The sequence below is a fragment of the Danio aesculapii genome, chromosome 24, assembly GCF_903798145.1.
Source record: "Danio aesculapii chromosome 24, fDanAes4.1, whole genome shotgun sequence".
Classification (NCBI taxonomy): domain Eukaryota; kingdom Metazoa; phylum Chordata; class Actinopteri; order Cypriniformes; family Danionidae; genus Danio; species Danio aesculapii.
The window spans coordinates 37,646,111-37,718,199 of NC_079458.1; the positions used below are offsets into that span (position 1 = coordinate 37,646,111).

Consider the following 72,089-nt stretch of genomic DNA (forward strand, 5'->3'; position numbering starts at 1 on the left):
TTATTTTATATAGTTAATTTTATTTTTTAACAAAAAAAATTGATAAAAATAAAATTTATAAAAAATAAATACAAATATTTATTTGTTTAATAACATTTTTTATTTTATATATTTTATTTTTATTCTTTTTTTACTTTATTTTAAACTAAAAATAATAAAAAATAAAATATATAAAATGAAATTAATTAAACAAATAGATAAATATAAATATATGATTTATTTTTAATTAATTTTATATTTTATTTATATATTTTTTACTTTATTTTAAGTAAAAAAATATAAAAATAAAATATATAAAATAGAATTAATTAAAAATAAATACAAATATTTATTTATTTATTTATTCTTAATTAAACTTTTTATTTTATATATTTATTTTTATTATTTTTTAGGTTATTTTAACTAAAAATACTAATAAAAAAATAAAATGAATAAAAATACGTTTTATTTAATTTTTTTATATTTTTATTATTTTTACTTTATTTTAAGTAAAAAATCTTAAATATAAAATATATAAAATATAAAATAATTATAAATAAATAAATATTTGTATTTATTTTTTATTATTGTAATTTTATATATTTAATTTTTTTAATTTTTTTAACTTTATTTTAACTAAAAACAATAAAAATTAAATATATAAAATAAAATTAATTAAAAGTAAATACAAATATTTGTTTTATTTATTTTTACTTTAAGTAAAAAATAATCTAAAATAAAATGTATTAAAAGGGGAAAAAACAAAACAAAAAAAAAAATTGTTAAAAATAAATTTTAATAAAATCAATCAGACTAAACAGACGTCCAAATTATGCATGTTCCCAATTGGATCATTAAAGATTAGTAAATCATCAACAAGGATGTTTTAAATAAAAAATAAAAATAAATAAAGAATTAACAAAACGACAAAAGTTAAATAACAGTATGTATGACTACAATGGTGATAGTTCCATCAGCTCACAGCCGTTTTGGAGGGAAATACTTTTAAGGAATGTTTATCTCAAAGACATGGTGGTAGTTGTTTTCTTTTTTGGCCATCTTGACACATTCTTGAGTGTCCAGGTACATTTTTTCTAACCTTACAAGATCAAGAAACACGTTTGTGAAAGCATTGTCACCTAGAATGACAAAGACGTAATGACACAGAGCTGGAGGAATGCTGTTCCAGTCAGAGGCGTCTTTTTTGGGGGGTTTCTCCCTCATTTTCGTCTCTCTCTGTCCTCTAAGCCACAGGTTGGAAAGTGATCTTTGTGTGTGTGTGTGTGTGTGTGTGTGTGTGTGTGTGTTTGTTTGTTTGTTTGTTTGTTTGTTGTATTTACAGCAGCCATCTGGCCAGCAGGTACACAGAAACCTCTGGCTCAAGAGTCTTGTGGAGGTGCTGAGCACAAGTGTGTATGTGTGTATCTAGTCAAAGTCTTCAATGTCCACCGTTATTAGGATATGATGGCCGGTGACCATCTGACCACTGACAGGTTATCTGCACTCACTGAGCGTTTCTTGGCTGCTTTTCTCAAGTCTTTATATTTGTCGTCACAAAGCCTGGAGATTGCCTGTAACAAACAAAGGAAAATTAGCTTTCAGACATTTTTATTATTATTGAAAGATGATGTGTGTTTGCAAAGGTTATTTAATTTGAAGTTTCCACAGTGCAACAGAATGACAGTGACAGGACAATTTTGACAAATGTATGTACAGTATATTATTATTATATGCAATATTGTATGTATAGCTATATTATGTGCTAATTCAAATATTAATTATTTGTGTTGTTACATAAATGGGTGTACGTGGCGCGTGTATAAATAGTGTTGTTCAATAAAAATAAAACAGTAATAATGTCAAATATGAACATTAACATTTTTTTTCTAATACATTTCCTTTGCAAAGCTGAATTATCAGTCACTTTGTCATGTGATCCTTCATAAACATAAACAACAACAAATAACAGATAATAACTTGATTTCTAGTTGATCATTTGGTATCAGAAGTGGCTTATAGGAAAGGCAAAGGCCTCTAGATTACGCAGTATAGAATATAAAGTCATGCTGCAGTGGAAACAGAATGAATATTGTGTATGACTCCCATGAGCTTGGAGGACTGCATCCATACATCTCTGCAATGACTCAAATCACTGATTAATAAAGTCATCTGGAACAGCAAAGAAACCGTTCTTGCAGGACTCCCAGAGTTCATTAAGATCCTTTGGATTCGTCTTCAATGCTTTCTCCTTAATACTACCCCAAACATGCTCAATAATGTTCATGTCTGGTGACTGGGCTGGTCAATCTTGGAGCACATTGACCTTCTTTGCTTTCAGGAACTTAAATGTGAAGGCTGATTTATGAGAAGGAGCGCTATCCTGCTGAAGAATTTGTCCTCTCCTGTGGTTTGTAATGTAATGGCCAGCACAAATGTCTTGATACCTCAGGCTGTTGATGTTGCCATCCACTCTGCAGATCTCTTGCACACCCCCATACTGAATGTAACCCCAAACCATGATTTTTCCTTCACCAAACTTGACTGATTTCTATGAGAATCTTGGGTCCATTATAGTTATTAATTATAGTGCATATTTTAGTATATTTTCAGAATCAATATGGTATTTTTATATTAAATACGGTATAAAGAAATAAAAACCATACAATCTAATTATTCAAAGTGTTTCTCAGGACTCTGTACTTAGCCCTTTTCTGTTTTTAGATTATGATTATTATTACCATTATCTTCTGACTTCTGAAAGTAGCTTAATTTAGCTAATTATGCCCATACTCGATGTATTTTGATCTGTCATAAGAATCAAAGTCCCAAGTACCATCACCTCTGACAATAAGTGGTAAACGAGACAGGATCCAACTTGTGTCGGTTATTTAGAGACGACAGCTGATTGTGTGTGGGAGTGTATAAAGTGCACTGGTGCCGTATGGAAGAACTGGACCACAAACATCTGACTGACTGATTTGAGCTGTCCACCCACAGATCACTGACACTAGATGGGCTGGTGGGCTATTACACCAGCAAAAAAAAAAAACAACTGCACACACAGAGACACATACACAACTGAACTAACTAACATCATTAGTGTCCTGGTCTTCTCGGGACTATAATTGGGCAGCACTGAGGCTGAATTCTGGCAAAAGACACACGTGGGGATTCGGACAAGGTAATTATTTGGCCCTGCTGCTACCAAAGCAATTGGACGATGTCACGGTCTTGCTTATTTGTGAAAGTTTCAACAAAGCGAGCTTTCATGGCGGTATTGCTTATAACTTCCTGGAACAGTTTCAGTATCGCAATCTGCCAAGATAATTGAGCTTCTTCTTCAAGCCCTAGAAATTGTAGCACACCGGGGATGCAGATGAGATCATGAGCGACAATCTGAGATAAACTGCACATAAGTGTCTAACGCGTGTTAATGACTTGGTGTGGTATCGACCCCATACCTCCAGTTTCTGGGCTTTATCTCTGCTGAGAGGCTCCAGGGGGAAGCTGAGGTTGTTCGCCTCCGAAAGCGAACGCAAGTCAAAATAGTACTTGGCGTAGACACTCGATGGGACGTTAATATTGAACTGCAGCAACTCCAGAAACTGCCGCTCCAACTCGTTCCTGGTGGTAGAGAACAAAAGCAAAATGAGTTTTTTTGCATATACTCTTTTTGACATTTGTTGGACATTTGTGAAAAGAAAGTTGTTTACAGTTTATTCATGGAAATTCTGATTTAGCAGCTTTGGTAACTCTTTAATTGAAGAGGGTGTTCATAATAGGGCTGCACGATATTGGAAAAATCTGACATTGTGATTTTGTTTTTCTGCTGTATACATTGCGATATAAATACAATTTTGCCAGATGAATTGAATTGCTCTATCTGGAAAGGATTCATTCAATTTTAATTTGATTATCATTTGCATAAAATTTTATAAGCAAAGTTCAATCATTGGTAAATACAACAGATCACAGATACACATGTAATAAATGCTTTACAGTTTTGTTGGGAGTCTTAGTAGTATTCGGAATATATTTTAATCTCTGTTGCTTTGCGCATGTCGTGTCTTGTGGATATGATTATACATGTTACAACAGAGACATGTTAATACGCAGCTGTCAATCAATTCGTGTGCGGGGAACGCGCACTCCTGTCACGTTGCAGTGTGCCTCAAAATGGGAGGGATTTGGATCTTATTTTGACGTCAGGAAATTTAAAAAAGAGACTTATTGTCTTCACATCACCCCAATATGACTGTAAACACACTGTACCTACACACAGTTCTGTCCAAACAGCAAAATATTTTCAAAATATTTGATTAGAAATGTATTTTAGTTCATCATGAACTTTTCAACATTATTGATATTGTAATGCTACACTACCTGACAAAAGTATTAGTCTTGGTAGTAGTCTTAGTAGTATTGTAAATGATGAATAATCAAATGTAAAATAGCATTGTAGAGTCTTCATCATAATAATAATTCTATACACTATAAACATTTCTTTTCTCTGAATGCTTTAAACTCTCCTGAAATCCCCACACAATCCCAGGCCTTAAAACAAATAATAAATTTGTCTTCTATTATGGTTATATCTTGTAGTTGTGATCCTGGTGGAAAATTTCAATTTCACATTGCAGATGCTGCGATGTGACTATTGCATATGTGCACATTGCGATATCAATGCTGAAACAATATATTGTGAAGCTCTAGTTTACTAGACTGTCTTGACACCTTGAAAATTATATATATATATATATATATATATATATATATATATATATATATATATATATATATATAAATTAAGTTAAAATCCAAAATAAAATACATTTAATTACCTATATGTATGTATATATATATATATATATATATATATATATATATATATATATATATATATATATATATATATATATATATATATATATATATATATATATATTTACTAAAATCCATATATAAAAGATTAAATTGAAATTAAATTAAAATGAAAAAAAATTATATATATATAAATTATAAATTTAATCAAAATATTTAAAAAAAAGAAAAAATAGGACTAAATAAAGATGTCGAAATGATGTATTTTTCCATTTATATAAGGTTAACATTAGTAAACATTAGTCAAGAAAGAATGTTTAAGTTAAAATTTTATGAAATCACAAAAGTTAAATAACAGTATGTATTGGTGACTTCATAATTCAATCAGCTCACAGCCATTTTGGAGGGAAATACTTTAGGAATGTTTATCTCAAAGACATGGTGGTATTTTTTGGCCATCTTTATACATCCTTAAGTGTCCGTGACAAGGATATGAATTAGATTTAATGCATGCTAACTATTATTAAGTGTTATTCGCTCCATTATGTAATTTTCAATGCAAAGGTGACACTGTTTACTAAGTCAACATAGCTTGTCATAAATCTGTCATAAACATGATTATCATGAATCCAATAAAATTGTTTCATGAATTTTATAACAGTGTCATTAACCTTTTTGTTCTCAACTGTTATTTACATTTACTTGCTATTACCATCTTGAGCTCAACTGCAGTAGTACAGATGTAATTTGTCATTAAATATCAATGTCGCTGTTACAAAATTATTTGACAAAGTATTGACACTTTCACAGAGATATTTAAATGACATTTGTTTTGTTTTACTGGACAAAAAGTTATCAGTAACATTCTTGGCACAATTGTCATGTTTATGACAGATTTATGACAAGTTTTGTTGTCTTGATAATGTCAAGTGGTCATGATAAAGACACGTTATGATGTATTTGTTTGTCAAGTTGTCATAGCTCAAACAATGTCATCTTTGCATTTGAAATGGCATAACATGACATGTCATGTCATGATTATAAGGCTTCATGACAGTTTTATGAACACCCGATTCGAGTAAAGTGTTAACCACAGCTTTCAATTAAATTAAAATTCATTTTAAAACCCACAGTAAAACCAAACATCTCATCCTATTTTTTTATTCGTAATGAAAATCTTATGCAAACCCCAAATTTCTCACCACTACCAAGTCTTCCTTCCAACCACATAATTATTCCAACCAACCAGCTTAAAATAGTTAACAGTGAAGCCTCTGACAACACAAAGACAACAAACACCCACTCTCTAGTCCTCAAACACTGTTTGCAGTGTGACTTGAGGACAATATGAACATTCGTCACTGAATCTACAGTCAGGTTGGCCTTTAAAATAACTGTACTCAGCAGGAGTTAAAAGGGTAGACGTGAAAACATGCATGTTAAGTAGGGATATTTATGTCAGGTCAATTTCTTAGTAGCTGATTATCATATACAGCACCTTAAGTTCTATACAATTTAGTTTTCTAACAATGTCAGAGGGAAAAATAAAAGCAGTTAAGTACACTGTTTGATTTGGATCTCTTCTTTGCATATTTGCAAAAGAGAGCCCTCTGGCCTTCGGAGGAGATTTTCAACTGATCACAGAGTCGAGCTTCCCTGACAAAACGTGCATGGCAATTGCAGCATCTGTTAAATCAAGATTCTGGTTGCATTTCGATTTATCGTGCAGCCTTGGAGGGATTTTATTGGTGCCGTGATCCGGATGGGGTTTGTGCAATGGAGACTAGTAAGAGCTAATCTCCAGAGGCCAAAATCTTTAGTGTCCATGTTAATAGGCTCATTTTCCAAGCCAGATACATGGGTTTGAATCCTGCTCAGAGAAAGGCAAGTTAAAACAAAGTGGTTAAATTGGTGCCATGACCCAGATGGAGTTTAGTACGAAGGCCAGCTGGTAAGAGATTTGAGAGGAAATCTCACTCCCTTAATCTTATTCATTCATTTTCCTTCAGCTTAGTCCCTTATTTATAAGAGGTCGCCAAAGTGGAATGAACCGCCAATTATTCCGCCATATGTTTTACGCAGCGAATGCACTTCCAACCACAACCCAGTACTGGGAAGCACCCATACACTCGCATTCACACACGCACTCATACACTACGGCCATTTAATTCATTCAGTTGACTTATAGCACATGTCTGGACTGAGGCGGAAACCGTTATCTCAAGAAGTGCAAATGCAATGGCCAATTGATTAATACTAGTAATAATGAAAGCTCCTGCAACTGAGGGAATCTCTATGGCTTTTTTTTCCTTCCTAATAAATTAGTTTCATTTCAGAGTGCAGAGATGAAACACAATAACAAACGCTGTCATGTTTTCTTGGATTCGGAGGTGGATGCCTGATGCCGGGGAATGACATTTTGTAAGACAGTTCTGCAAGGTAATTATACCAAATCATTGTAAAGAAATACTTCGGCTCAGGTGTTTCAAAAATGATAAAAACAACATCTAAAATGGTGTGCAATTAGTTTTTCTGTTGCTGAGTCCTGGTATTCAATCGTATTTATTATTTTAAATGTTCATTGAGGAATGTATTGCAATAACTGTGCATTGAGGAATTTATTTGGTACATGTGCTTTCATTATAGTTTAAAAACTGTTCCTTGTATCTATTAGGATTTGTATAAAAGTCATGTCTAGTTGCTGTGACAATGCATTATTTCACTATTAACATTTGATTTATTCTGATATTAAAAGTCTGATACTTTGAAAGCAAACACACACTCACATGTCTTCCACAGTAATGTCTTTGAGAATCTGGCAATAGTCCACGTTCCACACAGCCTGATCATCCCACACCTTCGATGCCAACAGGATGGCACCCAAAACGATCCTCTTCCAGTTAGCAGGACAAATATCAATCTCTGCGTACGTTAATAATCTCTCCAGGTACACCTATTAAAAAGAGCGAAAGTGCATTACAATATTTATTCCCAATGACCCAATTATTATCACAAGAATTATTATCCTAATTACAGAACAATGAGGTTTAACTAATGGCCATTACATAACTTGGCTTGACATCAAGTCAGCTGTAATGAAACCAGTGTTTGCTTTTAGATTCTGGTGTCTGACCCTTGCTTTACTGTTTTTGGAGCAAGGTTATGGCAGTGTCACTGCAAATATGCAATTACTACAAGACTGACACTCAGGTCAGGAGACCATATGCCGGAACACAAACAAACACATGCTCAGCCCACTAACAAACACCTGACGCTTCACTGGTAGCTTAAAACCATTCAGATTTCAAGGCACTGACATGTATCTTGTAAAATATAAAGATTTTGAAGAATTTCAATTATGTTTCAGCCTCATCATTGCAAGAAACTGATTCCTATTTACAAATAACTTGCTTCTAACATACAGTCAAGTCTGCATTTGACTCTAGATCTTAGTGCTGCTTTTGCCACTATATATAAATAAATATTGCATTTCTATTTAAGGCCATGCATTAGAGTTATTTAGATCTTTCTTATCTGATGAACATCACTTAAGGAATTTAACAAGAAATGAGCAAATCAAACATTGGCATAATATAGAGGTCCCTAGCTGTTTTCATTATACTTGCTGATTCTTGAAAATATTATTGGAAAACAAATGATTATGATTGTCTAAGAATGAGAAATATATTTTTTTAATGTATAAGATATCTTCTTGAAAAGCACAATGTAAATATTAAATTCAAATCAGTAACATTAAATATGACCATTCTGTATTGCAGAAGCAGAATTACAGTTTCAGTTCTGTCCATTCGGTCATACTGATCAGAATGTAAACCAACATTAAAGGCTCGTCTACCATTTGATACCATCACTATACCATTGTAGCACAACATCACTATATTTTGTATGCCTCGTTACAAGGGTGTTCCTTTGCTTCAGCTCACACGCAGGAAATGGCGGACATGAAACAACAAACTGAGGATATGGTAATGCACACCTGTCAATCAATATTGGTGGGCGGGGGGAATAGCACTCCTATGTCAAGTTGCAGTCGTTCTCAAAACCGCTCCAATTGGTCCACTGTTTGTATGTTGTTAAATTTAGAAAAAAGGACTTGGTGTGTTTATATCACCCCACTATGACGGTGTATACACTATACCTACACACATACAAAAAGCTTGAAAAGTAAATTTTTCATCATAGGTGCCCTTAAAAAACTTTATTCCAGCAAATCTTTAAGTGTTTAGTTATGGAGTGCCACAAGGCTCTGTGTTAGGACCCTTGCCAAGCCCTCGTTTATATCATATTCAATCATATTTAGGATGCAATGTGCTGCTATGTAGTTACAAACCGTTTTAGCACCTATTCTTAACACCACATGCTATTTCGAAATCGTATAATTCACGTCTGTATAAGTTACACAAAGTATCCTGCTATATGTACAAGCTAGTAATAGTTGCCTGCATAACATCAATAATACATCTTTCTGTGCTTGTGAGGAAATCTACATGCATTGCTTATTGAGTGGAAGTCTGTGTTCTGTTGACGTAGTGTTTGACAGTATGTTGTAGCCACGGGTGTCTTTAGCATTTATAATCACTGCTGATGTATATAGGCAAACAAAGACATCCTTATGAATTGAAAATGCATGATTTATGACAGAGAAGAGATATTTAGAAGCAATAAACACATTTACACACCCAAGGGAAAACGATAGCTAACAATGTTTGCCCCCAGTGGGTAAGAAATCTAATAACAAGACAATTTGGTTTGTAGGAATTGTCAGAAAGAAATTGCAGGTTTAATTGGTTGTACTGCACGGCCCGTGTGCAGCGGTGCATTAAATATGTGCTTATGAGAGCATGTTTTTGTATATATCTAACCTCCTGCACGCTGAACGAGATGAACTTCAGGTAGTGCCAGCTAAAGCACAAATTACACACCCACCATTCATAAATCACAAGCCACAAAAACACTCTCGGGACAGCGGTCAGCACCTTCTACAAAACACTAAGCTGGATAGAGATATGAAAACAGAAAATGTTTTTGACTGAATAAGAACTGAATTAGTAGGGTGAAATTCGAAGCCATCGTGAACAGTGTTGGGGAAAGTTACTTTTCGAATGTAATGTATTATAATATATAGTTACTTCTAACCAATTGCATTACTTGCATTACTTTTTACGGAAAGTAATGCGTTATATTACTTTTGAGTTATTTTTGCGTTACTTTTCCTTACCTGCCTGAGGTTTAATCTCTTTCAGAACTTGCAGGTGTTTTTTCAACTTTTTTTTAATACAAAAGCTCTGCATTTACAGCCACCTATAGAACCTGCACCTTCATTTTCCTTTAAAAAATGTAGGATACAATTATATTTTGGGAACATTTTGAACCCAGAGCTATACATGCTGTATATGCAGATTAATGAAAGCATGTAATGTGTTTGCTACTTGTGAGTGTTTTGTGTTATTAGTAAATTCACTGTCCATTGAGATAAGGACTGCATTATAGCCTAAGAGTACTAACATGACTTAATTTCTTCATTTATTGAATACATTTCTTCACGAGGCCTTAACAAATGTGTAAATCGTTTCCCAAAAGAGGAAAACTCTTACTATATAACAAAACGTAGTCACTTCTACAGTCACGTTACAGTGGCAGCATCTCCTTAACATTAAAAACAATAACCATTTTTTAGTTTAGTCAAATTAATTGTTTAACCTGGAGTGAACTGATGTAATCTTCTAAATGAAGCAGTCGAACCAGTTCGTTAAATTGAATTTGTCGTGAAACGGTTTGTGTTTTCAGTAAGTACTAACATACCAGATACCCCCTCTGACTCGAAATAAACCAATATGTTAGTAGAACAGTTAGTAGATTCAGTTAGTAGAAGAGTACACTGACTCATCTGCTGTGAAAAAAAAGAGACCTGAAGATGATGATGATGATGATAATGAGTGCGAGTCGACTGTCTGTTCCCTCGCAGCACGCTATCATTGAGTGTGTGATTCAACCTGAAAAAGGTCATTTTAAATCCGCAATATATTTTGTAAAAGCCAATTAAGCAAGGAAGTTTTTTAAAAGTAACTCAAATAATATAACTTTTTTTTAAGTAATGCGTTATACTTCTCATTACTTTGAAAAAGAAATATTACATAACGCGCGCTACTTATAACACGTTACCCCGTCACTGATCGCGACTGTATTTATTTATTTTTTGCAGCAATCTTTTTAACACATGTGTTTTAGTCATTTTGATTGGTGCATGTTTACCTATTAATTGTTTTATTTCAGTTTTTTCATGTTGTACTTAAACGCAAAAAAACGTAACTTAATATTTTAAGGTAGTCCACAAGGCAACAGTTCTAATTTTCAATTTTTAATATGTAGTATGATCATTTTAGCTTAGCTTCTTTTTCTGCTATTTTGTACTCATCATAAATAAGGCTCAATACAACTACTATAATAGATAATAGGAATGAATTAGTGCCAGTAAGACCAAATGAGATTTCTTTTTGAAACTATCAAATATTCCATAAACTAATTTTCAAAACTAAATATATTTCCATTTCCACACCATATGAATGGAAATGTTTTAATTGTGTATTCGTCCAATTATAAAGCCACCCATGATGATCACAGTGTGTAGTGACTCATAGTTTCCCTTCACTGAAGCACCAGCAGCAGCCAATCACATTTCAGCAGCATCTCGGCACCTGTTGTCCCTCTACAGGTCAAGGAACATGCTCAATCTGTCTCCGTCTACATTTAGCATCAAAGACACACACAATCTGTCAATCTGAGAAGTCTGTAATGTCAGTCAAAACAACTACGCTGACCCTATACTTGTATTAGTCGAAACCTATTTAGTCTTGTCCTCTTTTTGGCCATGAAACATCTAGGAAGACTGATATGGAAAGTGATTTACCACAATTAGTGCTTCATTTAATGTTTAGGGGTTATTTTTAGTACATAGACAACCATGACTTGCTAGTGGTCATATTTAGCTTGTACATATAGCAGGACACTTTGATGTGTAAGTTATACAGACATTAATTAACTGATGTTATTCATTCATTCCTTTTCTTTTCAGTTTAGTCCCTTTATTTAAAAGGGGTCGCCACAGCAGAATGAACCACCAACTTATCCAGCATGTTTTATACAGCGGTTGCCCTTCCAGCCACAACCCATCACTGGGAAACACCCATACACTCTTACATTCACACAGATACACTACGGCCAATTGAGCTTATTCAATTCAGCTATAGCACATGTCTTTGGACTGTAGGGGAAACCCGGAGCACCCGGAGGAAACCCACGCCAACACGGGGAGAACATGCAAACTCCACACAGAAACGCCAACTGACCCAGCCGGGGCTCGAACCAGCAACTTTCTTGCTGAAAGGGGATCGTGCTACCCACTGCGCCACCGTGATGCTCTCATTTAAACTATTTATTTCAATGAGTTAAAAACATTTATCGATATTACCAAAACAAATATCGATTTTTGATAAAACGGCAGTGAAAAATAGTCTCACCATAACAACAGGCAAAACATGTGAAATATCATAAAAACATGTACATGTTATCATATCAATATCATATCAATATTATGTAATGTTATCAATATCATAAAAACAATAACAAAAAATATGGTACAGGAAAATATCCGTTTTAATAAATGGGAAGTCAATTTTAAAATGACAAAACAAAAATTCCCTGATTTTACATAATTTGGGAAAAAAATAAATATATTAGGTTTTCAGGGTCTGGAGTAGAGCTCTTTAATATTCCAAGACTGTGGGAATCCTGTCCTCATGTTTTCAACAGAAAAAAGAAACTCAAACAGCTCTGGAACATTTGAAGAGTGAGTAAATAATGACAAAATGTTCGGTTTTATGTGAACTATCCCTTTAATACTGGTGTACCGCTAATTATAACCCTATTAACCACAGACTACAGCCTCCATACTTCCCATTAATCCCTACTAAAGCATTCACAGCCGGTTGTGTGTCTGTGCCTGCTTTAACGACACCTCATAAAGGTATTTACTGAGGAAATTGAGAAGGGATGAGTCTTCAAAAGAAGGATTTCAGCACAGAAGAGGAACAGACACACAGGACAGCTGCTGGGCTTAACACCCGCTAATAAAGCGGTAAATATGACAACTATTTTCACCTGAGTGATGGTAAATCCACTTCGCTGATGGTAAATCTAACCCTGTTTTAACTTGTGCTGCCAGCCTATCCAAAAAAAACAACAACTGAAGTGTCATTGGTCCGCTGTGAGGTCACATGACTCACTTACTCACCAGAGTAACTATGGCACACTCGGCTGTGAGCTGAGCGGCACTGAAGAGCGTTCGTACGAATCTGTAGATCTGTTTCTGCTCCGGGTCGTGCTTGTCGTAGTCTGACGGCACCTCCGATTTCTGTGGGAATCACAGCAAGATTTAGCTGGGAAAAAACTATAGAAACTGTTGATTTTGTCAAAAATATATTGATTTCAATGGAATCTCTAATGATCCCTATTGGTCTCTACTGGTAATTCTATTGATGGCTTGGTAAACAGGTGCACAACCAACAGGAGCCAACCAACAGTCTCTGAGGTTTTCGCTAAAATGACTTAGTACAAGCGTGAAAGCAAAAGATTGAAGCAGTGTACTGACGCTGTGACACGTTAACTGATAGCTTCAAAAGACAGAAGAGTCGTTAGATATAGACAAGATTAATTAAATATCACATTTAACAACTATAGTGAGATGCAATTCAACGGTACATCCTTGATAAACTGTCCAACGTGCACTGCTCTCTGGGGTTTTGTGCTCAAAGCATCCGCTGACAGCCTGGAGCTCAGACGAGCGCATAAGGACGTGGATCATTTTGTTCTAAAATGCCATTTTAAAACTAAGACGTATTAGTGTAAACAAAGCCTAAGTCTGTGTTTTTTGCAAGCAGGTTGCTGCTGCAACACGGCATCGTCTATCGACCCAACCCTAGTCCTTGTCAGAAAATATTACAAGACATCATTATAATTAGCTTATTTACATAATCAACAACGATGCTTCTTATAATTGTCAATGTTGACAACGTTATTTACCTGCTTCATAGTTTTCTATAAAACTGATAAATGTAACCTTTAATGATTATTTGCTAATAAATAAATAAATAAATAAATAAATATATATATAGTGTAAAATAAATGTAAACATAATTATTTTTTTTGGTCAGCAATATAAATGTATGAAGTTTCACTCTCAAAATTGAACAATTTAATGTGACCTTGATGAATTAAAGTAAAGGATATTAACAAAAGGCAATGGTGCTGTATTAGTTTTAAATATTAAATACTGTATTAGTTTCCACACTTATAATAATAACTATTAATGTTTCCTGAGCTGCAGAATATCACATTCATAATTTCTGAGCAATCATGTGACATCAAAGATAAAGTTGAGGAATGATGCTAAAAATGCTTCATTTTCCAGGAATAAATTACATTTCAAAATATATTCAATAAGAAAACAGTTATTTTAAGTTGTAATAATATATCACAATTTTACCGTTGTTTTATTACTGTATTTCTGATCAAATAATACATTTGCTAATCATTTTTGATTAAATAAATCATTTCTGAACCCAAACTTTTGATAGGTTTAGAGTAGTTCGGTAGCTTATATATAAGCTGCAGAAATAATAATAGTAATAATAATAATAAAAACTTACTGAAAGTGGATGAAGCTTTTCATCAAAAATGTCTAACAGCATTCGCCCGTCCACATTTCTGAAAGAAGAGTGACCTGATATTAGATAAAGCAAGACTTACAGTCTAAGCTGTATTCTTATAATGCATTAAAGAACCAGGAAAGAAACGTCTGTTGTGATAGACTTTCAATGTTGCCAAAACCTTGTCCTGAAAGTTTCTTTTAAACAGCTTTGAAGTTTGAAGGTTATCAAGCATTAAGGGTTTATATGGTGTTAAGGGTTTGAGAGAAAGACGCAGAATAAAGTACACTGCTATGTAGATATCAGACTGACAGACAGACAGATTGACAGATGAGTGGACGTGAATGGATTAACACAGACATGATGTTAGATGGATGGAAAGAGAGACAGACACAGATAGATGCATAAACAAAAAGCAAACAAAGACAGGATACAGACATTTAATTAATATACAGAAGAATAAACAGACAGAGAGAAAGATAGACACAGACAGAGACAGACAGATATATACAGTAATCTGTCTCACAGATAAATGGTTGACAGATAGAGGGAGACAGACAGACAGTAATGAATACATACAGACAGACAAATATAGATAGACAGATATATTATAGATAGACAGATAGACATATACATGGATTATAGATCCATGGACGGACGGATAGATAGATAGACAAGTATGCAGACAGAGACAGATAGCTAGATAGACAGAGACATAGATAGATAGATAGATAGATAGATAGATAGATAGATAGATAGACAGACAGACAGACAGACAGACAGACAGACAGACAGACAGACAGACAGATAGATAGACAGACAGATATATTATAGATAGATAAATAGACAGGCATAGACAGATAGATAGCTAGACTGACAGATGGCTTATAGACAGACAGACAGACAGACAGATGAATTAAAAAGACAGACAGCTAGGCAGTCAGACAGACAAAGCAGGAATTTACCAATGTAAGATCATCATTCTGAAACCGCACGGACACGAGCCAATCAAATAAAGCTCATACAATCAGTCCACTGTATAAATCATACTGATAGACATTTTCCTATACAGGTCTGTCACACATCTCTGAACTAGCAGACCAGACAATCAATCTCTCCCACAGTGCACTGCAGCACATGTGGACCAGTGAATTAGGATCTCTCCTGGTAAAATAAAATAAAAAAAACCTCCAGTGTGTTTTTGTCAAGAGTGACACACTGCAGGACTTCATCAATCCATTTCTGAAAAATAAAACCATCCTGCGGAGCCATTCATACTGTTGTGGAATCATTCAAACACACTGATCTGATGAGAGTCGTGTCAAACATACCTGTTCTTTATGTGGTAGTATATTGCGAGGGCGACACTGCAAACACAACAAAATAATAGTCAAACATTGACCATGTATCAAAAAATAAAGATGCAACATTAAACCTGCAGCGTTTATGTAAAGTCCTATATTACATTAGGACTGAACGGAAAAATGCACATAAAAAAGAGCAAACTGTACATGTCAACTTAAAAAACATAATAAAAAATAAAAAAATTATATATAAAAATAATGTATTTATATTATGATTATTTATTTTCTTATAATTATTTAACTATTTTTATTATGATTATTTATTTTTATTATTTTTATGATTATTTTTTATTTATATTATAATTATTTATTATTTATTTTTATGATGATTTTTTATTTATTGATTATTTTTATTATAATTATTTTGTTATTTTATTATGATTATTTATTTATTTAGTATTTGTTTTTATATTAATTATTTATTTTTTATTATGATTATTTATTTACTTTTAATATTATTATTTTATTATGATTATTTATTTACTTTTTATTATTATTTTGTTTATTATTTATTTTTTTTTATTTTTTTTTTTTTACTTTTTAGCTTTAATTATTTCTTTGAAAACTTGCCTTTTTATTTATCTTTGCTTCATTATACTTAAAATCTTTATTTATTTTTTTCAAAACAGCATGGTTGTGTTTGTCTGTTTGTGTTGTTTAACTATAACAATCCTGATTCAGACAGACAAACAGATAATATTGACAGCTTTTTACGTAGTTTTGGCCACAAAACAAAAAACAAAAAATTTACTTCTTACTGGCTCCATCTTAAAACCTAATTAAATAGAGTAAAACAAAGTATATTATATCCATAAATCTATAACGTGACCAGTAAAACTGATTATATGAAATAATAATAATCACAGTTTTGAATCATGGATAAAAATCAGTCAGACAACTCACTTCCTCATTGAATCAACTCAGTTGTGTAGCAGTTATTATATATAAACACTGCTTAGGAAGGTTGTGAGTCCTAATTTCTTCTTGTACAAATCAAAACCTCTTTCCACTGCCTAAAAAAGCCATATTCAACTTTGAAAAGCAGCTCTATCGCTGTTATATGGAGGTTTCTAGTACCATTTGATGGTGTATTTGAGGTTGGGTTGGCTGACGGTGCTGTCGTCTAGGAAGATCGTCGAACATGAGCTGTACTTGCGTCTCATTGGACCAGACGGATGTTGCTAAAAGACAAGGACACACACAAAATTACAAACTAAACATCAGTCACTCTCACACACACACACAGATTCAGCAAACAGACTGCAAATTAGGCCACCTGCAGCCCCAAACAAGCCATTATCATCTCATTTATACCAGAGTGACTAGCTTAATGATTATGTGTGAGTGTGTTAGTAAGATTCCCTGCCCAGTACAACAAACAACACACTAAAGTATTATGCAACTTGCTAACAAATTTATAGCATGATAAGCGGATAAACCACATTAAAGGGATAGTTCACCCCAAAATGAAAGCTCTGTCATCAGTTAGGCTACTCATCCTCCACTTGTTGTAAACATGTTTGAATTCCTTTCTTTGTATGCAAAAGAAGATAATTAGGGGGAAATGTTGGAGACTGGTAGCAGTTAGCTTTAATTGCATTCAAACTTATGTGCAAAACTGGAATATCATCGTGATTAAAGCAGCATTTCCATCCAATGAATCAAAGAGAACAAAATCATCACTTCCTAATAAATTGGCGCCACATATCACAATGAAAAATGGAATTTACAGCAGTGGTAAGCCACTGTGGGCCTTTTTTCTTATATAATAAATTATGTAAGCTAAATATGACCAAACAAAAAAGAACATGTGGTGGCTTTTGGCAGATGGAGACCCAAAACAAGGTGTCCGTGGGGTCTTTAAAAGTATTAAAAGTTGATTATGAGAAAATTATGGTATTAAAAAGTCTGTTAGACAGAAGAAGAATCAAGCTCAAACTGATTTGGAACAAGTGGAGAAGGAGTACATGATGACATAATTTTCATTTCCATGGTGAATCCTTTAATAAATCAATAAATCAATGTCAAAAGAGATACAACAGTTTTAGGAAAGAGTAGAGCAATGAGCAAATATTTACCTTTGACTCCGCAATGTGCGTTAACTTGCAAAGCAATAAAAGACATTAAAATGGGAACACAACAGAAGCTATTCATTGCACATTTAGTATGAATAGCATGCGCTAATGAAATGAAGAAAACCAAGCCGTGCATTTGAAATCAGTTCTACGGGAACACAAAAGAACAGCTGTTACTGATGCAAACTAAAAGCCTCATGCAATTCTGCGTTCTGCATTCTCCTATGGTGGTGGCGTGTTGATTTGGTTTGTTTTGTGGGTGAAGTGATGTCTTTATTGTAGAAACAAGCACTATGACAAATACACTACCAGTCCTCGATGCTGCAGTTACTTACATGGTTGACATACAGACTTTTCCGTTTTTCCCGAACTGTGAAGAGAAACGCATAATTAGCAACACTTGGACAGTCGGTAGCTACTTAGAGAAAGACAAAAACACACGGGCCACAATTAACATCAAGACGGAAATATCTAGCAAACTGTAGGTCACCATTTCATTTGAAAATCTGCTGTGATTAGTCTTTATAGCCAGCATTATGTACAGAGTCGGATACACAGCCTTGTGAATTAGAAAGTTTCATCCTAGTCCAATGGGCTTCATATTCGAGGTCCTCGTGTGTGTGCAGGTTATGGTTTCTATACAAAGATGTTCAGTGTATACACATGTAACCATATTCTAACACTCATACACAGCCTTTTTAACCAAAGTTTCAGAAATGGTTCTGGTATTAGTGTTACAACCACACACAAATGCACACCACCTAGCTATATTAACAGATAAACCACGCTGAAAGCTAGGCTGATACACAGAGTAACCAATGATAGGATTGTTTGCATTTAAAATACCATGGCACACCTAAGAGATAGCCAACTGATGGTGTTGAATTGGGAGTCTGTCAATGTAAACGATTGAAAAGCGTGTCATATTTGGGTTTGGTGACAGAAGCTCATTCAGTGCTAATTCAGTGTTAAACATTATAAAATCTCACTGCTCTGTAATGAGTGCGGATGTAGCGTAAATGTCTGTTTTAAACATTGCAGTACCAATTGGTACCGAACTCGATACTTTTTATCAACACTACTTTACATCTGAATCCATATGATGACTTTAGAGCACTTCAGACCTTAAGACGACAGCAGAGCGAACACAAATCTGCGCAGCCAGACAAACGGGACAGATTCACTGACATGTCAACATGCAAGAGCCCCTAATGGAGCTCAATTGAGCGCAAACGAGTTTAATGGCGTCAGAAAACACTGCCATTATGTTTTAAAATGACATTAAAAGGAAAGCGTTGTTCAATTAAGCGTCTAGCGAAGCAGTCAGCTACTTCTGTTAGCTAACTACAAAATTAGCAAAGTGTATTCCTGAACAAATAACAGCTTGCAGCGTAATAAAATGCAAAAGTACAGACATTCTGCATTGGAAAAAAAAAAGCTTGAAGACGACACAGCAGCAGACTAACAAACACGCTGAGATCAAACGTACCTTTCTTGTTGGGCAAAAGAACTGAAAAACAAGAAGGTTTCTAAATTAAATCGGAGCATGGATAACAAGGCTGGCATTTTCTTGCGCTTGTTATTTCAGTTCATATGCCGCTAATTGTGTTTGTATCACTGAATAGCGCCTTTATAATGTTGGTGGAAACCACAAGACGTCTGATGGACCACAGTCAGAAAACATTGCTTATAAAGAAAGCAGAAATTTCAGAACTTTAGCCTGAGTGGAAACTGGGAAGAGCTTGACTGTTAATAAAGCATCATTACCCAGGGTGTTTGCTGTTAAATCAAACTATTACTGAAAGGAGGGAATGTTTGGGCCATCTGTGCCGCCGCCTCCTGATTGGTTTGGCTCAGATTCAAGCGTAGTTTTGTTTTTGAATAACGTTCTGAAAACATGAGTGTGTGTGTGTGTGTGTCTCACCGTCAGTCTGAGACTTGCTGAGGAAGATGGTGCTGGCGCGAGGATGATCTGAAGGATTGTACTCCATGTTGAGCTCTGAGGAGAGGAAAGAGAAAGACAATTCATTATTCAAAACAAAGACTTGATCTTGACTGTTACTATGAAAAATAAGTAAATACAAGGGGCAATACGGTGCTCAGTGCTTAGTACTGTCACCTCACAGCAAGAAGATCGCTGGTTCGAGTCTAGGCTGGGTCAGTTGGCACTTGTGTGTGAACTTTGCATGTTTTTCCCATGTTGGCATGGGTTTCCTCTGGGTGCTCCGGTTTCCCCAGTCCAAAGACATGCGCTATAGGTCAATTGAATTAACTAAATTGTCTGTAGTGTATGAGTGTGCGAGTGAATGAATGTGTATGGATGTGGAAGGGCATACGCTGTGTAAAACATATGCTTGATAAGTTGGCGGTTCATTCCGCCGTGGTAACCTGATGAATAAAGAGACTAAGCCGAAGGTAAATGAATGAATTAATAAAGACAAGTAGTGTTGTCACATTGCTGGAATTTCTAACTTTGATACGATACCAAGAAAAATATTGATATTCGATACCATTTTCGATATTGCAAGAAAATCACCAAATTTAGAGGGGCTAAAAATATTGACCTTAAAATGTTTTTTATGTTTTTTTTTTAAATTAAAACTGCTTTTATTAAATTTCTGTATACACTTGGCTCAAAGATGTATATTATTAATATTATTTTTATGGTCAACTGCTCAGATACCTTTAGTCAATATGTGGCTGAGTCAGGCAACCAGACTTCTACAGACTTCAGGAAAAATTTACCTATGAATAACATCAAAGATCTGAGGTGTTCTGGCGCATTTGGTCCTCCTTCTGGATTTTTCTTGAGGGTACTCAGTAACTATGTCTTTCTAAATTAGTTTTATAATCTCCTTTTACTTTTGACTTTGCTTTTAAGAATTTGTTTGCATTTATTAGAATGTCTAACAAAAACTGCTGTACTTGTTACGAGATACCAGTACCACTGTTCTGTTGAAAAATAAAAATAAATCAATAAAAACTGCTTTTATTCTAACTGAAATAAAACAACTAAGACTTTCTCCAGAAGAAAAAATATTATCGGAAATACTGTGAAAATTTCCTTGCTCTTTTCAACATCATTTTGGAAATATTTTTAAAATTCACAGGAGGGCTGATAATATTTTTAATAAAAATTAAATCATTTTGAACTCAACTGATTCTTAAACATTGGTAGTGTGTTGACACACAGTTTTTTGTTATTCATTAAACATAAAACTAAAATAAATTAAAATTCACCAGGAATATGGAAGAACTGATATATGATGAGTTTATATGATGTATATATTTACTTAAACATAACTATGAGTTGTAAATCAAGAGAAACCTGAGCATTTGTAGTTGTGTCTTCAGTGCACACAAATTTTATTTTTATTTACTGTATTTTTTTTAGATATTATTTTTATTAACAAAAAAGTTTTACTTGTATTAGGAAACAATATTAAAGTAACAGGTTCTGAATGGAATACTATTGAACATCTGAAGTGGATCGAAAGCTTTCAAAGTAGTCCTTTAAATATTCAATGACACCCATTCTTGTCAATTCTGAACAATTTTTGGATATAATTAAAATGTTCAAGACTGTATTCTCATAACATGTGTATGTGTTGACTTGTGACCTTATTAGGTTAGTTTAAATTAACGCCGTTATTTCATAAAGATCGAATAATGCACTGAAACAGTCATTTATCTTTTAATTATTAAAAGACAAGCAGGTAACAAGAATTGATTCAGATTTATTTATTAATTTATTTTCACATTTATTTATTTATTTAAAATCATGTCATTCTGTGAAGGAGACTGACAATTGTATATGATTATCATAATGTAATTTATATGAATACGTTTGTTCTACTGTTTTAATTAATAACAAACTTTTTTATTTGCTTTACAAAAATATATATAATTTACTGTAAACTGTTATTGTTGGGAATTGAGTTAGCTAAATTGGCTGTAGTGTATGTGTGTGAATGAGTGTGTGTGTTTCCCAGTGATGAATTGCAGCTGGAAGGGCATCCGCTGCGTAAAACATGTGCTGTATAAGTTGGCAGTTCATTCTGCCTTGGCGACCCCAGATTAATAAAAGGACTAAGCCGAAAAGAAAATGAATGAATGAATGAATGAATATTATTGCTGGCTATGTCGTTTTGCAAACACTAGGGGGCAGATGCTTTTAGGAACCATTGACAAATTGTATAGTATTTTTTACCTATTTTTGAAACAACACATATTTCTATATACATAATTTTTGCATTATATAAATACATATAAAGTTCATTAAAAATATTTATTAATTATTATTTATTTTGATTCAATTCATTTGTAGTTTAAAACTAATAATGCTTTGTTATTATTAATATATATATATATATATATATATATATATATATATATATGTATATATATATATGTATATATATATATATATATATATATATATATATATATATATATGTATGTATGTATGTATATATATATATATATATATATATATATATGTATATATATATATATATATATATATATATGTATATATATATATATATATATGTATATATATATATATATATATATATGTATATATATATATATATATATATATATATATATATATATATATATGTATATATATATATATATATATATATATATATATATATATATATATATATATATATAAATATATATATATATAAATATATTAAAAATGCATACACATAATATACATATTATTAAAATGTACTAATAATATTTTTTATTACTGAATGTTTTATATTTTACATTTTTTACTTAAATACATTTATTATTAAACATTGATATATACTGTTTAGGCCATTTTCTAAATTATTTTAATTTAATCTATTTAAAATTTTCAAATATATAATATATTTAAAAATATCTGGTTTAGTTTACACACAGAATTCCACCTCAGACCGTTGTGCACACAGTAGAGCTGCACGATATTGGGAAAAAAGAACATTGCAATATTTTTTAACTCAAATTTATAATGTTGACTTTGACTGGGATATTATGGGTGAGAGCATGTGCATAAAATACACAAAAATACGCCAAAATACATCAAATCAACAAACTAAAGCATGGATAAAAACAATAGAACAATGATAAAAATAAAATAAACAGTACTTTAGGGTTTTTGGTGGAGCTTAACAGTGTTGAGGTAGAGAAATTCAATAATCAAATGAAAAATAACACTGCATGTCGTCTTCATTAGCTGTTTCCATCCCCCTATTTTTATGCGCGTTTTGGATGTGCATTACATATTCCATATTGATCTAAGAGCCAATCACACATCAGAAATGTGCAACAATGGGAATGTAAAAGTGTGCTGATATTAGAGATGTATAGAATTTTCAGCCACCATTTAATGGACCCTAAATTTTTTGTGGCTTCAGTCATTGTTAAGGTACTCTTTTAAATCTCGAAGCATAACAACTTATATTGAAATACATATCATTATCATTCAATACGAAAAATAAATATCCAGATTGCATTTTTACCGTATCGCCCAGCCCTAATTAATGTTATTATATTATTAATGACCTCCAAAACTCAAGAACTGTGCTCCATTGTCTGTAAATTCATTACATGTCGGCATTTGTCTTCTGAGGCACAAGTCATTTATTAAATAAAGAAAAGATTCACGCAGCTACTCCTACTTCAAATATTCTGTTTTTACTTTTGATATTTGTCATCAGTTAATCAGGGAGTAACGATTTTGTTTCTTTTGTTGACTCATTGGATGGAAACGCTGCTTTATTCGCACGTCTTTTTTGTGATATAACAGTTTTGACCATAAATTTAAATCGCATCTTTGGATGGAAACAGCTATTGTATAAATAAACACAATCTTTATTCGTTAAAGTGGCAAACTATTTTAATTCCATGTGTCCAAATGGTTTAAATTCATTTGAAACCCTAGTCACAGGCCTTAAAACTATATCCTCAAAACAAAAGTAAAAATCTTTCACACTGTTATATTAGGGCTAAACTTTGCAATCAAATCATGTGCTGTGAACTGTAGTTCCTTAATTAAATTCCAACTTGACGTTGAAGATCCTGCGATGTGACTATTGCAGATTTGCACATTGATGCTGAAACGATATCTTGTGCAGCGCATGCACACGCACACGCACACACACACACACACCATAAGGAAGCGAGGACACACACGCCAACCAGGAAAAAGAAACCCACAGTTCAGACCCCAAACACCTAATACTAAAACACATCCTCAATATTCTTGTGGTGTCAAATGCAACACACACACACACCCATGCAGAGATTGAGCAGACTGCATGAACAGTAAAGAAAGCTCATCAGAGACGCTGCCGCTGTATTGTGTGTTAGTCTTTTGAAGCGGCGTCTTTTATGCCGAAGAGCCTCTTTAATCTGAATGGAGACGTATGGAGGAGCAAATTAATAAAAGATGGAGCTGTGTGGGAGGAGAGAAACCTGGAAGATGGAGGGGGGGGGGGGGGAGGCAAAACTGTGAATGTGCGAGCTTTATGGGCAGCTGGTCACGCAGTCAGTAATATTAATGTGGTTTATTGAGGATATGTGTAGACTTGTGGTGAGTGTGTGCAAACAGAGGAGTTTTCAATGGGATTGAGTCATTTCCTATGTGTGTGTGTGTCTGTTGGGGGTTCAAGTAGCAGAGTTTGAGCTCACATGCGCACACAAATTTATGTGAAGAACTCACATTAATATTAAATAAAATAAGACATCTAAATAAAGTAAGCAAATCAACTATATATATTTGAATATAAAATGATATATTAATGAATATGTGAATTGTGAAATTGGCATTATATGGTGCATGTTTTAGATATAAACAATATATATATTTTCAATTTGAATGGTTTCGTTCATTGTAAGTTTTGTTTAAAACATTGATGAAAATATGTGATGTATATGTGAAAAATAAAGTTTAAACATTATAGTATATTATATTATATTACATTATATTAAATTATATTGCATTCTATTATTATATTATATATTAAATTATATATTATACACTCTCAGAAATAAGGTACAAGAGCTCTACATATTTGTACCTAAAAAGTCAGGAGTGTTACCTCTAAGGTGCATATTAGTGCCCAAATGTACCTAAAAAGTACCTTTGAGGTGCCATTATGGACCCTTCAGGTACAAATATGTACCTTTTTGAAAAGGTAGTGCCCCAGTGACAGTACTTTTATTTACCTTTACCCCCAGTTCCTGTACCTTTATTTCCCAGAGTGTATTATATTATATTATATTATATTATATTATATTATATTATATTATATTATATTATATTATATTATATTATATTATATTATATTATATTTTATTATATTATATTATATTATATTTTATTATATTATATTATATTATATTTTATTATATTATATTATATTATATTATATTATATTATATTATATTATATTATATTATATTATATTATATTTTATTATATTATATTATATTTTATTTTATTATATTATATTATATTTTATTATATTATATTATATTATATTTTATTATATTATATTTTATTATATTATATTATATTTTATTATATTATATTATATTATATTATATTATATTATATTATATTTTATTATATTATATTTTATTATATTATATTTTATTATATTAAAATATATTATATTATATTATATTTTATTATATTATATTTTATTATATTATATTATATTATATTATATTTTATTATATTTTATTATATTATATTATATTTTATTATATTATATTATATTATATTATATTATATTATATAATATTTTATTATATTATATTATATTATATTTTATTATATTTTATTATATTATATTATATTATATTTTATTATATTATATTATATTATATTATATTATATTATATTTTATTATATTATATTATATTTTATTATATTTTATTATATTATATTATATTTTATTATATTATATTATATTTATTATATTATATTATATTTTATTATATTATATTATATTTTATTATATTATATTATATTTTATTATATTATATTATATTTCATTATATTATATTATATTATATTACAATAAATTAAATTACATTACATTTATTAAATAAAGAAAAGAGTTCTAAAGGTTTTTTTATGTTGATATTTGTCGCCAGTTAATCAGGAAGTGACGATATTGTTCTCTTTGACTCATTGGATGGAAACGCTGCTTTATTTGCACGTCTTTTATGCGATATTCTGGTTTTGTGCATACATTTAATTTGCATTCCTGGTTGTAAACATAGCTACAGTCTATCTTTTTAATTGTGTCTGTTTACAGCAGTGATTCAATGGGAAAATGTTCACAAAGGTGCTTATAAAAGATTTTACATAATATAAATGCATGTAAAATATACTCTACATGTCTTTTATTTTCTTCAATAAAAAGTTAGAAGAGTATATTGTGAAAAACGCTTGTTTTTCATAAATCATGCTGGAAAAATTGTTAATTGACTACACTTTTTATAAGGTAAGTGGATGCAAACAATTTATATGGGCTGAATTTAAACAAACTAATTAAGTTGAACATTACTACATTTAATTTGCTTGTTTAAATTCAGCCCATATAAATAGTTTGCAATCACTTCCAAGTTCAATAAATATTTTTTTGTCATACATTTAAATAAATGATTTAATATTTATTCAAATTTATGAGTTTATTATATTTTTATTAATGAAAACAAACAAAAACATGCAGTTAGGATATGAAAGATTTGAGTCTATGGCTTATTATATTTTAAAGTCAATATTGTGAAATATGAATCAATTGGGTCAATGAATGCTGGTGACCTGAATCATGCCTGTAGCCCAGTTCCCCGCAGCAGCAGCTGTGTGGAGCAGAGACTGGCATGATGCCCAGCGGATCATCACTCCCCACAGCGGACAACACTATACTGACTGACCACTGAAGAGCAGGAAAACACTGACCAGATTACAGACACACAAACACACAATCACACACACAGTGACCTTCAACGTAACAATGTTTACAAACGTCTTTATGCAACATTTGACATAAAACATATCATCGTAAAACACATACATAGACGAAAAATGAAAAGTTGCTATTTTCTATACTCTCATTCTGGTATAATAACCAAGACACTTTGATGTACCATGGCTGCAGCAGACACAATGATGTTATGCCTGAAAATAGTCCCGTTAGGTAACTAGGTAACAGCACTGCATGATGTAATTTATTCATAATATCAATATATTATTATCAGATTTTTAACGCCAGATTTAATCAAAACTCTTTTTTTTATGTTTGCGCAAGATGCTAATGGTCTAATCCGATTTACTGATGTATGCTAAGCTAAGCTAAAAGTGCTCCTGCCAGATTCAGAGATCTGCTGAATGGATTCAAAAAGTATTAAAAATCAACAGTTTAACTCTAGGTGACTTGTATAATTAGCCAGTTTACTGATCGGTCTACAATAGATTTACATCAATCCAAGGAAAAAATAATAATCCTTTTTCACAATCTCCATTGCAGCATCAGCTGTTTTCCTCACAGTGTCTGAAATGAATAGTTTAATGATACATTCTTTCTGAACCCCACCTTTCTGAGAGCCTAATCTGCTCTGATTGGTCACCTTATTGGCCCATCTTCTTGTTAATGACCACTGATAATTTATATAAATGCCAAATGTGAAGTTGTCAAATGTCTCTGTGGGTGTATGCTGCAAATGAAATCCCCCTATGGGGATAAATAAAGTTAATAACTAACTAGTGTATGTTGGAAACCAAACCAGAATTTCAGCTTTTCTTCAGCACTTGTGCACACTCACAATGGCATTTCTACGATATCATTTCTAGTTTTTTTTAATCTTTTTGGAAGCGCATGGAAAGCAGATCTGATTTTTTTAGCACAGAAAAACAACGTCTTGTCGACATGTTGACTACATCTTCCAGTCTCAACTATACACAACCTGAGAACAGTCTGGTCGCCTATCCAAGTTTTAGGAATAACAAATAATAACTTGACATTTTGTTGATCATTTGGTATCAGAAGTGGCTTATTTGAAAGGTAAAGGCCTCTAGATTACGCTTATTGTACTGTTATTATATACAAATGTGCACACACATGCATGCACATACTTTTGAAATGCAGAACTGCACACTTTCACAAATGTGCGCACGCACACACACAAACATTGAAATGCAGAAATGCTCACTTTTACAAACGTGCACACATGCATGCCCTACACACACACACTTTTGAAATGCAGAATTGTACACTTTTACAAATGTACACATGCATGCACACGGACGAACACGCTTTACAAATGTACACGCATGCACGCACGCACCCACTTTGAAAAGTACATTTTTACAAAATTGCACGCACACACACACACACAGACACACACACACAAAGAACCACTAGTCACATGAGCTGCTCAAGAAAGATCTGAAACATGTACTTCCTTATTTATGAAGACATCACTTTTATTATTATTTTAGGATGTGCCTGTCTTGGATCTGCTGATCTGTTACATTAACACACAATCCTGAGACTCTGTTTTCAGTCAACAGCACTGACAATTATTCAACCTGTTCGTCCTCTTTACACTGCGCTGTAAGTACATAAATAGAGTAGATTTAATAATAAACATGTAACTTATTGATAATAACATGTCAAAGTAGCATATCAAACTATTTATTTTAACTTTATGAAAGCTTTAGTTATGTCACTATTTTTAAAGCATTGTTTTGTTTGTTGTTTTTTCTTCAAATGAGAATGTTTCTCTGTGTAGTCCAGTTCCAGCAGCAGCAGCACTTTAAAGTCTCCTGGGTTTGATGTGGTTTAATGGAGGTGTTGAGCTGATGCTGAACTCACTGAACTCCACACAGATCTTCAGTGTCAGTCTGACTGCTGCTCGCTTTCTCTCCCTGCTGAAAATCAATCGTGACTGAGATCACTTTGGATTACTGACATCTCATTTTGTACTGTTTATTTCTGTGCTTTATATACAGTTGAAGTTAAATTATTATTATTTTTTTTATTCTTTTACAAATATTTCCCAAGTGATGTTTAACAGAGTAAGGAAATTGTTCAGAGTAAGGAAAGTGTGTGTACACTTGTTGTATGTATGTACACACATACAACAGTTCTGCCTGGTTCTCGAATCTGATTGGCTGATAGCCGTGTGATATTCCGCAATATCAGCACTCGTACAGCCTCTTCACCCTTGTTTATTACAAGGTTATTAAAGTTAACAAAAACAAAATTTAACTAAAATTCTAAATAATTGTCGTTAACCAAAATAAAAATAAAAACGAGAGTTTAAAAAAAAAAAAAAATAGAACTAACTGAAACTGTATTGTGTACATACAAAACTAACTGAAACTAACTACAATTAAAGCAAAAACCTCTTTCGTTTCCGTCTTTGTAAATGTATTTAATATATAATCTTACTGTTAGTCTTTTAGAAGTAAATCTATTTACTCCGCGTTGCAGGTGTTTGACCCGTATGGCACCTCAGAGTCTGCAGTCCTGCTGCCATTGGCCAGATAGAGCCGGTTCTCCTCCAGTCATCCTCGCTGTTGCTCCCGCGACAAAAACAACGAGTGGACATCACAGCAGCACGGTGACAGCATTAAATACAGAGACTTAAAACTATTACTTTAACACATTTGTGCCCAATAATGGGTTTTATCTCTGTATCGCAATCGCGAATGAATCTTTTTAACCAAATCTTCTAAGTGAACCGGTTGAACTAGTTCACCTAATCGAACTGAATCATTTGAAACGATTCGCGTCTCCAGTAAGCACTCGTCCACAAACTATACTTTTTAACAAGCCTAATACCCACCTCTAACTCTAAATAATCCAATATATACTCTTATTCAGTTATTAGAACAGTGACATTACACTGAGATCAAATTGAGAAGCGGTGAACCAATAATACAGTGCATGCGTGATTCAACCAAACACAAACAGTACATGAGAGCCTGCTGTGACTGAAGTAAACTTGAACAACTGCACTGCAGGTAAATCGAGGGCTTAAATGAGAGGATCTGGTGTTTATTTCATAACAGAAAATCGTAATGGAATTTAAATAAGTGAATCATGATTCAGTTGGGTTGCAAAACTTTATTGTAAGACATTTTTCAGATCATGGTGATGTTTTAACTGACTGAAATTACTATTGCTGACTATATCATTTTAATATGTTGAGTCCTACCATCCGCGGTAAATATCTGAACTTTCCATCACTACTGTGTAGCTAACCTCAAAAGCAGCCTTGCACACATATTGTACTTAAGGCTGCTGTCTTGTGGGCCGTTGTATTTGAGTTTTTATTATACAAAATTTATTCTGATGATTTTAAATCTTGCACCTAACAAATATCCTTATTTAGGAAAAACAACTAAAACTAATACTGAAACTAATAAAAACTAAACCAAAACTAAGTCATTTCAAAATATAGAAACTAATAAACAGCTTTTCTCAAAATGTATGCCATTATGTGCTTCAGTTCATAAATCTTATCAAATGTTTCTATTTTTTTTTTCTTTATCTCAAGATCCACTGGACTAGAAATCATGGAGGGACTGGCTACATTTCATCTCCCTTGAATTTATTGATTTAAGGGGAACTTTAAATCATTCTGAGCTGAAATGTATCTACAAATGAGATGTGTGTGGCACTGTTGCATTTACAATATAATTATATGCATTCTATATAAGTAGAAAAAAACACTGAGAAACGCTTATTCCATTGAAATTGGCTAGATGAATAAATAGCATCAACACTGCCCTTCAAATGGACACACTGGGTGGTCATAGAGCAAACAACATCCTCAGATGACAGGAAGTGATGTCACGTTTCCTCGCTGTAATCCTAGAACACAAATGGCCCTTTCAGTTCACGTCTGCCAGGACTTAAAGCGTCAATAAATCAAATATCAAAACTAAAAATGTGTGCGTGATTTCTTCAGTGATTGTGTTTGAGTCATTCTCTGCTGTGAATGAACCATCTGTGGCCCAATCACACTTCCTGTCAGCAGACGACATCACATCCTCTCTCTGGACACCATGTCTCAGCCGCCGCTCACGGCTGTTGTGTAAACAATGGTGATTTGTATGGAAAGACAGCATGGCTCAATTGTGGGAACATGGGCTGATTTGAGAAGTCTTACATTGAAGGAAGAAGATACAACAGACTGGGCGAGAAAAAGAAAAAACATTTTAGTCCTAAAGATGGAAATAAATAAATAATAATGTAAATAATAACTGATTAAAATAATTATTTAATTAATTAATTTAAAAAGCTAGCTCTCTGCAACTTTCACATGGTCGCCCACTGAAGCTAAGCAGGTCTGCACCCGGTCAGTACCTGGATGGGAAACCACATGGAAAAGCTAGGTTGCTGCCGGAAGTGGTGTTAGTGAGGCCAGCAGGGGGCGCTCAACCTTCAGTCTGTGTGGGTCCTAACGCCCCAGTATATTGATGGGGACTCTATACTGCTCGGTGAGCGCCACCTTTCAAATGAGACATTAAACTGAGGTCCCGACTCTCTGTGGTCATTAAAAATCCCAGGATGTTCTTCGAAAAAGAGTATGGGTTTAACCCCAATAATAAATGCAATATATAAATAAAAGAAATGTGTAAATAAAAATGTAAATAAATGAAAATAATAGAGTAAAAATATAAAAAAGATAAACACATTAGCAAAAATAAGTAAATAAATAAAATAAATGCATATTATTCAAATACATAAAAAATTAACGTAAATAAATAAAAGATAATAAAGTAAAAAAATTAAGCAAAAAAATATAAAATTAGCAAAGAAAGAACAAAATTAAATATAAAACTAAAATGAAAACTAAACAAAAGTTAATAAATTAAGTAAATAAAGCAAGTAATTTTTACTTTATCTTTACATTTTTTACTTTATCATTTTCTACTTTAATTTTTATGTATTTTAAATTGCATTAGAAAAAGCAGTTTGAACATTCTTCTAAACGCCTCCTTTTGTGTTCCACAGAAGTAAAGGTTTCAAACGACATAAAATACTGACAGAAGTTCATATACCAGTATTTCTTTAACTCAAATGCAGAAAAGAGCAGGCGAACAGACTCATCACGACTCAAACAGCACATGCTTCTCTGCAGATCAGCCAACACCCTCCTCGTCTCCTGTAGCGCTTTTCAAAACGGGTTAAATAAATCAAAGGATCGCATTGTGAACGCGCTGACGCACTGCAGCCATTAGCAAGGAAGGAAAGTCAATTGTGTTTCCGACACCAGAGAGAGCGAGACCGTGCTTCGTTCAAACAGCTCTTCTGCATCAACTTTACAGCCTGTAAATTACACAACGCTCTTTTAAAACAGTTATTGGAGATCCAAAGTTGCCATCATTCTTCTGAAATGATGAGCTATAATGTGCAACAACATTTAGATCTACTACGGTAAATATGATGCACATCTTTCAGTAAAGACACGGATTGAGAGGATGAAGCGGTGGTGTGTACGTGCGTGTGTGTGTGGAGAGAGCAGTAATTAGCCTGTGTTAATACTTTGTTCGGTCTTATGGTTTCGTCCTCTCCTGTCGCCTGGGCAGCAGCAGCTCCATGGAAACGCCAGATAAAGGACCGTGTTAATAGTTCAGCCTCCATGTTCCTCTCTATGAGAACATGTGGACTGTACTTGGTCACTTTATGCATCTTGATTAATTAATTCCATTTACATTTGACCAAATAATGCACTTACAGACTAAGATGGTTTAAATCCCACCTGTCTAACCAGTGTTTTTAATGTAAATATAGGGAGTCATCCAGATTAACAGCTGGGAAGTATGGAGTGCCACAGGGATCTGTCTTAGGCCCTCTCCTGTTTTAAATTTACAGATTATTCAGACATCAGATCTAATGTTTGATAGAATTTTTTACTATCCACTACCTGACAAAAGTCTTGTCACCTATCCAAGTTTTCTAGTTGATCATTTGGTATGAGAAGTGGCTTATATGAAAGGCAAATACCTCTATAGATCTTAGAATAAAATATGATCATGCCTTCATTTTTAATGACAGTAAAGTCTGACTTTGCTGAGAAAAAAAGTCTTGCCGCTGAACAGAAATAATGTCCAGTATAGAATATAAAGTCATGCTGCAGTGGAAACAGAATGAATATTGTGTCTGACTCCATCATGAGCTTGGAGGACTGCATCCATACATCTCTGCAATGACTCAAATCACTTATTAATAAAGTCATCTGGGATGGCAAAGAAAGCGTTCTTGCAGGACTCCCAGAGTTCATTAAGATACTTTGGATTCATCTTCACTGTTTCCTCCATGACATGAAGTCAGTAATGATGATAAAATACTAATAATTAATAAATAATAATAAGATTCTTCATCTTTCATCTGTAGGCTTGTCACGATGTCTATTTTTTTGTTGTACGATATATTGCACCAAAATATATAGCGATAAATGATATTATTGTCATTTTAAGACCATTCATGCCACTTATTAATAAATAATGCCAGAATGACAATATAATATCATCACAATGAGAGTACACTTTTTCAAAGCACACATTTTATTCTTAGGAATATTTGATTTCATTTTAGTAATTTTAAGAATTTAATAATTAGGCATTGGAGTCAGAATGTGAAAACATACACATATCCTAAATAAATAATAATACATGTTAACAAAAAAGTGCAAGGTAAAAAGTAACAGGTGGAGATATCTGGTACCAGACCTATTTTCAGTTGTTAGTGTTATAGTAAGTACTATAGTGTTTTCAATCATACTGACACCTCCAATAGAGATAGAGATGTTGCAAAATCAGCTAAAATGTTGCTAGAATTGTTTTTTATGTGTGGACGATATATACTGCATCACCAAAAATGATTGAGGTCATGTGCTGTGCGATAACTTGATATATTGATTATTATGACAGGCCTAGTCATCTGGAACGGCAAAGAAAGCGTTCTTGCAGGACTCCAAGAGTTCATCAAGATTCTTTGAATTCATCTTCAATGCCACCTCCTTCATCTTATCCTAGACATGCTCAATAATGTTCATGCCTGGAGACTGGGCTGGCCAATCCCGGAGCACCTTAACGTTGATGTGGAGGATGAAGTATGAGAAGGAGTGCTATCCTGCTGAAGATTTTGCCCTCTCCTGTGGCTTGTAATATAATGGGCAGCACAAATGTCTTGATACCTCAGGCTTTGGATGTTGTCATACTCCCTGCAGATCTCTCACATGCCCCCATACTGAATGTAACCCCAAACCATGAAATTTCCTTCACCAAACTTGACTGATTTTTGTAAGAATCTTGGGTCCACGCAGGTTCCAGTAGGTCTTCTGCAGTATTTGTGATGATTGGGATGCAGTTCAACAGATAATTCAGCAGAAAAATCTACCTATCCATTTAGAAGTCAAGTTATTATCTGTTGCTCTTACAGCTGAGATCGACAACAAGACTTTTATCAGGTAGTGCAGTGGGTGCAGGACACTATTTGTTTATTCTCATATTGTTCATTAACGTAAGTGAGATTACAAAACAAGCAAACGTACATGTTGTAGTAAGCTTATAGATCATATTAAAGGGATAGTTCACTCAACTAAATTGAACTTACACTCTAGTGCTACAAAGAAACCACCTCCATGTTCCTCTCTATGAGAACACATGCACTGTACTTGGTCACTTTATGCATCTTGATTGTTTCATTTGACCAAATAATGCATTAACAGTCTAAGATGGTTTAAATCCCACCTGTCTAACCAGTGTTTTTTATGTACATGAGGAGTCATCCAGATTAGCAGCAGGAAAGTGTCCTGTCTTAGGCCCTCTCCTGTTATGAATTTACAGACAATCGAAAACTTAATCAGACTCCAGATCAATGTTTGATAGGATTCTGTACTATAGTGTGTGCTTGACATTATTCATTTATTCACACATTGTATATAACATGTCATGAAACATATTGCAAATAATAACATTTAACAAGTAACAACAACACTCAGAAATGGAAGTTGTTAAACAGATTTCTGTGCTAGAAGATCTATGCTGTTCCACGTGCTCATTGTTCACGTCTAAAATTAGCTGAAGATCAAGGAAACTCAGCAGTCAAAGAGCAGAAATCAATAGCATCTCTCTAAAGTACAACTAACAGCTACTCATAAAGCTGTGGTAAATCCTGAGGGCTGGTTTGTATGTGTGTGTGTGTTGTAATGTGCCAGCTCAGTATGGCAGCTGTGACTGGTGTTAATGTGTGGGCAAAGAACAGGCCAGCAGCACCTGCTGAGGGCATTAGAGAACACATCAGAATCTGTGCAGTGCTGAGGTGTTAACAGGGCCTTGATCACAACACACGCTCAATGAAGATTCACGCATATGCTCAGTGTGTGTGTGTGTGTTACGGCTGCACAACATATAATTGCAGCATTGATATCTCAATGTGCGCAACTGCAATAGTCACATCGCAGGCATCCCAGGATGATTCATTGGCCTCAAGTTGTGAAAGTGTGAATCAGGGGGAGTGAGACATACTTTTTACACATGGATTGGCCACCACAGAGTCCAGACTTTAACCCTATTGAGAGTTTTTGGGATGTGCTGGAGAAAACTTTGACAAGCGGTCCGACTTTCCTATAATCAGTAAAAGATCTTGGTGAAAAACGTATGGAACTGCAGAAGCACGTCGAGTTAGGATTATAGTTTAGTATGAGCCGCAGTTAAGTCACTGTAGAGCTTAATCCAACACAATCTCACGGCAATTCGTAACTTTTTGATTTAGTGGCTAATTCGTATAAATTCGTACGATCTAATTCGTACATTTTCGTACGATTTGCTCATCCCCCAATGACGGTTGGGTCTAGGGGCGGGGTTAGGTGCCACGCCTCCTTTTTTAAATCGTATTTTCGTACGACTGAACTTGTACGAATTCGTACGAATTAGCCACTAAACTGACAAAACGTAAAATACTTACGTTTTCTCGTGAGATCAGGCTGGCTTAATCATAATAGATTGAAAGTTTATCGTTTGCATGTGTTTTTAAGGCGTGAGACTATGTGAGCATTTCAAGAGAGTTTAACGTAAGGCTGCATGATACTGGAATATTATACGATATTGTTGCTGAGTATTGTGATAAAGAGATTTATTACGATAGAACATTTGCCTAGAAAAATGCTGTTTTCATTAGGTATGTTCTTAAATCATTTATTTATTTAATGATATTCAAATAACTGGTAAAAGATGTTTTTCAGGTCAAATTAATTTGAATTCAGATTTCAAAACTGTGTCAAGGTGCAAAAATTTACCTGTAAAACACTATGAATGAGTAAAAACTTGAGTGGAAAAGCATCAGCCTTTCATTCTCTAATCAAATGAAAGCAGAGGCGGGGTTTCCGTTGAGGTGACAGCAGTGTTTGTGTTGTCAAGATGACTACGGAGACTTTTGAAGATGGAGGAGAGAGTAGTGGTCGCTCTTTTGAGTTATCCAGAGCTTTATGACTTCACAAATTTTGAATATTACAATTTTATTAAATATTAAAATGTTAACAATGTCAACAACAACATTCGCGCACAATACGCAGCTGATTCAGTCATTGACTAGCGAGATAAAAGACGCAGCACACTTCTTTTTTTATTTGTAAACAAAAGGTGCGCATCGCATTTTCAGAACGGAAAAGCGTTTGGTGTGATTAGCCCCTAAAGTTGCATCTGATCAGTCAAATGCAAATAAACAAGCAATGCTTAAAATAAATGTCATTCATCACACGTCCTCTATGTATATTGCATATTGTGATCACAATAATTTTGCGAAATTAAACTACTTCAGTATTAAAAATGTATATATTCATCAAATTATTTAAATATGAAATTACATTAATGTTATTTAATAAAAAACTAATTATTTATAGATTGATAATAAAAAGTAATTAATAAATTACAATAATGTAAATACTTTTAAAACATCCAAATGATTTGATAAATGAGATAAAGCACATTTTCTTTTGGCTGCACAAAAGATGCATCATATTACAACTCAGAATAAAATAAAATAAACTAAAAGGGCTTTAATAAACTTGCAGTTATGGTCCAGATAAAGTCTCCATGTCCTTGCAGTATCATTTAACTGTATACATGTGTAACCTGTGACTTTTCGACCGAGTCCAGGAGGCTTTATTTTCAAATCTTCGAGTAACTTAAGAAGTCGTTTCACTGTGGCGTGTGTGCGACTGCTTGCGTGCATATGTGTGTGTCCTGCTGAGAAGGAAGCAGGTCTGACTGTGATGCCATCTGTGCCAGAGCCACCCTGCCTTCCTGACATTTCAAATTAGCAACACAATACTGCACACACTTTTACTGAGGAGTATAATTACACCAATAACACAACGTCAATGCAATTAGAATTAGTTACAAGTGCCACGCTGAAATGCACAGAGAAAAATAACGAGGAAAAGAAAGACTAAATTCAAATGTGTGTTTACTAAATATATCCATATAATAACATGTGTTATTTATTTCTCATACAAATATTCTGATTTAGAGCATTATTTTCTAAATGGCAAGAGGTCAGAAAACCTCATTTATTTTGTTGTGATTGAAAATAATTCCAAAAAATAATCCTTAATTCTCCAGAAATTAAAACACTGGTGTTTACATAAATATATATATAAAAATTATATAAACTTATTACTAAGCCCAAACGTTCAATGTATTGACACACAATCTTTCTATACATCTGCAGTTCTCATTTTCGATTGCTCTCTCCAATTAATCTTAACCAATTACAATTAATTCACAATTCAGTTCATCCGAGGTGCATATTCACCAGTCACACCCCCTTTTCTGCATATTCATGAAGGCATCCCTTTCATGTATCATCGGAGCAGCAGCCACACCCCGCTTTTGAATATTCATGAGGGATTCCTTTCATGTGTCATCAGAGCAGCTGCAGTGATGTCATGGGAATAATTCCCGCCTGCCTAAAAGCACTCAGGATCTGAGAACACGATGTGGCACAGACTGATAATGTCATCCATTTCTTTAACGCCACACTGCAGCTTATTCTGAACTTTTTCACGCCTGATATTCAAGTGCATTTAAATACTTGATGGAAAACATGTGTAAATGACTTGAGAAAATTAGTGGTGAACTAAATAGACTGAACATTAGAGTCCATGAGCTTATGCAAACACTCAAAGAGCAAAAATTGACACACACACACACAAAGTGGTTTGGGGGAGACAAATCTGGGCATGAATCCTACGCTGATAAAGTGCCATACATAATTATTCAAATGTAAGCTCCGCCCTTGAGATGGGTTTGATTAGTGGTTAAATGATCACAGAACTCACGATTGGAAAACATTTATATTTTTTTACTGATGAAGAGAGAAATTCTACCTTCTCCAGCATGTCAAAAATTCTCAACAAGGTTAAGGCCTGGACTCTGTGGTGGCCAATCTATGCGTACAAGTTATGTCTCACTCCCAGACATAGTCTCCAATATAAACATAAATAAACATATAATATTTTTACAGACTGGATCATTTTCTGGATCAGCAAAAATAAATAAACAAATAAATAAATACACTGAAAAATAAGTCACCACATGAATTCAACTAAGTAAATAAGATAAGAGCCTCATTGGATAATTACTGTATGGATGGATCGTGAGGTCTTGGAAAAAATGTTCATCTATTTCAGAAGGGTCAAAATATTGCAAAGAAGTCATCTAAGGAAATCCCTGAAAGAAATTGTGCTAAGCAAATTATTAAAAACTGGAAGGATAGTAAGGAACCTTCATTTTTGAGGAAGAAATGTGGTTGGAATAAAATCTTGGATGGTTGAGATCTGCAGTCATTTAAACATCTGGTGAAATCAGTCAGTCACGTCTAGATTCAGCAATGTTAAGTGCATTAATAATGAGGTCAGCTGACTACTTGAATATACAGAATGACCAGGTTATTCCATCAATGGATTTTGTTTTTCCTGATGACAAAAGCATATTCCAAAACGACAATGCCAGGATTCATCAGTTTCAAATTGTGAAAGAGTGGGACAATTTTTACACATGGATTGGCCAACACAGAGTCCAGACCTTAACCCTATTTAGAATTTTTGGGATGTGCCAGAGAAGACTTAGCCAAGCAGTTCGACTCTCTCCCCCAAAAAATGAATGAAACTTTGAACAGGAATAAACTTTGCAACATTGCAGAAGCATAGCAAAATTAGGCCATGGCGAATATGGGCCATAATCAAAGCCCAATGAAATATTAAGTGTTTGCAATTTGCTTTCTTTTGATGGGCAATAGTGTGTGTTTGAATTGTTTTCTAACTCATTACTACAAAACTTGGTTATAACATAATTGATATATGGGATGTATACTTTAAAACAGGGCACCAGACTAATATTTGTGAACACTGTATCAAGTTCTACAGATGGTGGCACACACACTTGATTTGGTAGTGCTGCATGTGTAATATTAATAACATTATTACAGGTATTTCTTAGAAATGCAACATTTGACAGTGGCTTTAGAAAATAAGCAAAAAAAAAGTTTTAAAATTGAATTGCATTTACAAAAATTTCAATAGAATTAAAAATAAAATTGCAATTTCAATTGCAAGCAATTAATGACATTCTCATTTATGGGTCACGCATCTCTTTAATCACTACAGATTTTGCCAGAGCTGCGCAAGTGCCTGATACGTCTGTAGTTTAGATCTGAAGAGCTGTCGCTAAACACATGCCTCCTCCATTCACCTCATTATGATGGTCATTTGGCTTCACAAAACCAAGAGAGAGCTTTGAGTGCATTTATTTGGTTCTAGCACATTGGTCTTTTGAAGTACAGCCCATTAGCATAATGATTATGCATACAAACAGCCTGATTCTGATTCATTTCTGATTCATTTGGCCCTCAGAGACGAGCGGTTTTACCTAAAGAACTAAGCAAGGCGCTCTCTAGAGAAGAGAGTATAAAATAAAACACACAGCGGTTAATTTGCTGAATAAAATAGATTGTTTTAACTCTGCAATATATTTAAGGAAAACATATGTTATATATTACTGCACATAATCTACACAGCTAGGCTAAACTATCTCATGCAGCTTTATGATCAATAAAGTGTTCATATTATTGAGTAGTATTATTGGATTTGTAAATTGACAGTTATATTTAAAAGCAAATGCAATATAATAATGTATAATCATTTTTTAAATATACATAAACTATAATATTATATTAACATAATGAAGTATAAAGTTATCTGAATGTAATGTAGTAAAGTTATTACATTATCTCAGCAAAACTGTAATATTTATGAACTATTATTACAACATTTAAAATGACTTATAATTTCATAGATAATTAATTCCTGAGATGGAACACTGAATACTCAGCATCATTACTCCAGTGTCACATAATCAATATTATTTGTTAAAATAAAATGTGTTGCTCAATATCTGTTTTAGTATGTAGTTTTTTTTATTTAATTTTATTGTAAAACATAATATATTTATCAAAAACATACATCAAAAACATTAATTTAATGCTTTATACACATAAATTCATTCATTTAAAACAGTGTGCAAGTCTGTATTTACATTTTTTGAATAATATTATGTGCCCTGGATGAAATATTATTGTTGTTGTTGTTGTTGTTGTTGTTGTTGTTGTTATTAAACATAATATATTTTACAAAAACAACAACTGGATGCATTATACACATTTATTTATTTATTTATTTATTTATTTATTTATTTGCAACAGTGTGCAAGTCTTTCCTTAGACTTTTGAATAATATAATGTGCCCTTGATGAATGAATAAATGAATAAATAAATAAATATTATTATTCTTATTACTATTAAACATAATAAATTTTGCAAAAACAATAATTGGATGCTTCATACTCATTTATTTATTTATTTATTTACAACAGCGTACCCTGGATGAATTAAATAAATAAATAAATAAAATTATTATTATTATTAAAAATAGTTTATTTAGTAAAAAAAAAAACTGGATGTATATAACATAATGTGCCCTGGATAAATAAAAACATTTATGAAAAAAATTTATAAAAATAAACAGTTAAATATATAACATGTATTATTATTATTAATAATAATAATAATATTATTTAAAAATTGCACTTTTATCATAGCAAAAACTATTATATTGATTAATTTAAATGGAATTATGCATTTATCCCCTCCAGCACATTTTGTTGCAGCTTTCTGGCAGCTGATACTATTATATCGGCAGTTCCCACCACAAGGCTACTCACAAAAGATCAAACACTCCCTCTCAGATTTCCACTGTCTGATTATCTGGCAGTGTGGGTCAAACTGCTCAAAGAAAGATCTACATTAGCCTGAAGCTGTGGTGTGTGTGTGAATACTCCATCCACGTGTAAAACCTCATGCTAACCGACTCCGCATCTTCTCCCACATTCACTGAGAATCTCAACAAACTCCTGCTTTACTCCTGTTTTAATGACGCAAAAAAGGGCAGTGATGGTGTGCCTCAGGGTTCTCTACTACTGCTGCTGCCTTTACGAGTCATATCCATTCCCACAACCCTGTTCAAACACCCAGGTTTTATGCGTTTCCTGTAAAGTGAGCACTTTTAATGCTTTCCCGACATCCAGGCTGAGAAACTGCAGCCATTCAGTTCTATGTCTGTAACAAGATAAAGAAAAGAAGAATGTAAAGAAGGCAAAGAAGGATGTAAAGAAAGAAGAGCATGCGCTGACCTACAAGATTGAATCTGGTCTACAAAGAGGTCAGCCGTCCATGTGTATGCAGAGAAGTTCAGCCCAGACTGCCTACAGACCTACTTAGAAAAGTAGGCAAAGAAGCAGAACCATGGATGTGTTAAGAACTGCTTTTAAAGAGGCCATATGAAACTTCATAAAGTTATCTATTTCCTTTAGTGTGTAATGAATCCATCCATAAAACGTGTCATTTTTAATTTTCCATAAAAATATGAACAGCAAGAAGGTCACTTGTTCGAGCCCCGGCTGGTTCAGTTGGCAGCTCTTTGTGGAGTTTTTAGATGTTCTGTGTTGGCGTGGGTTTTCTACAGGTGCTCCGGTTTCCCCCACAGTCCAAAGACATGCACTATAGGTGAATTGAATAAGCTACATTGGCCGCAGTGTGTGAATGTGAGAGTGTATGGGTGTTTTTCAATGCTGGGTTGCGGCTGGAACGGCATCCGCTGTGTAAAACATTTGCTGGATAAGTTGGTGGTTCATTCCGCTATGGCATGCCCTGATTAATAAAGTAACTAAGCCGAAAAGAAAATGAATGAATGAATAAATGAATGAATATAAACCCTTGTGTGCTGTTGGGGATGTTTTCAATACACTCTGTGGTCATTTTGAGGCTTTATTTGGCCACAACTTTCTGTGTGTTTCAGCAAATGGAGTGATTTTTGGTAACAAATATTATTTTGGGAAAATACACTACCCTTTCATTTTGTTATAGTGACTGTTTTTGCCCCACTGGCTTCCATTTAGGGCTGGGCGATTAATCGACATTCTCAACCTATGATCGATCAAAATTTTCCAGGTCAATTTTTTTAATTACGGGTATGGTCCAGCACAGTCTTCGCATGGTTGCATACCTGCACATCTCTCAAAAATGTAACTACATGTTGCACGTTTGCACTACATTGACAAATCAAATCCCTTTTATTGTCACATCATCCTCAGCATGTGCACTATGATGAGTGAAAAGCTTATGGGTGCATAACAATGATTGGAGGCTGCGCCAGAGATGCCTTGAGACGGCATATTTTCCATTACAATAAAATTATTATTTACATTAAAATATTTGTTTACAGAAAATGCAAGAAATGTACTGTTTAAAATATTACTTACAGGATATACAAGTTATTTTATTTAAAAGAAATGCTGCTTATTTTCTACTTTAATATGAAAAACATTAATAATAATCAATCTTAATAATATTAGTAATATTAATAATAATAATTAATCTTTATTGCAAAATTTAGTATCGATTGGTACCGAATTACCGTATCGTGACAACACTGATACTAATACATAATTTATGAAATATCAGCAAATCAGCTATTTTTTATGTCTTTGTAAACAGTCGTGATGATGCTGAAAATTCAGCTTTGAATCACAGGAAAAAAAAGAAAAATCATTAATTTATTATATAAAACAATCAAATTAGGTTAATGGAAATAATTTTTTTTTAATTCACTATGTAGTAAAACACCTTTGTTACTGATATTTATAAGATATTTATATATATAACCAGTTTTATGTTTTAACAAACCCCCATTAAGCCCACACACTTCTGCAGCTGCCGAGTACATGAAACAATTGACCGCACAACACGGACACAGGCGAGGGAGGGAAACCAGTGCACTTCCCGTATGTCATTTCCTTCAAAGGACAAAAGTCACAATGAAAAAAAAAAAAAAATCAGCACAGGATCTCAGCAAAACGTCAAATAAGTGTCAGGTCCATTCATGGCCAAGACTGAGAGTGATTAAGAACGATTAGAGAGTGTTTTTACAGCCGACTCATTTTATGGTGATGCACTTTAACTTCTGCTGAGGTTTGTCAGGTCAGCACACTGTCTACATTCACGCTCCCTCTCAAATTCAGTCTTTTGTCTAGCTCAGGCAAAATGTCCTTCTCTAAATACTTTCATTATTGAATGTGCCATATACTGCATTGACTCAATAACAGGGTTTCTGCAGGCTCCACCAATTCAAATGTAAGATTTTTAAGACCTTTTAAAGGCCATCAAAAATGAAATTTCAGACTTATATAATGCTAAACGCCAAGGATTTTTTAAATGGTCCAGCAGGAAAAAAAAATCATTTACCCATCAAGAAATGCATTCTAATTAGTTATTTCTTGGCCCCATATTTTAAATAATGTGTCAAATCCAGCAGACACAATTTTTTCAACATAACTTAAACTTTAATAGACATAAACATAGACTACATGCATGCACAATATACTGTTATAATATTGGTTATAAGTAGAGTTTTGCTTTATGGAGCTTTATTGAGATGTATTGTTGGTGATTGGATGTGTGTTGGATCAATTGGCTTTACTGTACAAACAAAAAGAACAATTAAAACCTACTTAAAATTATTTAAGACTTTTTAGGGCCTAGAATTTTGTTTTTGAAATTTAAGATCTTTTAAGAACCTGCGAACACCCTGTAATAAGTTAAATTGTTCTCAGTCTGACATCAACATAGTAGATATGTGTCAGGAATCCTTCCGGAGCGTCAGATTCATTCACTGCACCTGCACAGCCTCAATCACCAGAATACTAATCAATTTCACCTGTTGCTCATCACCAGCTCACACTATATATGCCTGAAACATTCACTCATTCACAGTCTGATCTACTTGTTAGTACCCGGACTCTTTTCTCTTAACCTGTCATTTTATCCTGTCTGCTTTTCTGCCTGCACATCAGTTTGTCTGTCATCCCGTTTGGTATCCTGCCCTGTTAATCCTGTACTGTGTTCACCTCCACCGGAATCATCTAGTTTCATTTATCACCCAAAGTTAAGTTCTGTTTGTTTTCTTTTCTTTTATAATGATGGTATTGATGATATTTCTGTTCTGAATAACCCTCTTTTACCTTGTTTGTTATTATTAAATATCCATTCTTTTTTATTAATCCGCTTTTGTCTTCTCTCTGATCCGTTACAATATGTGACTTAGGAAAGTTCTAAAATTATCCAGAAATGGTTTTATATGCTGAAATATTACTTATAATATAATATACATAATCAATATTATAATATACATAATCAAAAGATCCTTATTGACCACATTTGCAACAGCTTGACAGGTCTGGATGACGTAGAATGTGACCTAAAGCACATGAAAATTTGGGTGTGGCCTGCGAGTAATGCAACAGTCTGGTTTGTGTTCTGATTGGCCTGTTGGTCACTTGGGTTGTGCACTCAGAGAATTTAAATGAGGAAACAATGGTGTTTAAGGCTAACACTATGCCCATTTCCATGTACTGATCTCTTATCAGTCGACTATGCCTAGTTATATCCAGATTTTCTTTATAGGGTACCTTTAAAGTCTTCCACTTTAGAAATATTTGTAAAAAAAGCCACTGGACAAAGGCTGGACGAAACACTGTATATTTAAAATATAGTAAGTAGCAGTGTTTTTAATGCGTGATTAAAGGGTTAGTTCACAATTCTGACTTCATTTATTCATGCTTCACTTGTCACAAAGCTGTTTATGTTTGATTCAACTGTTGTCAACAGAAGATATTTTAAAGAAAGCTCAAAACCTGTAATTATTGACTTCAGTAGTATTTGTTTTTCCTTCTATGAATGTCAGTGAATACAGGAATATAACAGGTTTGGTAACAAGTGAAGGATAAATAAATAAAGTAAATTAAAGTAAATAAAATTTTGGGGTGAACTACGCCTTTAAGAACAATTCAAACTTGAAGTCAATGTGTGAACTTTCATATGCTTTTTAATTAACCATATATTCAACACCACAGTTTATTATGATGCACGAATATATTCACATGGCATGTAATGTTTACTGGTGCTCTCGTCTGGACCAAAAAGCTGTGCATGAACATTCAAATAGTCTAAAACCGTCTGAAACGGCCGACTGTCGGCTTGGTGTGTTCCGGGCCCTAGTTTTTTTAAAATACCGGACATTATGCGATATAATCAAATATACGCCTGTCCGCACATGTTAACTGTCGTAACAGACGTACACTTTGGACTTAACTCTTAACTTGTGTCCTTTCATTTCCCATATGGTGCATCCCCAACTGTCTGTAACTCTGTGCTAATCCTGAGGGACTTTACAACACGGCTAATCTCCAGACCTGCGCTCAGTTGCGAGAGGCAGGAATTAACACGAAAATCTCCCTATCATTTCTGCCAGAGCAAATATGAGCCCTGAATGCTGGCTAAAATTAGCCTGGTTTGCGCTCGCTCCCCCTCATGTGGCATCAGATGATTTAAAATGGAATCTTCAAATAGAACATGTTTGTCACTTCTTTATTTTCACCTCGCAGATTTCTTTCTGTTCTCCCTTTGTGTCAGGGATTTTGGCATCATTATGTAGCAGCATAATGGTTCACCAGAGAATATCTCCTGAGCTTGTCTTTCTAGATTCTGTTATCAATCACTCAATATATATTAATTTCCCAAACCTATTTGAGTATCGTTCTTCTATTGAACAAAAGAAAATACTTTTTCTGCATCTCAATTTGCATACTATCCATCCTAAATAGTATTTGAATATAGAACTAATATGTCCCGAATTGTAATATGTTGAAAAGAGCACTATATCTGGAAGAAATTTGAAGTGTTTAACTATCCATACTACCATTATTGCCCACAATACATTGCACATTGGACGTAAATTTAATTAGAACTACAAATGCAGGTAAAAAAGTGTTAAACTACAAACATGGCAGATGCGCGAGATCCACCGTCTAGACCTGCTTAAGTAAAGATGATTTAATGACTGTTAATCAATATCTAAAAATCATATTTTCCATGGTATATTATATCTGCAACAATATTGTGAACATTCATGAAAGCATGTCTGGTCAATGACTTACGTATGAAAAGACCTGATGAGTTTTCACCTCATGAAAGACATGGCAGAATGGAAGATTAACCTGCTGCTTAAATCTCCAATAAGGTAAGTAATTAAATATGATAGAAATGTAGATGTTTTGAGATGATTGACAGGGCACATAATTACAACATAATGATCTGCTAATGAGGAAGTAGTGCGTCTCAAAGCTTCCTCTCTCTTCTGTTACACTCGAAAAGATGTACTTTTTCTTCACAATGTACATACTTTTAGGACGTACTGTAAGTGGGCGAATTGGGACACAGCATGTGACAGTGATCACCTCAGGTGCTAGTTATGGGGTTTATTTATGCTTTTAATGCGAGTTTGAATACCATTGCGTGACAATTATAGCCAAACTGAAAGCTCCAGCAGCTAGTTTACATAAATACAAAATAACTAGGACCATGAACTCTACAGTTCAATTAAACTCTTATTTAAAATGAGCTGAATCACAACTTAATGGGACAACGTAATTGTTTTATGTTCAATCCACTCACACTATCCAAACCATGCCCAGGCTTGTTTGATCCCCAATTTCTAGTTCGTTTGAGACGTGTGAGTGCTCTGAATCGGGCCCAGGCACGGTTCAGTTGGCCAGCCCTAGCCCTGTTAGAAATATGCCAGAGGTGCGCCAGAGGGTGGTTTGGTTGGGCTCGTAATGTGAGTGCAAAGCGCACCTGAGCGCGAAACTGAAGACGCGACATCACTTTTAAGAGACTATTTCATATGAAATTATTAATCATTCTTACTTTTCATTGAACGTGAACTGGCATTGCTTATCAAAGACGCAAACCCCCGGCTGCACATCAGCTGCACCTTCAGCAAACCTCCTAATACGTGCAGGACGAGGACTTTCATGGATATTTATAAGCGTCAAAACTTTTGGATCTGTTCAGCAAAATATTTGACTGCATGTCACCGCATATCAAACGACTTAAATCAAAACAATATAACTAAAGCAATGTCCACTGTACAGAGCGAGAGGACTTCTCTTCTGTTAAACTGAACAGTCGCATTATTGATAACGTAAGTGTGCTCCGGCTCAGAAGGCAAAAAATGCAATGTGAGTGCAGGGAGAGGGGGAGAGGGGAGGGGGGGAAATCGTGCCTGAGCACAGTTCAAAGCAACCGTGCTTAGTGAGTACACCCTTAATCTATTTGTGTTGTGACAACATAAATGTATTGTGTGCAACCATGCATTTTTTTAGTGTATGGATTACAACACCACTTTAAAAAATGCTGGGTTCCACACAATTGATTTGAATTGAAACAACATGAATAAATTAAGTTATGCAGCCTCCGTTACATTTTACCTTGCACCTTTTTGTTAATATTTATTATTATTTATTTAGGATATGCGTTTTTACATTCCAGTGCCTCATTATTAAATTGATAAAATGGCTATAATTAAATGAACTATTCTTAAGAATGAAATATGTGTTCTTTGGAAGAGTGTACTTGCATTGTGATGATATTATATCATCATTCTGGCATTATATAATGAGCGGCATAAGATGGTCTTAAAATGACAATATCGTTTATCACAATATATTTTGGTGCTATATATCGTACAGCAAAAAATAGATATCGTGACAGGCCTAGTTGTATTTCATTTCAGACATACAAATGGCTTGTTGCATTGCATGTTGCTAAGACAAGAGATCAAGAATACACAAAAAAATGACTTTGCTGATTGTTAACTACTTATTTAAAATGAGTTGAAAGCACAATTCTTATGGTTTTTTTAAGGGACAACTTAATTGTTTTATGTTTAATCCATTTTAAAAAATGTAAAGGATTAAGCTAACTTAATTTGTGTAGGGACAACATGAATGAATTGTGTGAAACCCTGAATTTTTTAGATTGTAATGAAGATGTAGATGCATGAGAAGGTGAAAAGGCAATGTTTCACATGGAGGGGTGACTCGAGGAAAGAAATGCAGTACGTCTTCTGGATAGATGGCCCACGGTTGAAAGTCAGCAGTTCTAATGTCTGACTTCTAGTCACACTTTTCTAGGGTCACAGCTCAAAACACGAGCCTAAGGCAGTGCACTGGCAAACAAATGCCCTACTGTACTGCTCTCTCAATCATGCTGCAGTCACATTGCATTGCAGGACTGATGAATGTCTCAACAGAAAAGATGTAGGGAATCATATGAATGAGAGCAGAAGCATGTGGAAAGGTGTAAACCAGGGACACTTAAAACTGCATAGCGTGTGAACCACATGGGGGCAATGAATTCAGTGACTGGGTAAAAAATAATGATACCTTTATTTGATTCTGAAATGTTTTAGCCCCAAGTTTATTTCACCTAAATTATCAAGACCCACAAGTCTATAAAAGGAATTTAATTTCCCAGAAGAACACAGTGAATAAAGTAAGTGCTATGTACATTGTCTGTACATTTTACAGTCATTTTATGTATTATTAACACATTAAGCAACAGTGTGTGCTTTAAAACAACAGTTTTCCATATTTTGTGATTCATGTTTTTAATACTATTGAATTTTATAATAGGAAATTGATTTGTCCTCCAATTTTTGATGTTGAAAAGATTGAACAAGTGACTTTATTTGCAATTTTAATTGTTTTAAAGTTATATATTGTCTGATATATAAAATTATGGTACATGATAACAAACTGCCAATACATTGTTTGCTATTGTATGGAATTATTTGTATATATTATTTCCTATATTGTTTCAAACTATTTATAATTCATTCAACAACAGTGCAAGCTCTGTGATTGGTCAGCTTGGTAGCAGCAAAGACTATAGAATACACAAAACATGTCACTTGTATAGTTTTGAAGGGGGAAAAGTGTAACGGTCAATATGGCGAATGAAGTCCCGCCTTCTATTACAGGAGCCAATCATCAATCGCTATAGACTGACGATTCCCGATGGGAATTTTGTGTGATTAAAACGTTTAGAAATGAAACAAAGAATAAAGAAAATGTATTTTTCTTCATTAGAATAAAGAGAAAGTCTGATATAATGTAAATTACGGTACATAATAACAAATTATCAATACATTTTTCGATATTAGACAGAATTATTTGTATATATTATTTCCTATATTGTTTCAAACTATTTCTTCGCACGTCGAAACGACACATAGTGCAAGCTCTGTGATTGGTCATCTTAGTGAAGGCGAAGACTATATAATACACAAGACATGTCACTTGTATAGTTTTGAATAGGGAAAAGTGCAATGGTCAATATGGCGAATGAAGCCCCGCCTTCTTGTACAGGAGCCAATCAGTCATCGCTATAGACTGACGATTCTCTGGGGGAGGGTCTCGGACCAGACGTGAGTTTAGAAATGAAACAAAGAATAAAGAAAATGCATTTCTCTTTATTAGAAGTAAAGAGACAGTCTGAAATAATGTAAATTACGGTACATGATAACAAACTGACAATACATTTTTTGCTATTTTACAGAATTATTTGTATATATTATTTCTTATATTGTTTCAAACTATTCAAATTTTATTTAAACTACAGAATTTTCAAAATCCAAAGTCAACAGAGCAGAGCTCAAGTTCCCATAATGCAGTTCATATCCATAAATAAACAGAGAACACAGGTGAATCACAGAATACACTAACTGTTATTTCACAGATTTTCCTAACATACATGCTGTTTCTATACACCAATCAGTTTTGAAAATATTTTAACATTTGTTTTTTCCCTTAATAAATGATAATATATTGTTACATAAAATATAGATCAAATATAGTTACAGCCAAAAGTCAAACAATAACAGGACTAGCAAAGAAAAGAACTAGCAGAGCATATGGCAGCAAACTTAATCCTGTTAACTCGTATGTCTTGGCTTCTCGCTCTTTGCTCTCTCCTGTTACAAGCTGTCTATCCTTTAAGTGAAAAAAGTTGACCGCTAAGAACTCACTGACTGTACTGCACGAAAACATGATAAGACCTCTCTGAAAAATTGCAAGCTCCAATCTGATGACTGGCTGCCCACTCAATTTTATGGAGGACAGGTTTCAGTCCACTGAGAAATAAAATAGTTTTATCAAAGTGCCAGACTGTTATAACATGAACTGAAGAAGAACCAGTTGTTTGCATTTTCCAAAACTGTAGAGGTTCAAAGCTAAGAATTCTTGAAAGACTCTTGAGGTTTGTGTGAGTTTCAATCAAAAAATTAATCAATTAAATTAACAATCAATAAGTTTTTGTGACAATGTTAATAAATGCACAACAATAATTGAGCTTAACTAAGTCAAGATGTAAGCTGATATAAAAAAAATAGCTAAAAAACACAGAATTTTGTTTTCTATTTTACATAACTTGGATATATTGTATTAACAACCTTTTTAAAAAGTATAGTAATATCTATAATATCTTTAATTTAAGATATATATTAAAATATGTAAAGTAATATATTATCAAATGTTTGTGTGTGTGTGTATATATATATATATATATATATATATATATATATATATATATATATATATATATATATATATATATATATATAAAGGGATGCAACGATTAACCGATTTCACTTATAGCTGCACTTTAATCTGGGATTCAGACAGAGTTTCAGCAGTCTTTGACTACATTTGTTCTCTTTAAAAGGGAAATACTTAGCTAATAGCTTAGACTTACATTAGACAAATACTATTTTTTATTCAAATTTTTTTTATTTATCTATTCATTGTTCTATCATTTATTTTCAGTGTAAAATGATTCTTTGTTTAAATGGCAAAAACCTTTTTACTTACTTTTAAGTCCAAAGAGAAATGGACTACAGTTTGTTTGTATTTTTATTTTGTACTGTATTTGGTTACTAAGCAGCTATATATATATATATATATATATATATATATATATATATATATATATATATATATATATATATATATATATATATATATATATGTATATATATATGTATATATATATATGTATATATATATATGTATATATATATATATATATAGTTTAAAGTAAATCGATGTTTTCAACTTCAAGGCAATATATTAAATCATATTGCAAAAAAAACGGCAGTTTGCAACATCAAGTAGCAAAATTTGCTGTTTTGTGATGTGTGTGTGTGTGTGTGTATGTGTGTGTGTGCGTGCGTGCATGCGTGCGTGCGTGTGTGTGTGTGTGTGTGTTTTAAAATAAGCTTATCCTGCTCACAAAGGCTGCATTTATTTAATCAAAAATACAGTACAAATTGTACAATTGTGAAATGTTATTGCACTACACTATAACATAACTGTTCAAAAGTAGTTTATCATTTAATCATGTATTCCAGTAATTTTAAAGATAAATTTTCGGCTTCATTACTCCAGTCTTCAGAGTCACATGATGCTGCAGAAATCACTCTAATATTGATTAATATTGTTATTATTATTATTTTTATTTATGGTAATACTAGTAAAGCAATAATTACTGGACTAATAATATGAAAATACATACAATAAATAATACATTTTTTAAATTAAATAAGTATTTAATATATATATATATATAATTATTTTACCAGCACAAAACAGCTAATTGTGGTACTTGATGTTGCAAACTTCAATTTTTTGCAGTATGATTTTAATATATTGCCTTGAACTTGAAAACATTGATTTACTTCAAACTGAAAAAAATACAGTGGATAGTCATTTCAGGGTTTTGAATAATTACTATTCCACTTTTTATTATAATGAAATCCTATTAACACAATTATTATTTGCAGCATGTCTTGTGCGCTAAAATTGATTTTATTTTTATATATTTTTAAACAACAGAGGAACAAGTAAAGGTATTTTTTGTGTGTAAAATTCAACATTATGCCAAAAAAACTACTTGCACTGAATCCCGATACTTCTTTAAAGGATTGAAACTTTAACTCATTGTTTTATTCTGCAATTACAATAATGCAAAGCGGCTTTTCATGAATGAAAGAATGAAAACTAGCACTCCGACAGTGATTTATTCAGTGGGATAAAGCTGATTCACACAGCAGCTGCGTGAATCACAATGGCTAGTGTTAATCACAGGAGACTGGCACAGACTGACCCCCGAACAGGAGACTATCTTTACCAAACACACTCTTATCATTTCACAGCACAGTCTGTCATGGCTGCTCGAGATATGAGAAAATATGGGATTTCCTCAAAGCGCAGTCTCACAATAGAAGTATTAATATTCAGATGTATTTAGAGATTGGGTGACTTCTTTAAATGCACATAAAATTGCCAGTCAGTCATTCTCAGAAGACTTTATGTGTATATGGCTAAGTTAAGAGACCACTTATAAATTCTAGATTTATGTGCTGTATATGCATGGGTTTGTGCAAAAGGTTAATACTTGTATAATATTAATAAAATATGCATAATATTTTTTCCAAATTTTTAATTTAAAAAATGTCATTTGGAAAAAAAGATACCAAATGTTTTTATTTACAACAGATTTTCCAATGTTTTTGTCTTTCATTATTTAGAGATGCCATCACCAGTTTACAGAATTAAAAATATGCTTCACTCAAACACATAAATAGAAATTGTAAATCCAGACATGCACACACACACACACACACACACACAAATTATAAATAAATAAATAAATAAAAATGGAGTTAAAAAACCTGAAAAAATAACTTATTTTACATATCTTAATATATGTTGCAAATTAAAAGTATTATACATCTTATATTTACACTTCCTAAAAGCATATTTTACTGCTAAACAACTTAATCTACTAAAGGAACCGAAACAAACTATCCAAATCAAAATGAAAAGACTTCTCACAGCCACAATAACATGATGATGATACAGTGATTTACACCATCCGGATAGACATGATCTTGTAAGTGAATGTAACTGGTCCTGGATCAGCTATACCTCTTCTACAGTATATCAGTTCTGCCTGCTGTCACACAACACTCTCATCAGCCTCCATCTCCTTTTAGATGTTAAATTGCATTTGATCATGTCTGGAGCCACTCTCCACTTCAACATATGCTCAGCGTACTACCTGCATTCACTGCACTCAGATCAGATCAGATCTACTGCCAGATCCAGCAAATGACCAGCCATTGACAACATCAACTGATGTAGACACCAAAAAAATCATCAAAATTTACCAGTTTACATAGTTATATTGCACATTCTTTGTAGAAGTCTTGTTGGAACATATAGTTTTATAAATATTCTCATTTCCAAGAATTAATATCAATTTGTTTGATAAATCGTTTTTTTTTCGTCTGTTTCATGGATGCTTGAATAAAAGTTATATTATTACATTTGATATTCAATTACTGTATACTTGAATACAGTTCAAATCCATGGAAAACAATAAAACACTTTATTAAAGAAATACATCTAAAATATCTTTTGATTTATAGCTGTATTAAATTTATCTATACCTGTAGATTGTTTATATTCCATGCACTCCTATACTGAATCATCCCAATCAATCTAAAATGATCAAGTCTTTTTCAAATAGTTATTCAACTCATCTAGGTAAAATTGTATTAATATTGCAATATATATCACAGAATTAAAAAAATCGCAATGTTATATTTTTCCAATATCGTGCAGCCCTAATATATATATGGTATTTATGGAGGAATATATGATATTTTTCATGGGTAAAATCCAGATATAGTCTGAAGTAATTATGCTACTTATGTAGTACACGGTTGATAGCAAAATTATTAGCCATTCTGTGATTTTTATTATTATTATTATTATTATTATTATTATTTGGGTTTTTTTTTTTTGGTTTTTTTATTTGTTTGTTATCATATCAAAGTAAAGTTGTTAACAAAGCATTTTTAATTTTTCTAGAAAAAGGCTTATTTCTTTTAGTATGACTGGAATATGCAGTTTTTTAAATTTCATATATTATTTTGCATATGGCAGTTTTGTTTAGTTAAGTTAGTTAGTTGTTTAAGTAGCCTGCTTTATATATATATAAAGCTATATATATATAAATATATATATATATATATATATATATATATATATATATATATATATATATATATATATATATATATATATATTTATATATATATATATATATATATTTATATATATATATATATATATATATATTTATATATTTATATATATATATATATATATATATATATATATATATATATTATTTATATATATATATATATATATATATTCTTTATACATTTATATATATATATTCTTTATACATTTATATATATATTCTTTATACATTTATAAACATATTTAAAACTATTGAGTAATTCCATGCAAATGTCGGCCTTGCCATGAAAAAATGTAGTTTTCGCCACTGTTTCCGTGTTGTTATTTTTTTTGTGTCGGCTCGTATTTTACAATGCTGTAAAAATACTCAAAAATGTCTCTTTCAATGTTTTCAAATGATTCAATTTGATTTACAAAAGACACACAAGTGGCAATTTCAAATCCATCATATCCACAACAAAGCTTTTACTTTATAAATGCTAAAATGAAAAAGAAAAAAAAAACAAAAAACTTTTTGTTCTATAGAGAGCCAACTCTTAAGCTGCGGTCACACTAGAGTTTGTGCGGGCGAAACTGTCGTACGGCGCTGCGAAAAGGGGCGGGATTAAACAAGACTTTAAAAAAAGCAAGCGATTGGTCCATATTTTAAATTTCTGTACAGAGAGGTCATGTTTTGATCCTCGATTGGTCTCACGCAGTCAAGTGATGCAATTTTGCAGGTCAGAGTTCACCAAGCTTGAACTTTCCAATGCAGCGATCTTCGAAACCTGACGTACAACCTTGTGTTTTCGTTCTGACACATTTGCGTGCGTATGAATGGAAGTCTATGGGGAGAAAAGTCCAGTGTGACCGCAGCTTCATCCTTAAGATTAACATTGTTTCTTTTGGGTTGTGTAGTTTAATTCATAGAATTTCTACAAAGTATGTTGTGTACTGTAAACTCACAAACTTTTTTCGTCACATCCAATAATGCAAGCTTATTTTCCTCATTTAAAATATAAAAAAGTTTACAGATTGATAATTTTCTGCTGCCATAACTCTGTGGTTAGTTGTTTTGGAAGATATAAACAGATATTTCAATATAATGTTAACATATACTTTCTTTGTGAATTTATGTTTTGAGATTTTACTGCGAATGTCACTTCCATAACGCTGGAATTGTTCTATTGGGTTTAGCAATGTGTTGAAAAAATGAATAATATATAAATATAATATAATATAATAAATATAAAATATGAATAAATATATAAAGGTACTGAGATAAAAAAAAAGAATGTAAGAACTATGTAATTACAGTAAATAAGATGTTTACTGGATTACATTGAATTTCTCAAGCATTTAGTAATTATAATAATTACCAAGACAATTATGGTATTTTACAGAAGTAAAAATTGCAAATGCAGTATTTGCTAATAATTAGAAAGATGTGGTATTTTACTGAAGTAAAAAAGGTAAATATTATGTTTACTTAAATATGGTGACTAAGATCTTTCCTTACGTTTACAGGTTATTTGCTGATTTAAAAGTGAAAAGTATGATATTTACAAAGATAATTACAAACAATTATTTAATGAAGTAAAACAGGGTAAATGTATGTTTTACAGCAGACTGACAAGACTGTATGCGTACAATATTTAATTGCTAAATGCTAAAAAACAATACCATGTACAGTAAGAAGTAGAACAGCTGGTGAGGCATTTTTACAGAGTGGCAATACTGGCAGCTAAACAGACAGAATACACACAATGTGCGATTTCCTTACAAAAAAGTAAGGGTGTTAGCATGGTGGTACACAGGGGTAATAAATTACAACTGTACGATTATGATACTGAATGACTGGGGGAAACGCACAGCATGCTAAATACTTGGTATGTTACCAAAACACCATTTTACCATGAAAAGTTGTCTAACTAGCAGTGCACTTTATGAACAAAGAACCCCCATGAGGGAATTTTCTTCTCAAAGAACTTATTCTGCAGAAACTGGTGGATATAATGGGACTAGAGATGATATTTACATGGTACTTTTTCAAATATCACAGCATTAACCGGGTAAACTGTGCAAATAGCATGGTACTTTTAGAAGAGCTGAAGGGTGTTTTCTTTAGAGAGGTGTATTATACCACATTTAACAGACTGAAATACTGGCAACAGAAGTGCATACAATGTGTCATTTCCTCCAAAAAAAAGTAAGGGTGTTACCATGGTACAATGAAAATAATTATCTGCTGTATGAATATGACACTGAATAACCGTGAGAAACATATGGGATGCTATTTACAAGGGATGTTACGAAATACCATGATATTACCATGGTAAAGTACTCAACAGAGTTTTAGAACAGCCAAAGAGTTTACACGTATTAGTTTTCACAGGTATTCCGCAAACACTGGTGGATACGGTGATGCCAAACGCTTACGATATGTTTAAACCTGGTACTTGTCCAAATACCATGGCGTTACCATAGTAAACTTCCCAAAATAGAACGGAACTACTTTGAAAAACAAACCCCTCATGAGGTAATTTCTAGTCGATATACAGCTACTCTGCATACACAAGCTATTAATGCTCATAAATCGCTATTTCGCACGTTATTCGGGTATGTTTGAGAGACTCACCGTCTATGTTTTCTCTGTCGCTGATGTGCTGCAGGTTGCAGCCCGTGTCCTCGCGGCTCAGCTCCGGTTCGGGCCGGTACGGCTCCAGCCTCGAGTGCGCGTTCCTCCGGAGCTTCGGGCTGGACGACACGCAGCATGATGTGCTGTTCCCCATGAGTACACACGGTACCCGGTACGAGCAGATCAACAAACAGCTCCGATCGACGGAGCCCCGCCGCAGATGATGGGCGTAACAGCTGCGGATGACGGGATGAAACACGGGCTCTGCGATCACTCCCGCTCGTGGAAAGACATCAGCGGGTCACGACTGTCCTCAACGCATAATCCACGCGATGTTTATGTGTCGGTAGGTTTTTCCATTCCCTCGCGTCGCCGTTACATCGTATCGTTCAGCTGTCAGTGTAGCGCCGAGCCTACAATCACACAGACATACACATACACACTGTAAAAGAGAGAACACCGGAACAGCTTCCGGTTCAGCCACTGACGTCAAGCTGAGCGATACGTTTTAGCTTGCAAGTCTGATTCTCTTTTATTTTATTTTGTTTCCGATTTTTTGTGAGATGTATATGTTTGTACTATATTTGTACATATTACGTAATATTTGTTTTAAATGCGTGTGAGATTGCGATAGGCCTGCCTGTTGTTTTATTTTCTTTTGTTTGTTTGTTTGTTTGTTTGTTTGTTTGTTTGTTTGTTTGTTTGTTTGTTTGTTTGTTTGTTTGTTTGTGGAAAAAGTTTGGGGATGGCATTCATAAAGAGCGGGTAATTTAGTGTGAAGGATTTTGAATGGCCTGCACAGAGCCCTGTCCTCAACTTAACTGAACACCTTTGGGATGAATTTAAGTGAAGGCTGTGGCCTGTTCTCAGCTAAACAACAACAAAACTTCTCAAAGAATGGTCAAACATCCCCATAAACACACTCCTAAACCTTTTGGAAAATCTTCCCAGAAGAGTTGAAGCTGTTGGAGCTTCAAAGAGTGCGCCAACTCCATAATATACCCTAAGGATTAAGATTGGGATGTTATTAAAGTTCATGTGCATGTAATAAACTAAAGAAAACTTTAGTTAATTTAGTGTATTACATATCAATAAGGGACAAAAATGCCTGTAACAAAGATCAAAATAAACATTTTATTCTTCCAAAAAAAATAAATAGAAAGAATAAATCAATAAAAATAAACCTGAAATAGATGTTTATTTAATCAAATATATACGATTTTGGTTAGTTTAGCTATTTTTCTGTTTGTGTGAATTTAGTTGAACCCAGATTTTATTGTTCATATTATTCAGACTTACAGTATCAGATATAAAGAATTAGTAAGACATCAATTGAGACCTTGAGATGGAGAACCATATAAGTCCATATTGTCAAATTTTGAGTAAAAAGATTTATTTTACTTGTATGGGGAACATTATATTCTATATTTTTATTTTACTTGAAGACAGACAACAAAAGCTTCTCAATTCTTAGGAGAAAACATTTTTCAGTGTCAGTATTAAAAAATCAAGAGTTATTGTGATTTATATTTCTCAAATGTGGAACAACGGTATATGTCCAGTTAGTACATGTGTAATAACAATATAACGCCAATTCATCACATTACTTTAAACCACAAAAGATCTGATTGCTTTATCTTAGTTTTAATACAGTAACAGAAATGTCAGGTTAATATTAAGCATTTCCTTTATTTATTATTGAGCATTTCTATTTATTATTATTATTATTATTATTATTTATTATCATTATTATTATTCATTCATTCATTCATTCATTCATTTTCTTTTCAGCTTAGTCCCTTCATTAATCTGGGGTCATCACAGTGGAATGAACCGCCAACTTATCCAGCATATGTTTTACGCAGTGAATGCCCTTCCAGCTGCAACCCATCACTACGAAACATCCATACACACTCATTCACACACGCACATGGTCTGAAAAAGAGAAAATATCCAGTGAGCGGAAGCTCTGTGAGCGCAAATGCCTTGTTGATGCCAGAGGTCAGAGGAGATTTTCTTGGCACACTTTGGGCCCATTAGTACCAAATGAGCATCTTGTCAACACCACAGCCTTCCTGGCATTTCTGTTTGGAGTTTGCATGTTCTCAGGGTTTCCTCCAGGTGCTCCGGTTTCCCCCACAAGTCCAAAGACATGCGGTATAGGTGAATTGGGTAAGCTAAATTGCTCGTAGTGTATGTGTGTAAATGAGAGTGTATGGATGTTTCCCAGTGATGGGTTTCAGCTGGAAGGGCATCCGCTGTGTAAAACATAACAAAGGGACTAAGCCGAAAAGAAAATGAATGAATAAGTAAGTAAATAAATCTGATATTTCTGGCTTCACAATTAAAATATTTTGTATTTTTATTTATTTATTTATTTATTTTTAATTATTATCTGTACTTTGGGCAACATTTACAGTAATAAAAGGACAATCTGCTGAATCTTTCAGGATTGATAACTAAAGTATGATAAATACCTAATAAAAGATTGGCATATTAAATATGCTGTGTAATCTGTAAATCTGTAATGGAGCTTTATTGTCAAGTCAGCTATTAATGATTATTACAGTTTATTATGCTGTAAAAACAAGATTTACATCAGCATAATAAAAAATCAACAGAGAAGTCAGGCTTAAAATGATATAAAATTATAAATGAATATAGAATGAAGTAAATATACATAAAAATAGTTAGACTGTAGCTTAATGAAATAGATATTGCACAGAAACTGTTTTCTTTAAACAGTGTTATCTTAATAATCAAGATTTATATTTAAACGTTTATTATTTTTAAAACGTATATTAATCTTGATTATTGATTATATTTATCTCATAAATCAACTCGAGGCAGTTCCTTCCACTGTGGCAACCTCTGAAATAGAGACTAAGCTGAAGGAGAATGAATGAATCAACTAGATTTAAAGTAAATAAAAAAACAGCGTTGATCTTGATGAAAGTTCATTAACTTTCAAAGGTTTAAGTTTTTACAACACTCTTAAGTCTGCCTTGGCAATTTACCTCCAATACTTCAATGATACTTAAAGGAGTTCAAAATCCTTTTTGACCATAGATCATAAAAGATAAATCATAAAAGCTCAATCAATACAGAGCTGGAGCGCCCTCTGTTGCTCACACCTGATGCTTGCACTTTCCACTTCTCACAAAGTGAAAAATGCTGAAAATAAAATAAAATAAAATAAAATAAAATACTGAGCAGTAATGTCTAAATCTGGAAAACACTAGATACAATAGATAGATAAACCACATCTGTTCTACATTCACTGACAGGAGGCGCTATTGAGCACAAAGACTCTCATTGAAGTGACAAGCAAAATAAAATCACAGAGCTAAATAAAATTAAGATGAATAAATCTTTAAAAAATAAACTAGACTGGTAAATCAGTTTACACTTGAAGTAGTAATATAATAAAAGATAATAATAAAAATGATCTGCTGAAGAAGAATCCACAGGCTACATCTTCGTTCGTTGCATGCTGCTTCCCCCTGCTGGATATATAACAGATTATTAAAACAAACCATAGGTGAATCCATAATGGATTTAAATAATATATATAAACTAACCAATAAATGCATTAAAAATACAAACTACTGTAATATAAAGACCACTTTTCTATTTAAATATATATATATATATATATATATATATATATGTCATTACTATTATTTTATTAAATAAAAAATAAATGAATGAATGAATGAATGAATACATTTTTCAATTTAAACATCTCAGAAAATAAACCTCACTATAATAGCCTACATTTGAACCTTGTATTTCATAACAATCATTTTAATTAACATATTGCTATTGAATAAACTGACAAACCGATATTGACTGGGTTGTTTTAATCCAACTTTGTTGGTAAATATGGACAGATAGGTAACTTTTTTATTTAGATAAGTATTGTATTTTGTTATAAGCTAGTGTATTTTTAAAAGAATGGCAATACTAGCATCTAAACAGTGTCACGGATTGGCCAGGCTCTTCCACCAGTATCACGCAACGAGCACCTTCACCTGAGTTCTAACCACGCACAGCTGCACCCAATCACTCAGACACACTATAAAAGCACACACCTCACTTCACTCATTGTCCAGTCTCGTTCCTACGAAGCGGACTCTGAGTGAAACACCTCCTGGTTGTCACTCCCCTTTGAACTCAGCATCTGTACTTACCTTTACTCTGTTTCCTTCCAGTCTGTCCAGTGTTCCCGGTGTCCTGTCAGTGTTGTGTGTATCGTCAGTCTGTCTTCCCCGCAAGCCCTCTGGTGTGTGCATTCGGTCATCCTCAGTGTCTGTCATTCCACCTGCCACAAAGGACCATCAGTTCCACCGAACTCCATTCACCTCTCAATAGTTATCCATTTTATGCTTAACTGTTATAATAAACATCGTTTATACTTACTCCCCTTGTTTGTCCGTCTGCTTCCGTAACAACAGAGAGGTAGGTGTGTATAGCTAATGTGTGATTTCTGATGTAAGGGCGTTTCACTGAAAATACCTGAATTATACTGAATGGCAGGGAAGCATAGTCATACAGCATGCTATTTACTTTGTAAGTTACCAAATACCACTTTATTATGATGAATTATCCAAATAGTATATTATGCTACTTTTTTAAACTCAAACCCTTTATGAAAGGATTTTCTTCACAGATTTGCGTTATTCCACAAACACTGGAGGATTTAGTGATGCCAAATGCTTACAACATGTTTAAACGTGGTACTTTTCCAAATACCAACCACTGGCCCAGATTTTACGCAAATAGGCCTATAGGATAAAACAATTCAAGGATGAATCATTTTTAAAGAGTAGGCTAGGCTACATAAATGTTTTGTATTTATTTATTTATTTATTTATTTATTTATTTATTTATTTATTTATCCATTCATTCATTTATTCATTCATTCATTCATTCATTTATCTGTCTTTATTACATCAATCAATCTTCTTTTCATAGAAAAACTATGAAACATAATAAACTATTTTGTTTTTGAAAGGAATTTGACTGCTGGACTGTTGTATTATTGTGGGTGGGGGACACAGATTATTTGCACGGATGTAATATTCATTCATTCATTCATTCATTTTCCATCGGCTTAGTCCCTTTATTCATCAGGGTCTACCACAGCAGAATGAACCGCCAACTTATCCAGCATATGCTTTACACAGCGGATGCTCTTTCATCTGCAACCCAGTACTGGCAAACACAGATGTAATAATTACATCTAAAAAGTATTTATTAGACCTCACCTCACCCAGGGGTGGATTTATTGATTTGGGGGCCCTAAGCAATTTTAGCCAAGGGGCCAAACAGTCTTAAATGCACCCTTTGTACTTTTATTTATTTTCTATTTATTTATATTGGTGTTTTTTTTCTCTCTCTCCTTTTCTACTTTTTATCTTATTGCAATCTCTACATTTTAAATCATTTGTTTCCTTAAAATGAATTCACAACTAAAAAAATAACTAATACACTATTTTGTTTTTAAAACTAATCCTTATCTGATTTGACTGCTAGACTGATCCATGATTCAGGATGGGGAACAAATGTGTGTAGTTGTAATAATTACAGGTATGTTAAAATTGTATTTGTTAGACCATACACCAAAACAATGTTATTTTTAATTTATTGGCATAATTTACACTTCTAGGTATATAATAGGGGCCCGCAGATTTTCCGGGGCCGTAAGCGACTGCTTACCTCGCTTTTTGGGTAAATCCGCCCCTGACCTCACCATACAAAATATGATAGAAAACTGTTATAATTAACATAGGCTAATATTTAATGTATTTATTAAATCTGCCCTGGATGCAGACATTTCTACTCAATTGACACAACGAGTGTTAATTTCAAGCACTGTATGTATCGGTGATAACAGATGATTAATGTTTTCAGACTGCAATAATGTCCTCTTTTCAATCCGAGAGCTTTTTAACAGTCCAGTCGTGTCGGTTGTTCTTGTGGCTCTGGACCAAATGAACCTTTAATTAGAGCGGTTCACATCAGATAACGTTTCCCTTTCATTAGCAGTAAAGAGGCCATAATGATGTTTTGACAGACAAAACCCTTCCTTAATAATCAGGACATCATCTCAGGACAATGCATTTGTACTCAATGGCTGATAATTCACATTTTTATAACATAATTTCTCTCCTCCAGCAGCAGCAGTGTCTCCAGAAAGCATTTAAATAGAAGTCATCACGGGACAAATGATTAACACCATTAACACTCAAACTCTGTTCACACATTATTGCATGGATCAATATATGTTTACAGAGAACAGCAATGTCAGTATAGATAGATGGATGGATGGATGGATAGAAAAGTGGTTAATGTATCTCCACATCCTTCCTCTCCAGTAAAGTGAAGCCAAAATATCCCAAATATGGCGCTGTCATCTCTTGTGCAGATGATGTCAGTTGGAGACAGAATCTACACAGGTGGAGCCATTCAACAACCTACTAGCATAGTATCATATAATGAATGAAAAAGAATTAGTAACTGCAAGCTGCTTTTGTCTGACATGGCTAAAATTACAAGTATAGTTCACCCAAGGGTTTAATTTATTCCCCTTCAGGCCATCCAAGGAATATGTTAGCGGTACCACAGGACCATATGTAACAGCTACCAGAATTGTGACAGTCTAAAATTAAATTAAATTAAATTAAATTAAATTAAATTAAATTAAATTAAATTAAATTAAATTAAATTAAATTAAATTAAATTAAATTAAATTAAATTAAATAAATAAATAAATAAAATATTCAGTAATACCTTTATTTCAAAACTATGGCTTGTAATCTATTATAAATGTACATTATTTAAATAAATAAATAATAATCATAAAAATAATTTGTCATAACTTATAAACAAATGAAAAAGAACCAGTTATATCTGTATTGTAAAATACAAAATATACAATCTGATTAAATTGAGAATTAGACTGTTCACCCTTCACAGAAAAAAAGAAAAGAGGAAGCTGAATCATTAGAGAAGCTCAAATATAACTGAGCAGCAAATGGATCATGCTTCATTTGTGACTGAGTAATGCTGCTTGCAGAAGCTCGCGTTTATATTTAGAGATTAAATGGTAACCAACATCTGGCGCTGCGCATTTCAGCAGATTCAAGTTGCGTAATTGTTCACTTTGCTGCTCACTAGTTTTACAGTTGAAAAAAGTCAGACGTCATGTCATCATTACTATCTTCAAAGGAAAACACTTTATTATAATCTCCGTTGGGGCCTGACTTCTATTGTTTTTGTACCATCCAAACATTGTTCAGCATTTTAAATCATTTAATTTTTTCCCACTCACCTGTCACCCACAGTGTCAAAAATCTGGATAGTTGGTGGCAAATTCCTGCCTAATTGAGTGATTCATTAATTAATTCAAATGATTTGTTCAAAACAGATGATTCATTTATAAATTATTAAAGAATTTATCATAAAATAATTGACTGAGCCCCATCTAGCTCTGAGCTGGAACCCTATATCTGTATGTATGTATGTATGTATGTGTATATATATATATATATATATATATATATATATATATATATATATATATATATATATATATATATATATATATATATATATATATATATACACACATACATACACACACACTCACTGGCCATTTTATTAGGTACACATTACTAGTATCGGTTTGACCCCCTTTTGCCTTCAGAACTGCCTTAATCCTTTATGGCATAGATTCAACAAGGTACTGGAAATATTACTCAGAGATTTTGGTCCATATTGACATGATAGCATCACGCAGTTGCTGCAGATTTGTCGGCTGCACATCCATGATGCAAATCTCCCGTTCCACCACATCCCTAAGACGCTCTATTGGATTGAGATCTGGTGACTGTGGTGGCCATTTGGGTACAGTGAACTCATTGTCATGTTCAAGAAACCAGTCTGATTTTATTCGCGCTTAATGAAATGGTGTGTTATCCTGCTGGAAATAGCCATCAGAAGTTGGGTACACTGTGGTCATAAAGGAATGGACATGGTCAGCAACAATACTCAGGTAGGCTGTGGCATTGACATGATGCTCAATTGGTACAAATGGGCCCAAAGTGTGCTAAGAAAATATCCCCCACACCATTACACCACCAGCAGCAGCCTGAAGATTTGAAGGTTACGTCCATAGAGGAATAGTGAGGGCGGCGTCCGTAACATGTTTGGTCAGATATGGATAAACCCAATGTTAGATTAATTTTATATTACTGCATCCCTTTAGTTTTTTAAACTCACATCCCTAAACATATGTTTCCCATGACTGATTAATGAGTGCTTTCATTGGAGATTTAACCAATTAAACCGGGAAAAAAGTAACAACAGACAGCACCAGCTGTTAAAACCAAACTCCAGCATCTGTGTTTGCTAACAAACCCCAAAATGTCAGCTCGGAGTCACATGACATCGAGACCCATCCGATCCCGCACAGATTTCTCCTTGAGTTTCTGATGAGAAAGGACAGAAGACGCCTTCTCTCGTCCCATTTAAATCTTGAATGACATTTATTGAAATCAGATTAGCAGGCTTGCATTTCCATATCTAAGTGAATTGCAGTGAATTGCGTGGAAATGTCACGAAGAGTTAGACGTGGCGATAGGTCGTGTCTACTGTTGCTTTGGCATTTGAAACGGCAAACGTGATTGAGTTCATTGGGTTGTTTCTGTCGTGTCGCCTTGTCCTAATGGCTCGCTTCATTGTTCGCTGCTTTTGCTTGATATTTCGCTTCTTTGTTCTTCATATTGTGCTTTAGGACAGAGGTCGTGAACCCTTCAGCTTAATAAAATGATTGCTTTCTGCCTTTTTCTCTTTCTTCTGTCACTGATAATGAAATCTGCAGCTCTAAAGCTTCTTTACTTTTGAGGCATTTGGAAGTTTTCAGATGTACTAGCGATGTTTGGCCACAGTGAGGCAGTGTTGGTTGTGAGATTAAAACTAAAACTCCATTGATGAAACTGCATCACCTCTAAAAACGAATATTTTACTCATTATTTACTCAGCCTCATGTGTTTCCAAACCTTTATGAGTTTCTTTCTTCTGTTGAACACAAACGAAGATACTTTGAAAACGAATGAAAACCTGTAACCATTGACTTTCTTATAAATCAATTACTATGGAAGTCAATGATTACATGTTTTCTATATTATTTTCTTTAGAAGAAAGAATTTATAAAGGTTTCAAACTAGTAAAAGGTGAGTAAATGATGACAGAATTTTTGGGTGAACTGTTTCTTAAATGTTGTCGAGGTTGTACCCATGTGACAAAAATACTGTAGGAAATATAATGGTAAGACTTCGCAATAAGGTTGTATTTATCAATGTTAGTTATGTATTAACTAACATGAACAAACAATGAACATAACATGCTTTACTGTATTTATTCATATTTGTTAATGGAAGTTAATGTATATCCAGTTGTTCACTGTCAGATCATGTTAAACTCACAGTGCATTAACTATGCTAACTAGCAGGAATTTGGATATTTATAATGCATTATTACACAGTTATTGCACAACACTTTTCTTAATTCGGATGTGGGACAACTTAATATTTTTATGTTCAATCCACTTAGTTAACTTAATCGATTTGTGTTGGGATAGCATGAAGGTTTTTGTTTGTTTGTTTGTTTGTTTGTGGAGCCATGCAATTTATACAGTGTAGTATAGTAAATAGCTAACGCTAACTAACGAAACCTTATTAAAAAGAATGACTAATATAATATAGTAAATTATAGTAAATACTGTAGTGTTTTTGAACTATACTAAAGTACTTAAAACAATGTTGTAATTCTATATATGGTAAATGCCATCAGTCTAAAGACATTTCTCTGATGGAACCAGAATATCACAATAATTAACCCAGAAAAAGCTAAAGCAAACACTACCAGATTACTATGGTATAAATACAGCACTACAAAATACAAAAGACAGAGATGAACTTAAAATATCACTTGCCCATAATGGATTGATCAGTTTGAAATTTACGTTGAAATTTCTGCTCTATGTGCTTAACATCAACCATCTTTGCTTAGCGTAGTATGACAGGCTGATGGATTCCAACGCACTGAATCTCCGAAATTATAAATATTTAAATTAAGCACTGTACTTATAAATAAATGGCATAGTTGCAATCTAAACAACTACATTCTCGACTAAAATAAGCCTCAAAAGTACATTATGTTGTCCAAGAGCTCCAATATTTGTCAAACTGTAGTGAGTTCATTGATCTGCTGTCACTCTATGTGGGCGGAGTCATACAGAAGGGTGAGGAGGCTGTACAAGTGCTGTTTTTGCAGAATATCGCACAGCTATCAGCCAATCACATTTGAGAACCAGACAGAACTGTTGTGTATATGTATACATACTTTATATACTATAACCATACTAACCATATTATATATACTTTAACCATACATGCAATATATACTATAAATACTGCACCTAATATAGTAAAATATATAGAACCACACTATAGTAAAGACTAATTTACTGTACTATATACATTATTTACAACTCAGTGTTAATGAATCCTATAGTATACTGGAGCATTCATTAACATAGCGTTGTAAATAATGTATATAGTATATTAGTTTTTACTATAGTATAGTTCAAAGTAGGCTATTTGACTTTGTAAAATGGCTTTTTTTTTCATGGCATGTATACACACAAGAAATATTCAGTGTCTTTTTATGAATTAGAGTTGTTATTGGTAGCAGAAGAAAGGATCTTGAAAGTATTATTTCATTTATTTATTGGTCTCTGCAAAGAATTTAGCCTTTGGGCAAATTGGTTGCTGTTATATAAACTGTCAGTCAAAGTGTGGAGTAATTAAGATGTATTAATATGCCAAACATGCTTGATAAAACTGGCTGTTCAGAAGCATTTGAGTTCATTGAGTTCATAGCTTCCCACGTCAGCTTGCTGTGATGAAGAGATGTTTAGTACTGGATGTTGTTTATTTTTTGCATTTATTTTAGGTGTATTTGAAATACAGTCACAAAAATGTTTATTTCTTACTTTGTTTTATTTTAATAAGCACATTATGTTCATTACGGGCAAATTTATTTGGTCAAAACAAAGTAAAACAGCCACACTGAAAATATATTACAATTAAAATAACTGTTTTATATTTTATTAGATTTTAAAATATAATTTTATTCATGTGACTCAAAGTCGACTTTTGCAATAAGTGGGCTCTGTTTTAACAATCTAAGCGCAAAGTCTAAAGTGCATGACACAAAAGCATTAAGGTCATGTCTGAATCCACTTTTGCTGTTTTATAGATGGAAAAATACACTCTGCGCCCTGGCACATGGTCTAACAGGGTTGTGCTTATTTTCTTAATGAGTTTTGGGTGTGTTTTGAGCATAACGTTCAATAAACCAATTAGTCTCATCTCCCATTTCCTTTTAAGAGTTAGTTGTGTCGTGCCATGGCGCATTTGCTATTTACATGCCGATTTTGTAAGAGGAAAACCTGAACACTTCACTAGCTAGAAAACAGTTAAACAGCGTGAAGATTAAGAACGAGCTTCCTCCATTCAGTCTCTTTACTTTATCTATTCAGATCAATTCATCTTTATTTGTGTAGCACTTTCACAATGTAGATAGTGTCAAAGCAGCTTCACATAGTAGATTATAGTGAATTGAAACAGTGTCAGTTTAGTTTTCAAAATTTAAGTTCAGTTCAGTAGTGGTAGTGGCAGTGGTTTTTCTCTTTACTTTACTTCTACTCTTTACTTTACTCCTTTACTTTTGTGTATAAGGAAACGGCATAATAATGAAGTGTGGTCAAAAAGCACATAAGTGTGTTCAGGGTTTATATCAAAACACTCGTCCTATTCTCATGCCCCATATGGTGATGCATACGTCTCCAAAACCCAACAGGTGGATACATCTAAACTAGTTTTTATTCAAACAAATACAAATATGATCAAATAAATGCAGCCTTTATGATCATGAGACCTTTTTTATTTCAAAAAACATTAAACATCTTTTCAGTTTCACACTCATATAAATGACATTCACATCCACATATAACCCACAATTCCTTAACCACTCTTTACTCAGTAACTTTGCTAGTGAGATCACTATGGCATTAAATATTAAATCACACTCCGGATGTTATACGTGGTCTGGATGTGGTGCAGTTTTTTTCTCTTCTCTTCCCCAAATATGCCTTCCAAAGAGGAACGGGCAACATGACTTTCACTACTGATTCATTCAGTCTGGAGATCAGGGACTTTTAGTAGTAAAGTACCACACCTGCTCAATAAAATCCCATATCGACCACATCTGCATGATGAAATGTCTTGTGAAGTGCACTGTAAGATATTCAATTATCTGGAAACATATACTGTAAAGGTAAATCAAATATCAAATAGCCATATCAAATTAAAGTGACAAAAGTGGTTTATATAGATAGAAATAGAAAATATATACAGAGGATATGAATATATACACAGAAAATACGGTAACACTTTATTTTAAGTATAATAATTCATACCATTTACTGGCTTATTACCTGCATATTATTAAGATATTCCCTGTTTATTAGCACATATAAAGTAGGATATTATTTTACATAATCCTATTCAACACGCAAAAAAATGACTTTTGCTGATTGTTCAAACTACTTATTTAAAATGAGTTGAAACAACAAAATTCTTGAGGATATTTCCAGTCAACTTAATTGTTTTATGTTCAATCAAGTTAACTTATTTGATTTGTGTTGTGACAACATGAAGCGATTGCGTGGAACCCAGCATTTTTTACAGTAGCGATTTACTTATTAGCTATTAATAAGCAGCTAATTAATAGTTTATTTGTTATATTATATATAATAATATATATATATATATATAAGATATATATAATATATCATGATACTGGAATTCGATATCAATCGATACTGAAATCTTTAAGATGTCAATTTCCCGCTAACATTTGAGTGCTGTTGTTCGTGTTCTTAAACAGCACTGATTTGCATTGTGTTCACATGCTCAACAGAAATGACTGTGATTGGCCGTGAAGGTCATCAGTTCACCAAACTTACCGCTGTTTACTGAGTGTAACCACAGATACAAGGACACTGGAGCATTTTAAAGGGCACCTATTTTACCCATTTTTCAAGATTTAAGATAAATCTTTTGTGTCTCCAGAATGTGTCTTTAGTTTTAGCTCAAAACACTCATCAGATTATTTATTATACCTCTCAGAAAATTGGTATATTCTGCTCTAAACACATTGTAGCTGTTTTTGTTGCCTGTGCCTTTAATGATAGTTCTCCCCACCCACCGTTCCCACATACCTGTCAGAGTGTGCCTCAATCTCCGCCTCGGCTGCGTCAGATAAACAGTACAGTGACAGACATAAAGGAAAAAGATCTCACATAACGTTTGTGAGAAATACTACAGTAAGAACTTTCCCAATGATTATTTTGATGTATTGGTTGTGGAGTTGCAACAATGAGTCACACACAATGTTGTTAAGTACACGGACGCTCACACAGACACACACACACACACACACACACACTCAGTGTGCCCGTTTAACTTAGCACTGTTTTTGCATGGCAAAACATTAATATCCACTGCTGCATGGATATCCGTTATGTCAATGTACAAAACAAACCTGATTTAACATCCACAACCCGGGATTGAAGCATCTTCTTTTAGAATTGTGCTGCCGTGCGGCTGTGGGGGTACAGTAAAGACAGTAAAATTGCTGTAATTCATTAACATACACTGTTTTAAAAATGTTTTAAACTTGTAAAACTCATTCTTGATCACATTTGATGATGATTGATGATCACAGCGAGCTGAACAGATCTTTTAATCCCGGTTGCTTTGCGCATGTTTTGTCTTGTGGATATGATCATACATGCTACTACAGAGACATGTTATTACGGGGCTGTCAATCAATTCGGTGGGCGGGGAAACCGCACTCCTACGTCACGTTTTGGTGGACCTCAAAATGGGAGGGATTTGGGTCATATTTTAACATCAGGAAATTAAAAAAAGAGACTTATTGTGTTTACATCACTCCAATATGACTGTGGACACACTAAACCTGCACACAGTTCTGTTTAAACAGCTTACAAAAAGATGATTTTCATCAAAGGTGCCCTTTAAAGGTGTGATTCATCAGCGGATCGCTCATATGTCAGCTTATAGACAAGCCAGCTGATCGATATATTTGGTAAATGGGGTCTTTATAGGCGTAATTATGTTTATACTGTACAGTACATAGTTTAAATTGTGTCCTCTTCCCCGCAAACCAAACCCTCACAGGAAAAAAAATCTGCTGTTTTACATTTTCAAAGTAGTTTATTTGCTATAATTTATGAGCTGTTTTCCTCATAGAGACCAAAAGAAAGGCCCCTACAGGGTCATACTTACTGTTAGTAATAATATAAACAAAAACACAGTTTTATAATTATATATTATACACATTTTATAAGAATAATTATCAGCTCCAAAAACAATCACTAGGTCGACCTCTACAGTTCATTTACATTTTTCAGGATTCAGATTGAAAGAACAAAAGTACAGCATTTATTCTAAACAGAAACCCTGTCGCTTTATATCAGTTGCATGCGTCTTTGCTAAAAAAAAAATAATTTGATTTGTAAAAGTAACTTTTGAACAGTAGCGCATGTATGAAATGAAAAATAGATCAGAATGTGGAGTCTTGGCAAATCTGGGTGCACTTTGAGATATTGTTTACCTCTTGTGTTTTTTATTTATTTTTAAAACTCGTTTCAAGAAGACGCATATTAAGTCTTTTTAGTCCTGATTGCTGTCTGCA

General features: G+C 33.3%; 1 protein-coding gene across 2 annotated transcripts; it reads right to left on the reverse strand.

Moving 5' to 3' along the window:
• Positions 1–738: 738 nt before the first annotated feature.
• On the reverse strand, positions 739–57,390 carry ccny (cyclin Y). 2 transcript variants are annotated; one of them, XM_056451025.1, is made up of 11 exons: positions 57,237–57,390; positions 19,889–19,963; positions 19,454–19,474; positions 18,300–18,334; positions 16,967–17,070; positions 15,857–15,892; positions 14,526–14,583; positions 13,112–13,231; positions 7,587–7,753; positions 3,441–3,603; positions 739–1,550 (listed from the first exon to the last, which is right to left on the reverse strand). In XM_056451025.1, the coding sequence occupies exons 1-11, from the start codon at positions 57,388–57,390 to the stop codon at positions 1,434–1,436; spliced, it is 1,050 nt and encodes a 349-aa protein (XP_056307000.1). In that variant the 3' UTR covers positions 739–1,433. The 2 variants fall into 2 exon arrangements, with proteins under 2 accessions (XP_056307000.1, XP_056307001.1); XM_056451026.1 differs by lacking the exon at positions 19,454–19,474.
• Positions 57,391–72,089: the final 14,699 nt, after the last annotated feature.

Coding starts and splice junctions, on each gene's coding strand:
- ccny (XM_056451025.1), bottom strand. CDS start 57,390: ATGGGGAACAGCACATCATGCTGCGTGTCGTCCAGCCCGAAGCTCCGG. Junction 19,964..57,236: donor CGACAGAGAAAACATAGACG/GTGAGTCTCTCA, acceptor TCCTCTCCTCAG/AGCTCAACATGGAGTACAAT. Junction 7,754..13,111: donor AGTGTGCCATAGTTACTCTG/GTGAGTAAGTGA, acceptor TCTTTTTAATAG/GTGTACCTGGAGAGATTATT.